The sequence below is a fragment of the Pongo abelii genome, chromosome 3 (genome assembly GCF_028885655.2).
Source record: "Pongo abelii isolate AG06213 chromosome 3, NHGRI_mPonAbe1-v2.0_pri, whole genome shotgun sequence".
In the NCBI taxonomy this organism is placed as follows: Eukaryota; Metazoa; Chordata; class Mammalia; order Primates; family Hominidae; genus Pongo; species Pongo abelii.
In genome coordinates, this window is record NC_071988.2 from 150,297,908 (window position 1) to 150,369,996 (window position 72,089).

At 42.1% G+C, this 72,089-nt stretch overlaps 1 non-coding gene across 1 annotated transcript; it reads left to right on the forward strand.

Moving 5' to 3' along the window:
- The first annotated feature begins 31,094 nt into the window (after nt 1-31,094).
- On the forward strand, nt 31,095-31,198 carry LOC112133300 (small nucleolar RNA U13). The gene has a single exon (XR_002914967.2). It is a non-coding gene; the product is annotated as a small nucleolar RNA U13 (small nucleolar RNA).
- Nucleotides 31,199-72,089: the final 40,891 nt, after the last annotated feature.

Genomic DNA, 72,089 nt, shown 5'->3' on the forward strand with positions numbered 1-72,089 from the left:
TTAATATTCTTGTAAAGATGGGGTCCTTTTTGTTGCCCAGGCTCATCCTCACTTTTTTATGCAGAAATTTGTTATAGAAACTGGCTCTGCTGGGCACGGTGGCTCACACCTATAAACCCAGCACTTTGGGAGGCTGAGGTGGAAGAATCACTAGAGGTCAGGAGTTCGAGACCAGCCTGGCCAACATAGCCAAACTCTGTCTCTACTAAAAATGCAAAAGTAGCTGGGTGTGGTGGTGCGTGCCTGTAGTCCCAGCTACTCAGGAGGCTGAGGCAGGAGAATTGCTTAAGCCCAGGAGGCAGAAGTTGTAGTGAGCTAAGATGGCACCACTGCACTCCAGCCTGGGTGACACAGTGAGACCCTGTCTCAGAAAAGAAAAGAAAAGAGAAGAAGAAAGAAAGAAAGAAAGGGAGAAAGAAAGGGAGAAAGAGAGAGAGAGAGAAAGAGAGGGAGGAAGGGAAGAAGAAAGAGAGGGAGGGAGGGAAAAAGAATCTGGCTCACTTTTTTCTGTAAGATGTTTTATTTTGCATAGGGCAGACTGTCTCCTTGTGGTTATTTTACTTGTTCCTCTATCCTCCATAAGCGGTGGTTAAATCTAGACATTGATTAGATTAGATTTGATTCATTCTTTTTTTTTTTTTTTAACCGTCATGGCCAATTTAAGCCTCAATTTGCTGTCATTTAAAATGCTTTGGGATTAGGCATAATTTCCTTCTGTATCTTTTTGTTGTTGTTGTTTTTAGTTATTATTTAATATGGTACTTTATTCTGTTAGTGGCCTTTTGTAACCGCCCAATGGGTTCACCTTGTCCTCTGCCTAGACAGAGCTGATTTATCAAGACAGAGGAATTGCAATAGAGAAAGAGTAATTTGGCCGGTGGGGTGGCTCATGCCTGTAATCCCAGTACTTTGGGAGGTCAAGGAGGGCGTATCACCTGAGGTCAGGAGTTTGAGACCAGTCTGGCCAACATGGTGAAACCCCATCTTTACTAAAAATACAAAAAAAATTAGATGGGCATGGTGACATGTGCAGTCGTAGCTATTCAGGAGACTGAGGCAGGAGAATCTCTTGAACCTGGGAGGTGGAGGTTGCAGTAAGCCAAGATAGCCCCACTGCACTTCAGCCTGGGGGGACAGAGTGAGACTCTGTCTCAAAAAATAAATAAATAAATAAATAAATAAATAAAGTAATTCACGCAGAGCTAGCTGTGCAGAAGAGCAGAGTTTTATTATTATGCAAGTCAATCTCCCCGAAAACTTGGAGATCAGAGTTTTTAAGGATAATTTGGTGGGGGGCAGGGGGCAGTGAATCAGGAGTGTTGATTGGTTGGCTCAGGGATGAAATCATAGGGAGTCCAAGCTTTTTTCTTATGCTGACTCAGCTTCTGGGTGGAGGCCACAGAACTGGTTGGCAGGTCCAGGTGGAACCATCCAGTTGTTAGAAATGCAAAAACCCGAAAAGACCTCTCAAAAGGCAGATCTGAGGTTCACAATAGTGATGTTACCTTTAAGAGAAGTTGGGGAAGTTGTGAATCTTATGACCTCCGGAATAATGGCTGGTAATATTTAGAATTCCAGCCCTTCTCATTCTAACTTGGGTGGCTGGTAGCCTTTCATTCATTTTACAAGAACAGTCTAGCTTTTGGGAAGGGCTCTTGTTATTTAAACTGTAAACTAAATTCCTTCCGAAGGCTAGTTTGGCCTACACCCAGAAATGAACAAGGACAGTTTAGAGGTTAGAAGCAAGATGGAGTTGGTTAGCTCAGGTATCTTTCAGTGTCATAATTTCCTTAGTTACGGTTTTGGAAAGGCGGTTTCACTCTTATTCCGTGAATGGACACTCAGCCTCTTATCAGCAGAGCTGGGAAGAGAACCTAAATCTTTCCAAGTCTTATGCTGTGCCCTTTCTATCACAGAATGCTTCTGGAAGGAGAAGAAGAGCTCCCTTTTTGTATTTCTCAAATCCACCATAATCTTTTCAAATTAGAACCCTGCAGCAGTCTTGGAAAAAGTATGATTCCACTCTTCCCAGTCAAGGACTCATAAAACCCACTGTAAGGACAATGTTAATATTATTGTTGCAGTTGAAAATTTTCTTTACCATCAGCAATTACTTTTACAGTATTTTGAACAAAATTGAATGCTGGGCCAGATAAAACAACTTCCTAGGGATTGACGATCATCAATGATAATTCTTTCCATTTCCTAGTGTCTAATTTTTTCAGATCAGCTTGTCATATATTCATTGTGACTATCTTAATTATTGTAAGCCTCACTAGTATTAAAATTCTTTTTTCCCAAGACTGGCAAATAGAATCTAAATCTTTCCAAATCTTATCCGGGGCCCTTTCCATCACAGAATGCTTCTGGAAGGAGAAGAGCTCCGTTTTCCTATTTCTTATGTCAATTATTGATCATTGATGATAATTATTGAAAATTGTTGACGTTAGATAATGTAAACCAGAAAGTATCTGAAACAGGTCTCAATCAGTATAGAAAGTTTATTTTGTCAAGGTTAAGGACACACCTGTGACACAGCCTCACAAGGTCATGAGGACACGCGTCTGAGGTGGTTGAGGTACAGCTTGCTGTTATACATTTTAAAGAGACATGAGACATCAATCAATATATGTAAGATGTACATTGGTTCCATCCAGTAAGGCGGGACAACTTAGTGGGGTGGTGCTTCCAGATCATAAGTAGGTAAAAGACAAAAGGTTGCATTCTTTTGAGTCCTTGATCAGCCTTCCACTGAATGCACAATTTAGTCTGGCTCGGTGAATCTGCATTTTTACAAAACAACAGGGCAGAGAAAGCAATCAGATAAGCCTTTGTCTCAGGTGAGCCTCAGAAGGATGACTTTGAGTTCTGCCTGTTTGTCCACAAGGAATTTCCTTGTGGGCAAATTGTGTGGGAGGTATGTAGCTTTTTATCGTGGTAGCTATCTTATTTAGGAATAAAATGGGAAGCAGGTTTGCCCGACAGAGTTCGCAGCCTGACTTTTCCTTTGGCTTAGTGATTTTGGGGTCCTGAAATTTATTTTCCTTTCACAATAATAAGTAATAGGGTTTGCTATAATAATCCCTCTTTTAAAATGAAATAAGATAGGCTGGTTGTGGTGGCTCATGCCTGTAATCCCAGCACTTTGGGAGGCCAAGGAGGGTGGATCACAAGGTCAAGAGATCGAGACCATCCTGGCTAACACGATGAAACCCCGTCTCTACTAAAAATACAAAAAATTAGCCGGGTGTGGTGGCAGGCGCCTGTGGTCCCAGCTACTTAGGAGGCCGAGGCAGGAGAATCATTTGAACCCGGGAGGCGGAGGTTCCAGTGAGCCGAGATCAGGCCACTGCACTCCAGCCTGGGTGACAGAGTGAGACTCCGTCTCAAAAAAATAAAATAAAATAAAATAAAATAATAAAATTGAAAATTATTATTTTCTTCTCTCATCACGCCTAAAATCAGGTGTCCAAAAGATAACAAATCTTAAGTCAGGTTGTCATATTGACACAGAGGGTTTGGAAGCTGTCTTTTGACTCAAACAAGCTTAGGCCTCTTCTGTTGCAGAAAGACCACTGTATTCATTGCTATTTATTACAACTGAACTCTGTTACTGTGATTTTAGCCTTGTCTCCATGGGAACCCATTTATTTATTTATTTTGTAAATATCTGTATTCTGTTGAAAGAAGCCCATTTATTAGCAAAAGCTGTTACACACTTTATTTTCAAAAATACCCATTGTTTTGAAAAAGCTCCCAAGTTGTGTTTTCCTCTACTCTCATACCACCACCACAACAATCATCAACACAGAAGACTTTGGTGACCAAATGTGGGGATTTTTCCCCACATGCCAAGCAGTGAACACCAGCTGGGTGTTCTCCAATTAAATTCCACACTGTCGCCAGGCGTGGTGGCTCACACCTGTAATCCCAACACTTTGGGAGGCCGAGGTGGGCAGATCACCTGAGGTCAGGAGTTCGAGACCAGCCTGACCAACATGGAGACACCCCATCTCTACTAAAAATACAAAAAAAAATTAGCCAGGTTGATGGTGCATGCCTATAATCATAGCTACTCGGGAGGCTGAGACAGGAGAATTGCTTGAACCTGGGAGGCAGAGGTTGTGGTGAGCCGAGATCACACCATTGCACTCCAGCCTGGGCAACAGGAGCAGAACTCCATCTCAAAATAAATAAACAAATAAATTCCACACTGTCTACCCGGAGACAGTGTCAGATCCCATAGGGTGAGGGTTTAGTCCCCAAAACTGCCCCTAACCCCAAACACCAGTCGTTAAGTCAGGGCCTCTGGAACTTCTGACCCGTTGGCTTCAAATTGGGATTCCCAAAACCCCCTCCTTGGGTTTGGTTAATTTGCGGGGGCAGCTCACAAAACTCAGGGAAATTAATTATTCTATTATGTTTACTGGTTTATTATAAAGGATATTACCAAGGATACAGATAAGGAGATGCATAAGGCAAGATATGGGGAAAGAGGCTTCCATGCCCTCCCTGGGCACAGGACCCTCCAGGAAGCTCCATGAGTTCACCTATCTGGAAGCTCCCGAACCCAGTCCTCTTGGGTTTTTATGGAAGTCTAATGATGTCAGCATTTCTTCCCCCAGTGTATAAGGCGGGACGGCTCTAGTGGGGGTCTTAAGACTCACAATCAGAAAGGCGAGAAAGATGAGAGTCCTGCCTTGGGGCAGGTGAAAGGAGAGCAGGAGGTCAGAGGCCTTCCCCTGAGGCCTAACATGCCCAACATGATAACAAAATAACAGGGGCTATGGGAGTTATGAGCCAGGAGCGGTGGACAAAAAACATTATATAATACCTATTTATGTGTATATACCATTATATATTATATACATGCATAGATAACATTGCATATCATAATATTAATTATTATATAATTATACACAATACCAATTTATATTTATAGTATTACTAATTAATAATATTTATTATTGATTTATATTATTATCTATTAATATTAATTATTATATAATTATATACTATTTATATATATATATAAAATCTCCTGGCCCCAAGCGATCCTCCCATGTCAGTATTTCAAGTAGCTGGCACTACAGGCTTGAACCACCACACCAGGCTAATTTTGTTTATTTTTTTATAGAGACAAGGTCTCACTGTCTTGCCCAGGCTGGTCTCAATACATGTAATATAATATATAATATACATCTTATATCCATATATATGCACATATAAAATAACATCACAGCCAGTAGTGAATACGAAGTCAATATTGTTCTAGATCAGGGAGATTATTGCATCCCCCAATTGCTGAGGGAAGATTACAAGGCACTTGTCTGAGACCTGCATGGTTCTACTGAAGTGAAGCAGTAGAACTCATCAGGCACATTTTTTCAAATGAAAAGAAATGTGGCATTATGCATACAATTATGGACCTTTAAAGATAAATAAGCCTTAGAGAAGCATCAGAGCTTCTCAACTGAAATTAAAGATCCTTAAGATAGATATGGAAAGAAATTCTCCAATGCCATCCCCTTAAGTGTAGCTGAATTTCAGTGAAGAGTAATTCAAGAAGTAAAAAACTAAGTATGGGTTATCAAATGTTTCTTATCCAAAGACTTTTCTTGGATTTTGGGATTTTCTTCTACTTCTTTTTTTGTTTTTGTTTTTAACTCTTATTTTATATGGTACTTTATTGTCTTCAAAAGTGATCTCTTTGAAATCATGTAGCTTTATACTGGGTGGGTTTGGGGCAAATCTTAGCTTCTCTTGAATCTCCTCAGGCCTTTTAAATCAGGTTCAGCATCTGAATTTTTAATATTAAATTGCATACATTAAATTCCATTATAACAAGTATATTGGCATTTTTTACTTGTTTTATTTCAATACTATTATGCTATAGTGAATGTTGAGCTAGAAGTCAGTCTCATTTTAAAAGGAATAAATAAAACATTGATAACTTAGATGTAAGCTTCTTACTGTGTTTATTTTGAGTTTTGAAGTGAAGAAAAAATGAGCAAGTTGAAGGAAAATGGCTACTTGCATATTACATGAAAAATTACAAAGTGCTAAAACAGCTCATCTCTCCTCTCTGTTTTCTCCCATACAATATTAATGGCATCTGATCACAAACTTGTGCTGGTGAAAAGTCTGTGTTTCCTGAGTACAGACCATAGTAAATAAGCATTGTCCAGGATTAGTGATTCTGACCAGTGCAGCAAACACTTGGATCTGTTGAAAGACGGAAATTGTTTGAAAGATTCTCCCCGGGGCCTGAAAGCTCGAAGGCATGAGTAACTCCTCCCTTCTTAGGCCCAGTCCCAAGGCGCAAGGCTATTTGTGCCAGCAGTCTGCGCCAGCAAGATAGCAGAAGCAGGAAGAGAGCCGGCTAGAAGACATATACCCTGCTGGAAGACACCTATCCCTGAAGATGGAGAAAAAGTCCATTCGGGTACCACAAGGCAGTCACGTCAGACTGGGACACTTCCTGTTTACAGGAGGCTATAAAACCCCTCCCCCGTCCTCACTTGGGGCTGACGCCATTTTAGGCCTCAGCCCATCTGCACCCAGGCACTCCTTAAAATAGCATGTTGCTCCACTCTGCCTGGTGTTGTCTGTTGGTGCGCTCTCGGGGTTTGAACCGATATAAGAACCTTACAAATAGAACTTTTTTTTTTGAGACAGGGTCTCAACTCTGTCAGCCAGGCTGGAGTGCAGTGGCAAGACCATAGCTTACTGCAACTTCAACCTGCTGGTCTCAAGCAGTCCTCCCATCTCAATCTCTCAAGTAGCTGGCACTACAGGTGCATACCACAGGCCAGGCTAATTTTACTTATTTATTGTAGACATGAAGTCTCACTGACTTGCACAGGCTGGTCTCGAACACCTGGACTCAAATGATCATCCTACCTCAGCCTCCCAAAACGCTGGGATTACAGGGGTGAGCCACAGCGCCTGGTCTAAATTCTTCCTGTATTTGCTTGGTGAAAGAACTAAACTTTCCCAGCATTTTTACTTAAATGAACAGAAGTTTGCTAGAATTGGATGTTCAGGAATTTGTTTTGTATTTAGACAAGAGTTTATGACACTGGCTTACCTCAAAAATATATTTTATGGTATTAAAACATATTAGGATTTAGAAGCATTTTAACAAATTCTTGCAACTACTGATCAGAAATTATCATGACTGTTAATATGTATGCTTCCCTCTGTTTTCAGTTTCATCCAATGCTTCTAATTTAAGTACTGCATGGCATGTTTCAGAAAAAATTTAACAAATAAAAAATTTGTTTTCCATTGGCTTAGATTAAAATTTTATATCTATTTTATCTTCATACATGTTATGATTTTCAATACACAGTAGCAGAAAACTCAGGTTGATTTTTCCTGTGCAAAACGAAAAATTGAAGATTGCACAAATCAGTTTTCCTGAAGTGTAAGTAACTGAAGTCTTAAAGCAGTTGAATGCTCTGCTATAAAAAACTAGCATGTGTATGTGTATACACACATATATGTATATAAATCTATATATTGAAATATTTGCCTTAGTAAAATCATTGGGATCTCTAAGAATGGTATCGAATGGAAAGTCTGGGAATTCTTATCAGGAATCTTCATAAACTCAAGCCCTGGTGAATAAAAATAATAGAATGAAGGCCAGGAGTGGTGGCTTACACCTGAAATCCCAGCACTTTGGGTGGCCAAGGCGGGCAGATCGATTGAGCCCAGGAGTTCAAGACCAGCCTGGGCAACATTGCAAAATCCTGTCTCTACAAAAAATACAAAAACTAGCTGGGTCCGGTGGTGTGGGCCTGTTGTCCCAGTTACTTGGGAGGCTGAGGTGGGAAGACTGCTTGAGCCGGGGAAGTCAAGGCTACAGTGAGCCGTGTTCGTGCCACTACACTATAGCCTGGATGAAAGAGCAAGACTTTGTCTCCAAAATTTAAAAAAGAAACCAAAAAAAAAATAAATAAAAGTATAGAGAATTGTTTCCTAATATCATCAAAGAACAGAGGCTAGGAAGGGAAAATAGCAAGGCAATTATATATATATATGTTATATATATATTTCAAGAAGCAATAGATATTTTAAGGATTAACTAAGATTTTTATAGTCTTCGCAAGGTATATTTTATTATTTCTTTATTTTGCATTAAAACTCTTAAAATTATAGAAGAGGAATTGCAGAAAAGGAATCTAGCAAAATGGAAATATTTATTTTATGTCCTACCCTAAAGGAGGAACTATAAGAGGTAGAGCAGGTGGTAACAGCTGTAGAAAAGAGGCCCTCTAGACAAATCCTAAGGGGTTTTGGAAGGAAGAAAGAGATGTTGGCCTGAGACCTGAGATGAAAAAACGGATGAAGCTAGTATGGAGCTTTAACTAGTCTGAGGCCTAATTGCTTCCTCAATAGGTGATGAATTTAGGGCAGCAGTCCTCAGCACTGGCTGCACATCAGAATAACCTATGAAGCTTTTGCAAAGTTTCCATGCTAGGGCGAAACTCTCTTGAGAGTAAGGTATAACCAGATCGAGGCAGGATGAGGGCCTGGGCCTGAGCATTTTGAAACGTTGTCAGGAATTTCTGTGCTTTCAGGATTTAGAACCACTGAGGTAAGGTTTTTCTCACTTGATATGTTTATTTTTGCAAGTTCAGCATCTGAAGATGTTTCTTTTGAATTTATTATGTGCAATTACTATATCCTGCCGTTAGGTGAGTAATGATCCCATTAGTTCTTTGGGCCACGGTCTAGCCAGGCTTAAAGTATGAGAAACAGAGAAAAACAGTAGCACACTCAAACTTTTTAAGAAAAAAGTAAAATAAAATATACTTTATTAAAACAGTTAAATACATTTAGGATTACAACCGTCTAAACTAATGTTTAAACTGAGCTTGAAAATCAGTCGGATACCTTCCTCGCTAATCTGTAGTTGTTAGCAATCAATGTTTATTCTCAACTTGGTTATTCATAACCATTCTTCTTTAAAATCTTTCCTTCATTCTCTAAATCCTTATCTTGGAGATAGGCCTCTTATATTGAACACTACTATAGTCTTACATGACTGTTTCTGTCCAAAAGTCACTTCTATGTTCTGGAAGGAAAACTGAAATGCTTGTTCATTGTATCTTATCTCTTTCGTTTTTTATGTCTTGTGTGGGCTAAAATGTAACATGCTTTTTCCACATTAGTAGTCATAAAACAGGCAGGACACGGTGGCTCATACCTGTAATCCCAACATTTTGGGAGGCTGAGGCGGGTGGATCACTTGAGCTCAGGAGTTGAGACCAGCCTGGGCAACATGGTGAAACCCCATCTCTACTAAAAATACAAAAATTAGCTAGGCATGGTTGTGCATGTCTGTGGTCCCAGCTACCTGGGGGGCTGAGGCAGCAGGATTGCTTAAGCCTGGGAATTTGAGGCTGCAGTGAGCCATGTTCTTGCCACTGCTCCAGCCTGGGTGACAAAGCAAGACCCTGTCTCAAAAATTTTTTAAAAAGGCATAAAACAAACTTATTTCTGATACATGTGTCATGCAAAAGAATGTATTTATTTTCTATAAAAACATTACATTTTAGAATAATATTTAATAAAAGAAATAATAGAAAATTACCATTTTGCAATCATCATACAAATAATTGATTCAAGCAGCAGTCATCAATGGATGCTAAGATGCTTGAGTTCAAGTTTCACAGCGTATTTATCTAGTCTTAAAGTACTTCCCACAAATTAGAATAACAAAGATAAAAGTGGTAACTTTACAGTGGAGAAACCTGGCAGACACTACTTTAACCAAGAAAGGACATTCCAAGGGCATATGTCGTCAGGACCTCCTGAGGCTGTGTCATTGGCAAAAAATAATTCAAAAAAAGAAAAGAAAAAAATAAGGACATACCGGTAATTATGTGCCTCCTGATGTGAAGCACTGAGAAGGATACATTATCGCCTAATATGGTGTTCCCACCAAAAATTCCTAGCCTGAAACTGATCGTAAAAAAATAATCCAACCAGCCTGGGCACAGTGGCTTATGCCTGTAATCCCAGCACTTTGGGAGGCCTAGGTGGGAGAATCACTTGAGGCCAGCCTGGGCAATATGTTGAAACCCTGTCTCTTCAAAAAATAGGAAAAAATGAACTGAGTGTGGTGGCACACACCTATAGTCCCAGCTACTCAGGAGGGTGAAGTGGGAGGATTACTTGAGCCCAGAAAATTGAGGCTGCAGTGAGCTGTGGTGGTACCACTGCACTCTAGCCTGGGTTACAGAGTGAGACCAGGTCTCTTAAAAAAAAAAAAAAAGTCCGGTCACAGTGGCTCTCGCCTGTAATCCCAGCACTTTGGGAGGCCGAGGCGGGCAGATTACTTGAAACTAGGAGTTCCAGACCAGCCTGGCCAACAGAGAAACCCCGTCTCTACTAAAAATACAAAAATAAGCTGGGTGTGGTGGCGTGTGCCTGCAGTCCCAGCCAATCGAGAGGCTGAGGCAGGAGAATCATTTGAACCTGGGAGGTGGAGGTTGCAGTGAGCCGAGCTTGCGCCACTGCACTCCAGCCTGGGGGACAGAGTGAGACTCCCTATCAAAAAAAAAAAAAAAAAAAAAAAAATTGAAGAACTGTTCCATAACAAAGTAGATTAAAAAGCATGACAATTAAATACAATGCATGACCCTGAATCAGATTCTGGATGGAAAAGGTAATTATTTTTTCACAAATGATATTAAAGGAACAACTGGAGAAATTTGTATATGCATTGTCCAGTACCACATCATTGTTAAATTTTCAGAATATGATCACCGTGAGAGGTGAAGCCGGCTGGGCTTCTGGGTCCAGTGGGGACTTGGAGAACTTTTCTGTCTAGCTAAAGGATTGTAAATGCACCAATCAGCACTCTGTGTCTAGCTAAAGGTTTGTAAATGCACCAGTCGGCACTCTGTAAAAACAGATCAATCAGCGCTCTGTAAAATGGACCAATCAGCACTCTGTAAAACGGACCAATCAGTGTTCTATAAAATGGACCAATCAGCAGGATGTGGGTGGGGCCAAATAAGGGAATAAAAGCTGGCTGCCTGACCCAGCACCAGCAACCCGTTGGGGGCCTGTTGTGTGCTTTGTTATTTCAGTCCTGACAATAAGTCTTGCTGCTGCTTAGTCTCTGGGTCTGCACTACCTTTATGAGCTGTAATGCTCATTGCGAAGGTCTGCAGCTTCACTCCTTAAGTCAGCGAGACCACGAACCCACGGGGAGGGACGAACAACTCTAGACCTACCACTTTTGAGAGCTGTAACACTCACCACGAAGGTTTGTAGCTTCACTCCTGAAGTCAGCGAGGCCACGAACCCACGGGGACGGACGAACAACTCTAGACCTACCACTTTTGAGAGCTCTAACACTCACCGCGAAGGTTTGTAGCTTCACTCTTGAAGTCAGCGAGACCATGAACCCACCAGAAGGAAGAAACTCTGAACACATCTGAAGGAACAAACTCTGGCCACACTATCTTTAAGAACTGTAACACTCACCGCGAGGGTCCGAGGCTTCATTCTTGAAGTCAGTGAGACCAAGAACCACTGGAAGGAACCAATTCCGGACACAATTTGTTGCTAGCTATGTAATGCAAAGTCATGGTTTTTGTGAGATACAGGCTAAAATTATTTAGGGGTAAAGAACCATGATGTCTGCAGGTTACTCTCTAGTCATTAATATTTCATCAAAAGTGATAAAATAATTATATACATAAAGAGAGAAGAAATGACAATTTGTTAACAAGTGATGAACCTAGATGACAGATACAAGGGTACTGGTACTATATCTGTCGTTGATTTTTTTAAAAATAAAAATTTGAAAAATTCACATATATAGGCTAGGTGTGGTGAGTCACACCTGTAATCCCAGTGCTTTGGGAGACCGAGGTGGGTGGATTGCTTAAACTGAAGCATTTGAGGCCAGTCTGGGCAACATAGTGGGACCCCAACTCCACAAAAAATACGAAAATTAGCCAGGCGTTGGTGGCGTGCGCCTGTAGTCCCAGCTACTCGGAGACAGAGGTAGGAAAATCACTTGAGCCTCGGAGGTCCAGGATGGTCCAGCCATGACCCCACCACTGCACTCCAACCTATGTGACAGAGTAACACTGAAAAACAAACAAAAAAACCCACAAAGTCCAACAAACTCATAGAGTACTCAATAGCCCTGTTAAGAGACAGGCATTGTTTGTGAATGTCCCTAGTATGTTTTCTTTTTTTATTCCACTTCTCCTTTTACCCACTCTTGAACACTTCAACAAAAATTTTTTTTTTATTGAGATGGAGTTCAACTCTTGTTGCCCAGGCTGTAGTGCAACGGCACGATCTCAGCTCGCCATAACCTCTGCATCCCAGGTTCAAGAGATTCTGCTGCCTCAGCCTCTCAAGTAGCTGGGATTGCAGGTATGCACCACCAGGCCCAGCTAATTTTGTATTTTTAGTAGAAATGGGGTTTCTCTGTGTTGGTCAGGCTGGTCATGAACTCCCAACCTCGGGTGATCCGCCCACCTCGGCCTCCCAAAGTGCTGGGATTACAGGTGTGAGCCACTGCGCCCAACCACTTCAACAAATTTTTAATGATTTGTGAAGAGACAGACAGTAAAGCTCTAGGAAAGAATCCTACTTAAATTAAATCATTTTAAAATTGACAAAATCCTTTCATAGTTCAATAACCATCTCCTAATTTATAGGTTTAATAAATTCAGGCTTTTTGATAGTTGGGTTTCCTGAGGTTTTTTTGTTTGTTTTTTGAGACAGAGTCTTGCTGTGTCACCAAGGCTGGAGTGCAGTGGCATGATCTCGGCTCACTGCAACCTCCACCTCCAGCTTAAAGGGATATTCCTGCCTCAGCCTCCTGAATAGCTAGGACTACAGGTGTGTGCCACCACACCTGGCTATTTTTTTTTTTTTTTTTTGTATTTATAGTAGAGACAGCATTTTACCATGTTGGCCAGGCTGGTCTTGAACTCTTGACCTCAAGCAATCTGCCCGCCTTGGCCTCCCAAAGTGCTGGGCTTACAGGCATGCGCCACCACACAGACTGAGGGCTTTTTTTTTTTTTTTGTGACAGAGTCTCATTCTGTCGCCCAGGCTGGAGTGCAGTAGCGCAATCTCAGTCCCTGCACTGCAGCCTCCGCCTCCCTGGTTCAAGTGATTTTCCTGCCTCAGCCTCCCAAGTAGCTGGGACTACAAGCGCATGGCACCACACCCGGCTAATTTTTTACTTTTAGTAGAGATGGGGTTTCACCATGTTGGCCAGGCTGGTCTCAAACTCCTGATCCATCCGCCTCGGCCTCCCTAAGTGCTGAGATTACAGGCGTGAGCCACCGCACCCAGCCGAGTTTTATTTATCTTAGTAAAATATATATAGCATAAAAGTTACCATTTTAACTATTTTTAATGGCATTGAGTATATTCGCATTGTTGTGCAACCGTCACCGTTGTCCATCTCCAGAATTTTGCATCATCCCTTACTGAAACTATACTCATTAAACAATACTTCCCTATTGCTACTGTATATCTTTATATATTCTGCATATTAATCCCTTGTCAGATATGTGATTCACAAATATTTCTTCTCCATTTTGTTGTTTGCGTTTTTACTTTGATGCACAAAGTCGTTAATTTTGATGAAGTCTGCTTTGTTTTGTGTTCTGTGCTTTTGGTGTCATAGCCAAGAAATCATTTCTGTTTTGATTTTCAAAGTGGTGAGTAGCCATAGGTTTTTTTTTCCCTCACATTTAGAAAAGAAATGAGAATTCCAGTTATTTATCATCTGTGGCATGTGCAACTGACACATTTTGGTCGCAGCAGTGTGTAACTTCAAAATGAAAGTACATAAATTTTTTGTAACTAAATTATCACTGACCCATTTGCTGAAATGTAGTTCCTTTTTTTTTTTTTTTTTTTTTTTTGAGATGGAGTCTTGCTCTGTTGCCCAGGCTGGAGTGCAGTGGCGCAATATTGGCTCACTGCAACCTCCATCTCCCAGGTTCCAGCGATTCTTCTGCCTCAGCCTCCCGAGTAGTTGGGATTACAGGTGCGTGTCGTCATGCCCAGCTAATTTTTTTTTTTGTATTTTTAGTAGAGACGGGGTTTCTCCATGTTGGCCAGGCTGGTCTCGAACTCCTGACCTCATGATCTGCCCTCCTTGGCCTCCCAAAGTTCTGGGATTACAGACATGAGCCACTGCACCTGGCAAATGTAGTTCCTTTTAAGTCATCCTTTTCTCAGGGGATTTCCTTATGTGCTCCAAAGCAAATGCCTCAGTTTGTTTTGTTTTGTTTTGTTTCTGTTCAGGCCTCTTCATTTTGCCTGTCTTTTGTGAGATATCCACACTGCTAGGCACAGATGTCCTCTACTTGTGCCTGTCTCTGAAGACTCTAACTTGCCCTCTGGCCAGAGGGAGAAGGAGGAAACCTTGCCTCTTCCCCAGCCCCGATCCAGGTGCATTGAGCTTCCTGGCATAGATGCCTGTTTCAACTTCCTGCCCCAGGGTGGACATGGTGCTCGGTCCAGCAGGTGGCAGGAGGAAGAACCATTGTGAAAGGTGTCAAGACTACCATGGTAGGAGACAGAGATTAGAGTTCAATTCCAAATACAGCAAGGACAGTGGAAATTTATTAATATAACCAAGGAACAGAATGTGAGGTGTGTGCAAGGTCACTGGATGAAAAATTATTTAAAAAGAAACATCAAGGATAGAGGAAGTCTTGTTACACTGACTTAACGGGATTCTTGCTAAAGGTAGACCAAGTAATCAGACATCAAAGGTAGGTGCTTCCCTCTAAACTGATGTAGTATTCTTGCTATTTATTACTGGGCTATGCAAGCCCACCAAGCATGCAGACCATGGTCAAGGGCTGGTGAAGAAGAGGGCTCAAACTAACTAAAGTTTACTCAAGGAGCAAATTGTCGTCAGTCTCTCTCTCTCTCTCTTTTTTTTTTTTTCTGTTCAAAGAGAGAAGAGTCAATACAATACAGTGGACAGTACACCTTTTTTTTTTTTGTCATCCAGGCTGGAGTAGAGTGGCACGATCATATCTTATTGCAGCCTCCATCTTCTGGGCCCAAGTGGTCCTCCTACCCCAGCCTCCTGGGTAGCTGGCAGCACAAGTGTGTACTGCTATGACCTGACTAACTTTTTTATTTTTTGTAGAGCTCAAGCAATCCTCCTCCTAGGCCTCCCGAAGTGCTGGGATTACTGGCATGAACCACTGTGCCAGGCCCAATTTGATGCTTTTCTTGCAATTCAACGTATCAAATAAACATAATTTTAAAAAAACTCTCTCTCTTTACAAGGTGAAAGAATAAATTCTTTGAGATTTTCCAGAGGCCCTTTAGGAAACCTCAAATTCCATTCAAAATCAAGATTTCATTTAGAATTTGATTTGGGGGAGACAAAATTGTCAGAAATATCAAAAGATTTGAGCATTTAAGTAAATGAAATGTATGTATTACACTGTGAAACAATAGCCACCTATTTGACCAAAGTGACAGCAAAAGAATTCAAAAGTAGGCCAGGTGCAGTGGCTCACACCTGTTATCCCAGCACTTCAGGAGGCCAAGGTCGGAGGATCACGAGGTCAGGAGTTCAAGACCAGCCTGGCCAATATGGTGAAAACCCATCTATACTAAAAACACAAAAGTTAGCAGGGCATGGTGGCGTGTGCCTGTAGTCCCAGCTACTCAGAAGGCTGAGGCAGGAGAATCACTTGAACCTGGGAGGCAGAGGTTGCAGTGAGCCGAGATTGCACCATAGCACTCCAGCCTGGGCTACAGAGCGAGACTCTGTCTCATAAAAAAAAAGAATTCAAAAGTAATTATAGAAGATAAAACAGCCAGGCGTGGTGGCTCACACCTGTAATCCCAGCACTTTGGGAGGCAGAAGTGGGTGGATCATGAGGTCAGGAGATCGAGACCATCCTGGCTCACATGGTGAAACCCCATCTCTACTAAAAATACAAAAAAATTAGCTGGGCCTGGTGGCGGGCCCCTGTAGTCCCAGCTACTTGGGAGGCTGAGGCAGGAGAATGGCATGAACCCGGGAGGCGGAGCTTGCAGTGAGCTGAGATCACACCACTGCACTCCAGCCTGGACGACAGAGCAAGACTCCGTCTCAAAAAAAAAAAAAAAAAAAAAAAAAGAAGATAAAACAACTGTAAAGGAAACATAGCTTTTTTTTTTTTTTTTGATACGGGGTCTTACTCTGTTGCCCAGGTTGGAATGCAGTGGCATGATCTCAACTCACTGCAACCTCTGCATCCTGGGCTCAGGTGATTCTTTTGCCTGAATAGCTGGGATTACAGGTGCCCGCCACCATGCCCAGCTAATTTTTTGTATTTTTAGTAGAGATGAGGTTTCATTGTGTTGGCCAGGCTGGTCTCAAACTCCTGGCCTCAGGTGATCCGCCCACCTCGGCCTCCCAAAGTGCAGGCATTACAGGCGTGAGCCACGGCACCCGTCTCATAGCTCTTTTAAAAAGTGAAAAGTGTAGTCTTAAGTAATGAAGGACATAATCAAGGTTAACATAAAGCATAGAAAATTACTCTGATAAGACACAAAATCTTGGTTTCCTGGGCAGATCACTCAAAAGAGAAGGATAACCTCTTTCTCTTATAATCTCTTATTAAGAGCAGACCAATAATCCAAGGAAACTTTGTCATTTTTAATATAGAGAAAGCTAAATTCTAGTTTCACACCAGTGTACTTTTGGTGTACAATTTTACTCTTTCTAGTGTACTTTTTTTATTTTTTAAAACCCTTATAAATAAACCTATCCAATCTTAGTCAGCTTTGACCACGAGATAAAATTCCTTTTCCAAGATTCCTTTTCCACAAGCACTCTACAACTTTTTATATCCATTCAGTTTTTGTCTTCTACTTTTTATCTTTCTCATTCTGGAACAACCAGTCATTTTAATCCAGGATAAAATTACTCTCTTTTTCTCTTAACAGAAACACATCCTACATTGCTTGCATACTTTTTATGCAAAGTTGCTTCTCCTCACCCTTACAATTTCTAGTAGTTTTATTTACATATATTGATTATTATTTTTAACCATTAGTAACCTTTTTTTTAAACAGAGAAAACTAGAAAGTAGACAATTGTGGATTGTCTGTCACATACCAGCCGTCTGTGGCAGACTAGCATATTTTATGAATATATATCATCTGACAATTTTTATAGGTATATGCTTCTTCATAGTACAATTTTCCAATGTGGCAAAAAGAACATGTTTATTAATAGATGCAAATATATTTAGCTTGGCTGTACCATATAAAAATGAGAAACCAGAAGTATATAAAATTAAACTTATGCTTAATAATGAATGTTTCAGTAGTTTATCTTACTTAGAAATGATCTACATATTTAATGGATATCTATTATTTAACTTAGCATAACTCTTAGGTTCCAAGTTACCAAAAAGATTTTGGAAACTATTTTCAGGCAGACATACCATTAAACATAGCTAGCCATCATCTCACGTTATTTCTCTGTTAAGTACTTTTATAGTCTACGCCTGTTAGAAAAGTATCGCATAAGCAAAAACCTAAAAAAGGTTCAATACATTGGTTTTTTTGTTTTACTGCTGTGCTTGATATGCATAAAGTAACGAATATCAAGTGACTCATTTCTACTACATCATTACTTGTACATTTGTTCTTAGAGTGAATTTATAATTTTTATAATCTTTTTGTTGTTGTTTTGAGCTACGGTCTTACTCCATTGCCTGGCTGGAGTGAATGGCATGATATCCTCTCACTGCAGCCTCGACCTCCCAGGCTCAGGTGATCCTCCCACCTTGGCCTCTGGGGTAGCTGGGACGACAGGCGCATGCCACCATGCCTGGCTAATTTTTTGTATTTTTTGTAGAGACAGGGTCTTACTATATTGCCCAGGCTGGTGTTGAGCTCCTGGGCTCAGGCAATCTGCCCACCTTGGCCCCCAAAGTCCTGGGATTACAGGCATGAACCACCACACCTGGCCAATTTTTATAATCTTAAATATCTAGTAAATATAATATTACCTCACTTGACTAGTAACCCCAAGTAGAATAAAAATGAGCATATCATACTTAACGATGAAAATTATAAGACATACTCATTTTTATTAAGCCAGTAATACCAAATTAGTCTTATTTATCAAAGATTTACTCAATACATGTAAACTTGAAAAACATTTGGGTTAGTTCTTATATTTCTAAGAGTTTTAGGAATATTAACTTTACTTAAGCATGTATTTATCTCTAAGTCAATTTAAACAGCATTCTTTTATAGGATTTTAGAAATTAATTTGATGAGGCCAGGCGTGGTGGCTCACGTCTGTAATCCCAACACTTTGGGAGGCCAAGGCAAGTGGATCACTTGAGGCCAGGAGTTTGAGACCAGCCTGGCCGGCATGGTGAAACTCTGTCTCTACTAAAAAATAAGAGAGGCCAGGTCTGGTGGCTCATGCCTGTAATCCCAGCACTCTGGGAGGCTGAGGTGGGAGGATCACCTGAGGTCAGGAGTTCAAGGCCAGCCTGGCCAACATGGCGAAACCCTATCTCTACTAAAAATACAGAAATTAGCTGGGTGTTGTTGTACACACCTGTGATCCCAGCTACTCAGGAGGCAGAGGCAGGAGAATTGCTCCAACCCAGGAGGCAGAGGTTGCAGTTAGCCAATATTGCACCACTGCACTCCAGCCTAGGCAACAGAGTGAGACTACGTCTCAAAAAAAAAAAAAAAAAAAAAAAAAGAGAGAGAGAGACAATACAAATCTGTCCATTTGGTTTTTAATTTTTAATTTTTATTTATTTATTTTTTTACAGAGTTTTGCTGTTTTGCCCAGGCTGAAGTGGCACAATCTCAGCTCACTGCAACCTCCACCCCCTGGGTTCAAGTGATTCTTCTGCCTCAGCCTCCTAAGTAGCTGGGCGCCCACCACCATGTCCAGCTAATTTTTGTATTTTTAGTAGAGATGAGGTTTTGCCATGTTGGCCAGGCCAGTCTCGAACTCCTGGCCTCATATGATTCACCCGCCTCTGCCTCCCAAAGTGTTAGGATTACAGGCGTGAGCCACCGAGCCCAGCCTGTCCTTACATCTTAAGAATCAAAATCAAAAGTGCTTCAACAGATTGTCGTTTGCTGCCCTTCTTCAGGAGCCAGACTCATCAACGTGATCCCTAATCAGTCAGGAGTGAAGGCAAAGTCTTCAAAGGTGAACACTTGAGGTCCTGGGTGAGCAGTTTTGGGAGTCCATTGATGAATCTGATCCTATTTGAGTCACAACACCATAACAGTTCAGGAAAAAATTATTCTGACACTTGTTACAATGATAAGGAAGACTTTATTCAGGACAATTACAATAGGTATCAAGACTCAATAGAGTAGAGAGACAGGGCTCAATTCCAAATACAGCAAGGACAAGTGGGGATTTATAACCAACTTTCAGAGTTGTGGAATCTATGGATGGAAATTATGAAGATGAGACATCAACGGCAGGGAAATTCCTTTTTTTTTTTTTTTTTTCGTTTTTGAGACAAGGTCTTGCTCTGTTACTGTCACTCAGGCTGGAGTGCAGTGGCACAATCATGGCTCACTGCAGCCTTGACCTCCTGGGCTCAAGCAATCCTTTCACCTCAGCCTCCTGAGTAGCTGGGACCACAGGTGTGTACCACCATGCCTAACTAATTTTTTGATTTTGTTTTTTTTTTTTTAGAGATGAGGTCTTGCTGTGTTACCCACACTGGTCTTGAACTCTTGGCCTCAAATGATCCTCCGGCCTGGCACTCCCAAAGTGTTGAGATTACAGGCGTAAGCCTCCATGCCCAGCCTACAGTAGGGTGATTATTGTTAAACCAACTTAAACAGGGCTCTTGCTAATGCAGGCCAGGGTGATCAGGTATTAAGGATGGGAGATTCTCTCTATACTGACTTAGTAGAATTCATGATACAACTGAACTATGCAGGCCTGGCAACGATGGGAGCCAACATTGAGGCTAATTGAAAGGAGAGGAGAATTCAGAGGATTTTTTTTTTTTTTTCGAGATGGGGTCTCACTATGTTGCCCAGGCTGGAACGCAATGGTGAGATCTCAGCTCACTGCAACCTTCGCCTCCTGGGTTTAAGTGATTCTCCTACCTCAGCCACCCTTGTAGCTGGGATTACAGGTGTGTGCCACCACATCCGGCTAATTTATTTTTATTTTTTTGTATTTTTAGTAGAGACAGGTTTTCACCACGTTGGGCACACTGGTCTCAAACTCCTGGCCTCCAGTGATCTGCCCACCTCAGCCTCCCAAAGTGCTGGGTTTACAGGCATGAGTCACCATGCCCGGCCCATTCAGAGGATCTTGACTAAAATTTGATCAAGGAGAGTCTTTGCCAGTCCCTACAAAGGGGGGTCCGTATTTTCATTTTGCACTAGACCCCACAAATTGTGTAGCCTGTCCTGTACATAGCCCAGGTAGCATGAATATGTACACTATTTGTTTCCTTGGGATTCTATTTCCTCAGGCATTAGCTGGCAAAAAGTTTAGCCTGAGCATTCTTCTTGCCACAATCTGGTCTCCAGATCTCCTAGTGAACACATGCTTGGACAAAGCCAAGCACTTATCTCCCAAGAATGAAATAATTTTTAGCTATGGATTAGTTCCAATTCAGTTTATGCAGGAAAATATTTTCTATCTCTAGAGTGGCATGGTTCAGTTGATAATGTGCAAATTTAAATGACTAAGCAGAATGTTAACATCTCAGTTCGAAGGATCTGAGTTTGTGTAACTTGCTGATTCATGGCTTCTTCTGAAGAATTGGGAATTAACTGGCTTTAGGTTTATATTACTAAAAAGTTTACCAAAGTGTGGCTGGGCATGGTGGCTCACACCTGTAATCCCAGCTACTCAGGAGGCTGAGGCAGGAGAATCACTTGATCCCGGGAAGCAGAGGTTGCAGTGAGCCGAGACTGTGCCATTGCACTCCAGCCTGGGTGACAGAACAAAACTCTGTCTCAAAAAAAAAAAAAAAAGTTTACCAAAGTGAACAGAAATAAGGAGTTGACCTAAGGACAAATTTCAGTTCTTTACCCCCACCCAGAATGCAGAAGCAATCCCCCGAATTGCAGTTTTCCAGCTTCAAATACTCAAAGAGCCAGCCTCCATCAGCCCCTGATAGCAAAGCTTTTGCTGCTGTAATTGTTATACTAAGATTCTTTGATTTTATTTTCGCCAAGCTTTATAGTATGCACTTTTCCTTTGAGTCACACTTTTCGGCCTTTGGAACTTGCCCTATGCTATGGTTTGAATGTGTCCCCCAAAGTTCATGTGTCGGGAAATTAATCCCCAGTGCAACAGTGTTGGGAGGTGGGGCCTAATAAGTGGTGATTATGATATGAGGGCTCTGTCCACATGAAGGGGGTTGGTTAGTTATTGTGAGAGTGGGCTTCTTATAAAGCGTGTTTGGCCCCTCCTGCTCTCTCACACATGCTCTCTTGCCCTTCTGCCATGGGATAACATAGTAAGAGGGTCCTTGGCAGATGGAGGCCCTTGACCTAGGACTTCTTGGCCTTCAGAACTGTAAGAAATAACTTAAAAATAATAATAACAAATTGCCCAGTCTGTGGTATTATGTTATAGCAGTGGCTCATATCTGTAATCCCAGCACTTTGGGAGGCCAAGGCAGGTGGGTCACTTAAGGTCAAGAATTCGAGACCAGCCTGGCCAACATGGTGAAACCCCATCTCTACTAAAAATATGAAAATTAGGGAGGAGCCAAGATGGCCGAATAGGAACAGCTCCGGTCTACAGCTCCCAGCGCGAGCGACGCAGAAGACGGGTGATTTCTGCATTTCCATCTGAGGTACCGTGTTCATCTCACTAGGTAGTGCCAGACAGTGGGCGCAGGTCAGTGGGTGAGTGCACCGTGCGCCAGCCGAAGCAGGGGCGAGGCATTGCCTCACTCGGGAAGCGCAAGGGGTCAGGGAGTTCCCCTTCCAGGGGTGACAGACGGCACCTGGAAAATCGGGCCACTCCCACCCGAATACTGTGCTTTTCCGACGGGCTTAGGAAACGGTGCCCCAGGAGAGTATAGCCCGCACCTGGCTCAGAGGGTCCTATGCCCACGGAGTCTCGCTGATTGCTAGCACAGCAGTCTGAGATCAAACAGCAAGTCGGCAGCGAGGCTGGGGGAGGGGCGCCCGCCATTGCCCAGGCTCGCTTAGGTAAACAAAGCAGCCTGGAAGCTTGAACTGGGTGGAGCCCACCACAGCTCAAGGAGGCCTGCCTGCCTCTGTAGGCTCCACCTCTGGGGGCAGGACACAGACAAACAAAAAGACAGCAGTAACCTCTGCAGACTTAAATGTCCCTGTCTGACAGCTGTGAGGAGAGCAGTGGTTCTCCCAGCACGCAGCTGGAGATCTGAGAACGGGCTGACTGCCTCCTCAAGTGGGTCCCTGACCCCTGACCCCCGAGCAGCCTAACTGGGAGGCACCCCCCAGCAGGGGCAGACTGACACCTCACACGGCCGGCCAGGTACTCCAACAGACCTGCAGCTGAGGGTTCTGTCTGTTAGAAGGAAAACTAACAGAAAGGACATCCACACCAAAAACCCATCTGTACATCACCATCATCAAAGACCAAAAGTAGATAAAACCACAAAGATGGGGAAAAAACAGAGCAGAAAAACTGGAAACTCTAAAAACCAGAGTACCTCTCCTCCTCCAAAGGAATGCAGTTCCTCACCAGCAACAGAACAAAGCTGGACGGAGAATGACTTTGACGAGCTGAGAGAAGAAGGCTTCAGACGATCAAATTACTCCGAGCTACGGGAGGATATTCAAACCAAAGGCAAAGAAGTTGAAAACTTTGAAAAAAATTTAGAAGAATGTATAACTAGAATAACCAATACAGAGAAGTGCTTAAAGGAGCTGATGGAGCTGAAAACCAAGGCTCGAGAACTACGTGAAGAATGCAGAAGCCTCAGGAGCCGATGCGATCAAATGGAAGAAAGGGTATCAGCCCTGGAAGATGAAATGAATGAAATGAAGCGAGAAGGGAAGTTTAGAGAAAAAAGAATAAAAAGAAACGAGCAAAGCCTCCAAGAAATGTGGGACTATGTGAAAAGACCAAATCTACGTCTGATTGGTGTACCTGAAAGTGACGGGGAGAATGGAAACAAGTTGGAAAACACTCTGCAGGATATTATCCAGGAGAACTTCCCCAATCTAGCAAGGCAGGCCAACATTCAGATTCAGGAAATACAGAGAACGCCACAAAGATACTCCTCGAGAAGAGCAACTCCAAGACACATAATTGTCAGATTCACCAAAGTTGAAATGAAGGAAAAAATGTTAAGGGCAGCCAGAGAGAAAGGTCGGGTTACCATCAAAGGGAAGCCCATCAGACTAACAGCGGATCTCTCGGCAGAAACCCTACAAGCCAGAAGAGAGTGGGGGCCAATATTCAACATTCTTAAAGAAAAGAATTTTCAACCCAGAATTTCATATCCTGCCAAACTAAGCTTCATAAGTGAAGGAGAAATAAAATACTTTACAGACAAGCAAATGCTGAGAGATTTTGTCACCACCAGGCCTGCCCTAAAAGAGCTCCTGAAGGAAGCGCTAAACATGGAAAGGCACAACCGGTACCAGCCACTGCAAAATCATACCGAAATGTAAAGAACATCGAGACTAGGAAGAGACTGCATCAACTAACGAGCAAAATATCCAGCTAACATCATAATGACAGGATCAAATTCACACATAACAATATTAACTTTAAATGTAAATGGACTAAATGCTCCAATTAAAAGACACAGACTGGCAAACTGGATAAAGACTCAAGACCCATCAGTGTGCTGTATTCAGGAAACCCATCTCACATGCAGAGACACACATAGGCTCAAAATAAAAGGATGGAGGAAGATCTACCAAGCAAATGGAAAACAAAAAAAGGCAGGGGTTGCAATCCTAGTCTCTGATAAAACAGACTTTAAACCAACAAAGATCAAAAGAGACAAAGAAGGCCATTACATAATGGTAAAGGGATTAATTCAACAAGAAGAGCTAACTATCCTAAATATATATGCACCCAATACAGGAGCACCCAGATTCATAAAGCAAGTCCTGAGTGACCTACAAAGAGACTTAGACTCCCACACATTAATAATGGGAGACTTTAACACCCCACTATCAACATTAGACAGATCAACGAGACAGAAAGTCAACAAGGATACCCAGGAATTGAACTCAGCTCTGCACCAAGCGGACCTAATAGACATCTACAGAACTCTCCACCCCAAATCAACAGAATATACATTTTTTTCAGCACTACACCACACCTATTCCAAAATTGACCATATACTTGGAAGTAAAGCTCTCCTCAATAAATGTAAAAGAACAGAAATTATAACAAACTATCTCTCAGATCACAGTGCAATCAAGCTAGAACCCAGGATTAAGAATCTCACTCAAAACCACTCAACTATGTGGAAACTGAACAACCTGCTCCTGAATGACTACTGGGTACATAACAAAATGAAGGCAGAAATAAAGATGTTCTTTGAAACCAACGAGAACCAAGACACAACATACCAGAAACTCTGGGATGCATTCAAAGCAGTGTGTAGAGGGAAATTTATAGCACTAAATGCCCATAAGAGAAAGCAGGTAAGATCCAAAATTGACACCCTAACATCACAATTAAAAGAACTAGAAAAGCAAGAGCAAACACATTCAAAAGCTAGCAGAAGGCAAGAAATAACTAAAATCAGAGCAGAACTGAAGGAAATAGAGACACAAAAAACCCTTCAAAAAATAAATGAATCCAGGAGCTGGTTTTTTGAAAGGATCAACAAAATTGATAGACCGCTAGCAAGATTAATAAAGAAAAAAAGAGAGAAGAATCAAATAGATGCAATAAAAAATGATAAAGGGGATATCACCACTGATCCCACAGAAATACAAACTACCATCAGAGAATATTACAAACACCTCTATGCAAATAAACTAGAAAATCTAGAAGAAATGGATAAATTCCTCAACACATACACCCTCCCAAGACTAAACCAGGAAGAAGTTGAATCTCTGAATAGACCAATAACAGGAGCTGAAATTGTGGCAATAATCAATAGCTTACCAACCAAAAAAAGTCCAGGTCCAGATGGATTCACAGCCGAATTCTACCAGAGGTACAAGGAGGAGCTGGTACCATTCCTTCTGAAACTATTCCAATCAATAGAAAAAGAGGGAATCCTCCCTAACTCATTTTATGAGGCCAGCATCATCCTGATACCAAAGCCTGGCAGAGACACAACAAAAAAAGAGAATTTTAGACCAATATCCTTGATGAACATTGATGCAAAAATCCTCAATAAAATACTGGCAAACAGAATCCAGCAGCACATCAAAAAGCTTATCCACCATGATCAAGTGGGCTTCATCCCTGGGATGCAAGGCTGGTTCAATATACGCAAATCAATAAATGTAATCCAGCATATAAACAGAACCAAAGACAAAAACCACGTGATTATCTCAATAGATGCAGAAAAGGCCTTTGACAAAATTCAACAACTCTTCATGCTAAAAACTCTCAATAAATTAGGAATTGATGGGACGTATCTCAAAATAATAAGAGCTATTTATGACAAACCCACAGCCAATATCGTACTGAATGGGCAAAAACTGGAAGCATTCCCTTTGAAAACTGGCACAAGACAGGGATGCCCTCTCTCACCACTTCTATTCAACATAGTGTTGGAAGTTCTGGCCAGGGCAATTAGGCAGGAGAAGGAAATCAAGGGTATTCAATTAGGAAAAGAGGAAGTCAAATTGTCCCTGTTTGCAGATGACATGATAGTATATCTAGAAAACCCCATTGTCTCAGCCCAAAATCTCCTTAAGCTGATAAGCAACTTCAGCCAAGTCTCAGGATACAAAATCAATGTGCAAAAATCACAAGCATTCTTATACATCAATAACAGACAAACAGAGAGCCAAATCATGAGTGAACTCCCATTCACAATTGCTTCAAAGAGAATAAAATACCTAGGAATCCAACTTACAAGGGATGTGAAAGACCTCTTCAAGGAGAACTACAAACCACTGCTCAAGGAAATAAAAGAGGATACAAACAAATGGAAGAACATTCCATGCTCATGGGTAGGAAGAATCAATATCATGAAAATGGCCATCCTTCCCAAGGTAATTTACAGATTCAATGCCATCCCCATCAAGCTACCAATGACTTTCTTCACAGAATTGGAAAAAACTACTTTAAAGTTCATATGGAACCAAAAAAGAGCCCGCATCGCCAAGTCAATCCTAAGCCAAAAGAACAAAGCTGGAGGCATCACACTACCTGACTTCAAACTATACTACAAGGCTACAGTAACCAAAACAGCATGGTACTGGTACCAAAACAGAGATATAGATCAATGGAACAGAACAGAGCCGTCAGAAATAATGCCACATATCTACAAGTATCTGATCTTTGACAAACCTGACAAAAACAAGAAATGGGGAAAGGATTCCCTATTTAATAAATGGTGCTGGGAAAACTGGCTAGCCGTATGTAGAAAGCTGAAACTGGATCCCTTCCTTACACCTTATACAAAAATCAATTCAAGATGGATTAAAGCCTTAAATGTTAGACCTAAAACCATAAAAACCCTAGAAGAAAACCTAGGCAATACCATTCAGGACATAGGCATGGGCAAGGACTTCATGTCTAAAACACCAAAAGCAATGGCAACAAAAGCCAAAATTGACAAATGGGATCTAATTAAACTAAAGAGCTTCTGCACAGCAAAAGAAACTACCCTCAGAGTGAACAGACAACCTACAAAATGGGAGAAAATTTTCGCAACCTACTCATCTGACAAAGGGCTAATATCCAGAATCTACAATGAACTCCAACAAATTTACAAGAAAAAAACAAACAACCCCATCAAAAAGTGGGCGAAGGACATGAACAGACACTTCTCAAAAGAAGACATTTATGCAGCCAAAAAACACATGAAAAAATGCTCACCATCACTGGCCATCAGAGAAATGCAAATCAAAACCACAATGAGATACCATCTCACACCAGTTAGAATGGCAATCATTAAAAAGTCAGGAAACAACAGGTGCTGGAGAGGATGTGGAGAAATAGGAACACTTTTACACTGTTGGTGGGACTGTAAACTAGTTCAACCCTTGTGGAAGTCAGTGTGGTGATTCCTCAGGGATCTAGAACTAGAAATTCCATTCGACCCAGCCATCCCATTACTGGGTATATACCCAAAGGACTATAAATCATGCTGCTATAAAGACACATGCACACGTATGTTTATTGCGGCATTATTCACAATAGCAAAGACTTGGAACCAACCCAAATGTCCAACAATGATAGACTGGATTAAGAAAATGTGGCACATATACACCATGGAATACTATGCAGCCATAAAAAATGATGAGTTCACGTCCTTTGTAGGGACATGGATGAAATTGGAAATCATCATTCTCAGTAAACTATCGCAAGAACAAAAAACCAAACACCGCATATTCTCACTCATAGGTGGGAAGTGAACAATGAGAACACATGGACACAGGAAGGGGAACATCACACTCTGGGGACTGTTGTGGGGTGGGGGGAGGGGGGAGGGATAGCATTGGGAGATATACCTAATGCTAGATGACGAGTTGGTGGGTGCAGCGCACCAGCATGGCACATGTATACATATGTAACTTACCTGCACATTGCGCACATGTACCATAAAACCTAAAGTATAATAATAATAATAATAATAATAATAAAAGAAAAAAAATAACTTACGTAAAAACTTTCAGATCAGAAAAAAAATAAAATAAAAAAATAAATAAAAATGGAAAAAAAAAAAAATATGAAAATTAGCCAGGCGTGGTGGTGCATGCCTGTAACCCCAGCTACTCGAGAGGCTGAGGCAGGAGAATTGCTTGAACCCAGGAGGCAGAGATTGCAGTGGGCTGAGATCACACCATTGCAATCCAACCTGGGCGATAGAGCGAGACTCCATCTCAAAAAAAAAAAAAAAAAAAAAAAAGGCAGGGTGCGGTAGCTCACGTCTGTAATCCCAGCACTTTGGGAGGCCGAGGCGGGCGGATCACAAGGTCAGGTGTTCGAGACCAGCCTGACCAACATGGTGAAACCTCGTCTCTACTAAAAATACAAAAATTAGCTGGGCGTGGTGGCGTGTGCCTGTAGTCCCAGCTACTCAGGAGGCTGAGGCAGAAGAGTCACTTGAATCTTGCCGGGCAGAAGTTGCAGTGAGCCGAGATTGCACCACTGCACTCCAGCCTGGGAGACAGAGCGAAACTCTGTCTCAAAAAAAAAAAAAAAAAGAACAGAAAAAGGACAGGTCTAGTTTTGTTTAAACATGCCCCAGGAATAAAGACCTGTTTTTAACTGTAGGCTGCTTTTGAATTAAGTTCAGTTCTGAGAATTGAATTCATTCAGATTAACCCTAGAGACCTCAAGGTTACTAGATTCCTAAAAGCTACTCACCTCCACAAGACCCAAATCGGGTAAGCCTGGAAGTTGACAAAGCAACAAAAGTGGATCCTGACTCTAGAAATTCAAAGCAGCTCTTGACTCTCTAGACAACTTCAGTTTCCTCCAGGACTCACATGGAAGCAAGCCAAGTAGTTATTACATATCTAATTCAGTGTTTGAGTGAAATATGAGAGTGTTGTATTGGGTTAAAGGGCATAGGAAATCCTTTTCGTCACATCACCATGGCTCTTCATTTTATATTCTTTGAATAAGGAAGATTCCAGAAGTTACCCTCTCAACACAAATCACAATGGCTTCCACGATGGGCAGTGATGCTTGAGAAATGTCATGTTGATTAACACTCAGACTTTTTGAACTATGCATCAATGTATTTGTGTAAAATACGACTATAAGGGCACTTCATGCAAAGATGTCTACAAACATTTTCATTTTCTTGTAAATAATTACTGGAAAGGGAAAAAAAGCAATTAGAAGGAAGGACTTCAGCATCCTAAGTTCTTGTGCCCTGTCCAAATCTGCTTTCTAAAGTCTCTATGGGAAAACCAGAAATATCATTTTAATGGCCTGGGTGGGTTGTTGCATTATAAGTATACAGAGCAGTATGTTGAGAAAGCTTAGTGCTCTGAATCACCCAATGTACTTTATACATTTATTTAGAGAAGAATAGTTTAGTTTTAATTATTTATGATAATAGCTCTCAATGCACTAGTAAATGTCCTTTGGTGCATATTTTGTAAAAGTAATGAAGTCTTTGTAATGTGAGCTTTCTCTTCAGCTGTAAGCTGCCCTCTTTTTTTGCTGAAGAACCAGGGCAGCAGAGTATGTTTGTGTTTGTGTATAAGTGTGTGTATAAATTACCAGGCTTGAGGTTTAGCAAAATGCTATTGAACCTAATTGAGGATTTCTAAGAATTATTCCTGGATGTACTCACTGTCCCATCTCCCAATCATCCTCTCTTACAGCCATAGCCTTAGCAACTTGGCCAGAGAAGACAACACCGTGAGGGAGATGAGCAGCCTGTCTGAATATTTGTTTTTGTTGTTTTCTTTCAGTGTTTTTCTTATTGTTCTTCCTCTGTTGCAATAATCTATGATATTGTAATAAGACACATAGCTAGAAAGAATATAAATCTATTGTATTTCCCTCTGGCCTAAGTTATATATACTATAGCTTATGGATAAGTCTTATTATGTCAAGGAATCTTCTGTTTTTTTCTTTTTTCTTTTTTTTTTTTTTTTGAGACAGAGTCTTGCTTTGTCACCCAGGCTGGCTTGCAGTAGTGTGATCTCGGCTCACTGCAACCTCTGCCTCCTGGGTTCAAGCTATTCTCCTGCCTCAGCCTCCTGCATAGCTGGGATTACAGGCACGCACCACCATGCCTGGCTAATTTTTGTATTTTTAGTAGAGATGGGGTTTCACCATGTTGGCCAGGATGGTCTCAATCTCTTGACCTCATGATCTGCCCACCTCAGCCTCCCAAAGTGCTGGGATTACAGGCATGAAGCACCGCGCCCAGCGTAATTGCCTTATTTTCAAATGAGATCCTAAACTAATCAGTCATTCAGAGAGAACAATAGTTCTGGCAATGTCAAAATTATCCACCTACAGATTAGACATGGCTTCTGCGTGAGTGAAACATACTGATCAGCTTTGCTTCTTGTCTCTAGAAAAAAAAAATAAAGAGCCTTTCAGACATTAGATTTGAAGTAAATGGGCCACCCATGAGTTAAAACCAATGGGAGAAATCAGATAATCTGGATGGAAATCTGGGGGCTGATTCTTGTGGGACAAATGCAGTGCCTCGTTCCTGAAACAACAATGCCAGAAGGGACATATGGAGAACGTGTCAGACTGAAGGCACCCTGCTCCATGTGGATGGGCACAAAATCGGCGGCAACTTCTAAAATGCGTGGCAATGCCACCTGCCCATCAAGGTTAGAATGTCGGTTCACAGATGCAACAGAAAAGATAAGATTGATCATGAAAATTGCTTTAACACTTCTTTTCTTTTTCTTTTTCTTCCTTTCTTTTTTCTTTTTTTTTTGAGACAGAGTCTCACTCTGTTGCCCAGGCTGGAGTGCAGCGGCACAATCTCGGCTCACTGCAACCTCTGCCTCCCAGGTTCAAGCTAATTCTCCTGCCTCAGCCTCCTGAGTAGCTGGGATTACAGGCACATCCCACCATGCCCAGCTGATTTTTGTATTTTTAGTAGAGATGGGATTTCACCATGTTGGCCAGGCTGGTCTCGAACTCCTAACCTCAGGTGATTCTCCTGCCTTGGCCTCCCAAAGTGCTGGGATTATAGGTGTGAGCCATTGCACCCAGCTTTAACATTTCTATCTACAAAGTTTTCTTGTTAAATGGAAGAGGACTATTGCAGTCATCTATTGCCATGTAACAGATATCCCAAAACTTAATGGCTTAAACCATATCATTTTATTTATTTGCTTACAATTCATGTTAAAATTCATTAGTTCATCATGAGATCCCTCCACCAAGAAAAAAACACAACTGTATTGATCACCTCTGGAGGATCCTAGGGAAACAACTGGCTAATTTAAAATCTGTTTAGATCCTTTTGTAGTTCATAGGCGTGGTAATTGGGTGTTCACATGCACGTGTGAGATGTGCCATGCTCCAGCCTTGTTACAACATCAGCATGTTACCCATCTAACATGAAAACAAATAAAACAAAATAAAATTGGGTTAATAGAGAGACAGAATTAAGAATTTATCTTGTCTTTACATATAAACCTGTCAGCATTAAAGAAACATTTGTCTACAAAAGTATTTCAGATAAAAAAGAAGCAATTTTTAAAATCACCATTTGTAACCCCTAATTAGCTACTGACCCTAGACAATGACTATCAATGTCTGATAATGTCATAAGAAGAGACTTTTGAGCATTATCATGTGCCTCCTGATAGATGTGTGCAACATCACCCATTAAGTTGTGTTGCCAACGATAACAACAAACAAAGTGTTGAATCTGATCAGGCCTTTAGTTCTAACTACCATTTCACAGGAAATAACAAGGAACACTGTAACACATTTTCTTTAAAAAACAGTATAAGGATGGAATCAGCAAAATCTAGACTATAGGAAACTCAGTAGGTCAAGAAACCAAGTTTCTTCAATAAAAAAATTTAAAAGAGAGTGATGAGGTGGATGGTAAATGGGTGCAGATGTGGGGAGAAAGTTAAAATACTTAGCAGTGAATTGCAATGCATGGGCCTTATTTGGATCCAAACAAAAACTGTAAAAGAAGAAGAAAGCCAGCGGATCACACCTGTAATCCCAGAACTTTGAAAGGCCAAGTGGATCACTTGAGCTCAGGAGTTCAAGACCAGCCTAGGCAACATGGTAAAACCCTGTCTGTACAAAAAGTACAAAAATTAGCCAGGCATGGTGGTGCATACCTGTAGTCCCAGCTACTCAGGAAGCTGAAGTGGGAGAATCTCTTCAGCCCAGGAGGTGGAGGCTGCATTGAGCCATGATCGTGCCACTGCACTCTAGCCTGGGTAACAGAGCAAGACCCTGTCTCAAGAAAGAAAAAAAAAAAAGAAGAAAAAAAATATATAATAAGAAGTCAGTTGGGGAAGTGTGAACAATGACCAGATATTTGATGATATTAAGGAATTATTGTTCATTTTTTTAGATGTGATGGTAACATTATAATTTTGCTAAAAAAAAAAAAAGTTTTTGTTTGGGTGCAGTGGCTTGCATCTGTAATTCCAGCACTTTGGGAGGCTGAGGCAGGAGGACTGTTTGAGCCCAGGGTTCAAGGTTATAGTGAGTTATGATCCTGCCACTGCACTCCAGCCTGGGTGACACAGGAAGGCCCTGTCTCAAAAAATAGTTCTTATCTTTTAGACATAATACTAAAATATATACAGGGAAATGATATATTATCTAGAATTTTTTCTAAATAATCAGGGTGAGATTGTAGGTGGGTATATAGGTGAAACAAAAGTGGCTATTTATTGTTAGCTGAAGTTAGGCAACAGATACATTGGGACATTCAAACTATTATCTCTATTTGAATGTGTTTGAGAAGTTTCATAGTATTTTTTTAATCAATGGAAATGACTGAAAGAAATGAAATATCATAGCTTTCAAACCAGAACGGGGAGAAAAAGAAAGAGAAGGCAGGGAGAAAAAACAAGAAAACTTTATTAGTCCTATAGAAGGCAAGAAAGAAGAAAAAAAAAGTTACCCAAATAGTCGTCTCCTAGTAAATGAGACCCCTTTTCCCAAATCTTACACAGTCATGTTTCAACTGCCCATATCTGGCCTCTGTAGTGAAAGTGTATTGAGCTAGGACAAGAGGTTCTAATCTTGGCCCTCTCTGGGCTAAGTTGTGCCTTGCATGGTTCCTCAGGCTATATTAAGAGCCTGGACATCCTTTGACCATTGGCAGCTTTGTGACAGCTGGCCGGGGCTCGAGATTCAGTTTGCTGCCACAGAAGAAAGCAAAGCCAACTGGGTCACATGAGGAAGTAATCTGAGCCCTTAGCTCCAACCTGCGAGCTAAGTTTCATCTTGCCTGCGGCTGTGTGGCTGTCAGGGATAACCTGATGCCGCATGACCAAAAGAAAAAGCCAATGTCTAAGACCCCCTTGCCGAGAACGTTGTCTTTTACAAATTCTTGAAATATGATTTGGCAAGTTTCTAGTAAGAGTGACTGGCAGCTGACTTGAATGAAAATAAATGTCAGAGAAGGGGGAAATGGGATTGGAGGAGTGAATACCACAAAGATGGCTGCATCTTAGTGACTCTGTTTTTAGAGGGGATGGGAATCTTGAAGAGGAAGAAAATTTTCTTCCCTCTCTCAAACATTGTTATGAATAAATGTTACTTCTTTTTTTCTTCCTTCCAGGTGCAACCCTTTCAGCTGCTTTCTAGTTATTTCCCCATATGTTCTCTTTTTTTTTTTTCTTTTTTGCCCTTTGATTTCTTTTTTCAAAGCAGAACTCTACTTATTGCCATCTACTAAGCACTGCATTTCTCCCCATATCTCTCCCTGGATGTGCAGCTTTCTTATCTCATTCCCTATCTCCGTTCCTGTTCCCCTCGCTTCTTTGTCAAATCTTATGCTGCTTTTTTGTTGTTGTTGTTAATCGCTCCTCTGCCTCTGCTTTTCCTCTGAATTTCTATACCTTAGTCACTCTGAAACTTGGTGCCTTGTTCTCTTCTTGCTCTTGTCCCCTCTAGTGCATATAACGTCCATGAAAGGATTATGCAGCCAGAAGCTCTCAGAGTAAGGTCAGAGTGTTCAGATGTGGAAAAGCTTCTACAGTGACTGCACTTTATTGGTGGAGGTTGTTGTCCCTTTTTATCCTCCTAGAGCATTTACTAGGTATTCTGTCGGGATCTTTCTTTGTTTTCCTCATAAAAATCTCTTAGGGCTCTGAAAGTCAGGTTGCTTTTTCCTTCCTAACTTCTGTCTCAATTTTATTATCACCTTAAGTGGCATCTGGTTGACAATGAGAAGAAAGAATTCAGAGAAAGAAATAGAATGGGGGAAAAAAAGTCCTGTGACACCTACAAAAATCCAGCTTGGGCTTAGCTGACTTTTTCTTGAGAAATTGTGGTACACCAACACGGTAATACATTTTTATAACAGTGGAGATCTAGAACTGTTCTAAAAAGGAAACGAAAAAAACTATATGAAAGAAAATTTTTTAAAAATTAGTATACCAAGTGGTAGACCCACAAATTATTTATTCGGATAACAATACCTAAACTTATTATATCAGCACCATCCAAAATATTTTCTATATATTCACCCATAGTTTTCTCAACAGATTTATGGGCCAGGTCCTATTATAAGCCCAGTTCTGCAGGTGAGAAAAATGAGGCACAGGAGAGGTTAACTCTTTTGTCCATGGTTACACAGTTAGTAAATAGTAGCCTCAGATCTGATCCCAAGCCATCTGGCTACAGAGTTCATGGAATTAGCTGCTGTAGCATTTTGAATTTTTATAGAAATTCTTATTTGCTTTCATTAATAAAGCTCTAAATGAAGTTTAGCTCTCCAGTGTTTCAGTAAGAAGAAGAGTTTCAGGATTTGGACCACCTAAAAATTTTGTATAAACCTCATCACATTCGAAAGACTTCTACCTGATATTCTTAGGTAACAGGCAGTGGGAAGCCAGAAGGAAGCCAGAGGGGAAGGTGTCCAACAATAAGAAAGTCTTCACGCTGGGCGCAGTGGCTCACGCCTGTAATCCCAGCACTTTGGGAGTCCGAGGTGGGCAGATCACAAGGTCAGGAGTTTGAGATCAGCCTGACCAACAGGTGAAACCCCGTCTCTACTAAAAATACAAAAATTAGCTAGGCGTGGTGGCGCATGCCTGTAATCCCAGCTATTCAGGAGGCTGAGGCAGGAGAATTGCTTGAACCCAGGAGGTGGAGGTTGCAGTGAACCGAGATTGCACCACTGCACTCCAGCCTGGGTGACAGAGCGAGACTCCATCTGAAAAAAAAAAAAAAGAAGAAGAAGAAAGCCTTCAGTTCCTTTGTTTGTTTGTTTCTGAGACGGAGTCTCAAAATGGTAGCCCAGGCTGGAGTGCAGTGGCACGATCTTGGCTCACTGCAACCTCTGCCTCCTGGATTCAAGCGATTCTCCTGCCTCAGCCTCCCAAGTAGCTGAGGTTACAGGCACCTGCCACCACACAGGGCTAATTTTTTTTGTATTTTTTTAGTAAAGACAGGGTTTCACCATGTTGGCCGGGCTGGTCTCGAATTCCCAACCTCAAATGATCTGCCTGCCTCAGCCTCCCAGAGTGCTGGGATTACAGGTGTGAGCCACTGAGACTAGCCAAAAGCCTTCAGTTCTTAAAGTGCTTTTTTTTTTTGAGGGAGAATCTCACTCTGTCGCCCAGGCTGGGGTGCAGTGGCGTGCTCACTGCAACCTCCGCCTCCCGGGTTCAAGCGATTTTCCTGCCTCAGCCTCCCGAGTAGCTGGGATTACAGGTGCGTGCCATCATGCCTGACTAATTTTTGCATTTTTTGTAAACACGGGATTTCACCATGTTGGCCAAGCTGGTCTCAAACTCCTGACCTCAAGTGATCCTCCCCCATTGGCCTCCCAAAGTGCTAGAATTACAGGTGTGAGCCACTGTGCCTGGCCCAGTTCTTAAAGTACTTTAAGTAGTTGTTCCTAATTATTCACCACTAGACATAATGCTAATATATCCTTATAGCATAATCTTTGTTTGTATCCATGATTCTAAAAAAGTTATAATGAAGACAGTTTAAAAATAAGTCATATAATTTTCACCAGTATCAGGAAGGAACATTATAAGATCATTGTTAAATGACAGTTTTCAGAGAAAATTATTTTATATGAAAAATTCTAAGTAGAACCATTGCATAGAACACAATTCAAAAATTTTAAAAAGAACAAGAAGAGACTCTATTAAGGATAAATTTTAATGTAATCAGAAATCAGATTGTATATGCTGGAAGTAATATGTGATTTTAAAAATCAACATGCACGGCCGGGTGTGGTGGTTCTCGCCTGTAATCCCAGCACTTTGGGAGGCTGAGGTGGGAAAATCACAAGGTCAGGAGTTCGGGACTAGCCTGGCCAACATGGTGAAACCCTGTCTCTCCTAAAAATACAAAAAATTACCTGAGCATGGTGGCGTGTGGCTGTAATCCCAGCCACTCGGGAGGCTGAGGCAGGAGAATTGCTTGAACCCTGGAGGCGGAGATTGCAGTGAGCTGAGATTGTACCACTGCACTCCAGCCTAGGTGACAGTGCGAGACTCCATCTCAAAACAAAAACAAATCAACATGCACAACTTAATTTAAAGGAATTTTAATATACAATGATATAGGCTGGGCTCGGTGGCTCAAGCCTGTAATCCCAGCAGGGAGGCTGTAAACCCCAGGGAGGCTAAGGCGGGCAGATCACAAGGTCAGGAGATCGAGACCATCCTGGCTAACACAGTGAAACCCCGTCTCTACTAAAAATACAAAAAAAAAAATTAGCCGGGCATGATGGCGGGCGCCTGTAGTCCCAGCTACTCGGGAGGCTGAGGCAGGAAAATGGCGTGAACCTGGGAGGTGGAGCTGGCAGTGAGCCGAGATCACGCCAGTGCACTCTAGCCTGGGTGACAGAGCAAGACTCCATCTCAAAAAAAAAAAAAAAAAGTATATATATATATATATATATATATATAGAATGATGTAAAAAATAGAAAGATGTAGTTGTGACATGAATGTGCTATTCATGTATTGCAGGTAAATTGTCAAGATGATATGGTAAATTTACATATGCTGGTGGTAGCAAGTATAAAACCCAGATATATGAGTCAAGGTAGGAAATATCTATCATTTGAGAAGGAATTATCTACAAAATGTAAGATTTTGTCCAGGAGCCAAGAAAAAGGCTGTTGAGCCTCACTGTTAGCTCTCGTTCCTATGAGACTACAGAAAAGCTGTCTCTCTTCTGTTGTTTACAGTGAATTGTCTATAATCTTTTAATAGTTGGCAATGAATTTGCTGGAATAGCTGAGTGATTATCAATTCTTATACTCTACAGATCAATACTCCATCATTAAACTTTGGACTTAGCTTTCAGTTGGCTGGGAGGAAGAAGAAGCCGACCAAGTTGCTTTTCCAAGATGCGTCATAGCAGGCAGCGTGGGAGACTAAGCTGAGATTTACCATGTGGCTAATATCCTTTGGACTCCAAAGTTTTGAAGATTACTGCAGGACATTGAAGGTAACTGAGACCCACACCTTCAGTAACTAGTTTCTGGTCTGCCCTATTCATATCAATGTATCATATCAATGATATGTAGCCTGGAGGTTTTGATAACTGACTTGGAAATTCTGCCATAGTCTCATCCTTTTATTTCCCTTACTAATATAGGGTTGAATTAGTGGCATTGCGGTACCAAATTCTCTGGATGCATTTGTGCAAGTGTTTACACGTGCATACTCATTACTTCTTTCTTTTGTTTTCTTTATGTGTGTGTGTGTGTGTGTGTGTGTGACGAAGTCTTGCTCTGTCACCCAGGCTGGAGTGCAGTGGTGTGATCTCAGCTCACTGCAACCTCCGCCTCCCGGGTTCAAGTGATTCTCCTGCCTCAGCCTCCCAAGTAGCTGGGACTACAGGTGCGTGCCACCACAACCGGCTAATTTTTTGTATTTTTAGTAGAGATGGGGTTTCACCATGTTGGCCAGGCTGGTCCGGAACTCCTGACTTCAACCACCACGTCCAGCCCATACCCATTATTTCTATTTCATATCATAAATATTCTGAAAATTTACTTTTCTTTTATGTACCCGTCAACTTTTGAAGTTTAATTTTTTAATCTTTAAATAATTTACATGATTCAAATTTTAAAAAATATAAATGTATACACTAAGAAGTCTTTTTCTCCTCTCTGTTCCTATTCTAACCAATCAGTTCTTATTTCTGCAAACAACCAATGTTGTTAGATTTTCTATATACTTCCAGACATATTTAAGGTATGTATATATAAGAAAAAATATATAGCTACATTATTTTTTTTTCGTTTTACTCAAGTGGCAGTCTATTTTGCATACTTTTGAGCTTAGGCCTTTTATCAGATGAAACTAAATTTTATTATGTTCAGATGCTTTATCTGTCCTGGTTATCCCTCTTGTCCTACTCTCCCATTTCTCACTCCCAATATGCATTTACTCTGCACTTTTGTATGCTAGAAATACATTAGTCCGTTCCCTGATTGGTTTAGTTTAGGTGTTTGTTTGTTTGTTTGTTTGTTTGTTTGTTTGTTTTGACAGAGTCTTGCTCTGTTGCCCCGGCTAGAGTGCAGTGGCACAATCTTGGCTCACCACAACCTCTGCCTCCCGGGTTCAAGCCATTCTCCTGCCTCAGCCTCCCGAGTCACTGGGATTACAGGCATGTGCCACCACACCCTGCTAATTTTTGTATTTTTAGTAGAGACGGGGTTTCACCATGTTGACCAGGCTGGTCATGAAATCCTGACCTCAAGTGGTCCTCCTGCTCCCACCTCCCAAAGTGCTGGGATTACAGGCGTGAGCCACTGCGTCTGGCCTAGTTTAGTTTTTATTGTGCTGAAATCTTGTACATGTTTAGCCACTCAATATTGTCTGTTTAAATGGAAACCCCCAAATAATGTGATATACACACGTACATCTTTTTTAGTACAGAATCTAGTATAATACCAATAATAATTATGAGTTTAATAAATGCCTTTTTATGACACTGATTTCTTTTCTTTTCTTTTTTCTTTTTTTGAGACGGAGTCTCACTCTGTCACCCAGGCTGGAGTGCAGTGGTGCGATCTCGGTTCACTGCAATCTCCATCTCCCAGGTTCAAGTGATTCTTGTGCCTCAGCCTCCTGAGTAGCTGGGATTACAGGCGCGTACCAACACGCCCAGCTAATTTTTGTATTTTTAGTAGAGATGGGGTTTCACCACATTGGCCAACCTGGTCTCAAACTCCTGGCCTGAAGTGATCTGCCCATCTCGGCCTCCCAAAGTGCTGGGATTACAGGTGTGAGCCACTGCTCCTGGCCATATGACACTGATTTTTTATTTATTTGCCACCCGCTTAGTGTTCTGAAACCAGTTCTATCTACTTTGGTGACTATTCAATTAAATTTTAGCTTGTTAATATACATGGATTGGCCAGATACTGGCAGAACAGATATAGGACCATGCCTTTATTTAGTCAGTATGTTACAAAAAGAGATATAAAATAATTATAAATCTCTGAATTCTTTAGAATTCTATCTACGAGCTTTATACAATCCAAATCAAAATACCAGTTAGATTTCTTTAGGACATTAAAAATACAGTTAGGCCAAGCATGGTGGCACAAGCCTGTAATCTCAGCACTTTGGGAGGCTGAGGTGGGAGGACTGCTTGAGCCCAAGAGTTCAAGACCAGCCTGGGCGACATAGTGAAACCTCATCTCTAATAATAAACAAACAAAAAAAGCATAAATAATAAAAAATAAAAATATAATTATATAAAAAATGAAATATATAATACGTCATTATTTGTGTAAGTTAATAATACCTGAGCACAAAATCATATACATTTTGTACCTACAACCAAAATAATACACATTAGAATGGTTTCCTGGGGCTTGAGGGGAGGGAAAAAGAATCAAAATAGAGTATTGGGGTAAAGGAAAATAAGTAAGTAGAATAAAAGCAGATACTTACACAATCCATTGATGGTCATGGACCATGAACTGAGAAATATAATTAAGTCATCTTTCTATGCCCAGGCAAGGGGCAGGGATAGGAGGTGGATAGCAGAGACTTCATGTCTTTGGGTGAGCCTAAATTGATGGGACCCTTCCACATAAGATTTGAGACACTAGACCCAGATACCTTTAAAAAAAAATATCTCTTACAGCCTGAATCTCAATACTGGAGACTGACTGATTACAGATTCTTTCTTAGAATAAAAAGGGGTCACGAAGAGCTCAAAGAACAAACGAAAACAGACAAAAAATCTTCCGTCATTGATGGGAGGATGTCAGAGGCACACAGGAGCCAGCTGTAGAACTTCCAGTAGCCAATGGGAAAACAATTTACGCAACTAAATAACAAAGCAGTGTTGGACTATAACTCAACATATCAGAGGTCGGGCACGGTGGCTCACGCCTGTAATGCCAGCACTTTGGGAGGCCGAGGTGGGTGGATCACGAGGTCAGGAATTTGAGACCAGCCTGGCCAAGATGGTGAAACCCTATCTCTACTAAAAATAAAAAAAAATTAGCTGGACATCGTGGCACGCACCTGTAATCCCAGCTACTCGGGAGGCTGAGGCAGGAGAATCACTTGAACCCGGGAGGTGGAGGTTGCAGTGAGCCAGAGGTTGCAGTGAGCCAAGATCGAGCCATTGCACTCCAGCATGGGTGACAGTGCGAGTCTCTGTCTCAAAAAAACAAAAAACTCAACATATCAATATTCATGAGTCCATACTGATATAAATAAATTATTGAATAAATTAATAAATTGAGGAGAACAAACAAATCTTTCATGCTCTCCTGCAGAAGAATGACAAATAATGTATGTAGATACTCCATCCATAACGAAGGGAGCATAACTCTGCACTCCTTGAGTGTGGGCTGCACAAGGAGTGGGGAGCTATGCTTCCCAAAGAGTAGAGTGCACAAAAGGGGGATAAGGAGTAGCTGCCCGCTGGGGAAAACAGACACTCCCTCAGCCAAGTGATCAAGGGTCACATCAGCAGCAATGAATCATGTTAATAGATGTGCCTTTGTGTGATGTGATGAAAATGGCACTGTATCTCAGTGATCTTCCCAACACCACAGAACCCCAGGGTGGCTCATGCCTGTAATCCCAACACTCTGAGAGGTCGAAATGAGAGGATCCCTTGAGCCTAAGAGTTCGATACTAGCCTGGGCAACATGGCAAATCCCCATCTCTACAAAAAAGACAAAAACTAGCCAGGCGATGGTGGCACATGCCTGTGGTCCCAGCAACTCAGGAGGCTGAGATGGGTAGATCACTTGAATCCAGGAGGTCGAGGCTGCAGTGAGCCACGATTGTGCCACTGCACTCCAGCATGGGCAACACACTGAGACCCTGTCTCAAAAAAAAAAAAAAAGAAAGAAAGAAAGAAAGAAAAAACAGAAATTCCTTTTTTTTTGAGACAAAGTTTCGCTCTTGTTGCCCAGGCTGGAATGCAATGGCGCAATCTCAGCTCACCGCAACCTCTGCCTCTGGCTTCAAGCAATTCTCCTGCCCCAGCCTCCTGAGTAGCTGGGATTACAGGCATGTGCCACCACGCCTGGCTAATTTTGTATTTTTTTAGTAGATATGGGGTTTCTCCATGTTGGTCAGGCTGGTCTCGAACTCCCGATCTGAGGTGATCTGCCTGCCTCGGCCTCCCAAAGTGCTGGGATTACAGGCGTGAGCCACCACACCTGGCTGAAAAAACAGAAATTCTGAGACTATCATATCCAAGAGGTGGCTCAGGAGACACGAAAATATAATGTACTATCCTGAAACCAAAAAAAGACATTAGGTAAAAAGTAAGGATATCTAAATAAGTATGGATTTTAGATATTAATCATGTTTTAATATTTGTCATTAATGGTAATATACAATGATAGGTGAAACTGAGGGAGGTGGTAGAAGTGATATGGGAACTTTCTCTACTGTCTTAATTTTTCTATAAATCTAAAACTATTCTCAAAAAAAGGGTCATCACAAAAAAAAGGGGGGGTCATGAAGTCAGTGGTCTATGAAACCCTGTAAAAATGTGACCCATCCCCCTCTATGTATAACAAAAAAGTTTTCTTTTTTGTCTTCCAGCTGAGGAAGTATTTGATTGGTTTGGTTGGTTTTTGCTAAACACAGAAGAGGTCTTTGCTCAGAGACACAAAAAGTGTTTCTCTTCTCTTCCTTTGGTGTTATGAATGAGCTTGCCAAACTTGAAGGCAGATGTCTCAGCACCCTTCAGTGTTAATATAACTATATATCTGGTTGGAACCTGCCCCGAGGCTCCCAAGGCAGCTAATAAATGGCCAATAATGAACACTGATGGCCACAGGCTTCTAACCATTAGGACAGTGGACCCATTCTTTCCCAGTCCTCAAAGTTCAACCACATGCAACTAGAAAGATAGTTTTAACCAATCCAAAGTAATGTTGGTTATAGAATCTCTTAGCACCAGTGTTCAGACAGGATTACATGTTGGGGTTTTCATCTCCTGTCCTAGCATGGTACCTAACACTTGGTAGGCACTTAACACATGTTCATTAAGTAAATGGCAATGTGTTCCTAGAGTTCAGGGCAGAATTTTAATATTTCATATACGGGTCTAATAAAGCAAAGAGCTGTATAGCCTGGCTGGCAAAATAATTATCACCTAAAAAATTTATTAGGCATTTTCTAATTCACGAAATTTATCCATTATTAGTTCAACTACTATAAGTTTCAAGCCTCTGAATAGCAGAACAGTTCCTGTTATATGGGAATGTTGGGTCATATGTCACTTGAAAGGTATCTTTCCCTAAGTATCTATTAATGTGCTAGCTTGGACTCAAAACTGGCCTATCAGGAATATTTAATGTTTCTCTCATGAGGAACCTTGAAGCAGTCGAATTTTATAATTTTTTGTGTTTTTTTTATTAGTTACAGAACCTTGCCAATTCACTCAAGCTAATCTGCAAGTCCTGTCATTATCACAAAAAAGTACTCTGGCAAATTAACCCCACTTCTCAATGCAGGCTTAATAGGAAAGAGAGCTATTTTGAAAGCTCAGGGGATTACAAGCACTCTTTACAAAATGTACTGCAACACACTAGACTGTGAGATACAGCCTTAAATAGTTAAACAAGTCCATCGACATAAACTGGGTACATTTCCATCCTTGATTCTTCCCTATTGACTTCATTACTTAAGATGTACCTGACTGGAAGCCAGAAAAGGCCTCTTGGGAGTGAGCAGCCCTGGCGGAGGGGAGCAGAGGGAGCCCCCTTATTTATGAGGGAGAGAAGACATCGTTGGAAACGTGTATGATTTGAACAACAAGCTTCACTGGAATATTATTGAGAGAGCAATACTTGGTTGTATATAATCAGGGGTTTTGTAATGAATCTGTGGAAAGGTAACCAGTAATTGCTTAGTATAATCTAAAACTCTGAAAGCCTTGTGATAAAATAACTACAAAGAAATCAAATCAAAACACAGTCTCAGATGTTTTGATCATTGAAGTTGGAACAATTGGGATAGCCATGAAAGCTTATCTCTAAAATAAGTTCTTACAGAACTCCGTGAGCAGAGACCAAAAGCAGACTTTTAGAAGAACTAACTTCAAAAAAGATTGCCTATATAATAAGAGTCATTTTAAACTGAAATGATCAAGACCTCCTAGGGATTCTAGGTCATGCCTAAACCATCACGGTCAAGTTGGACATGTATAGAGACCTGGTACTCTCACTCTTCCACCTTCGGCCCCACTTATATCCCAGGCTGGGCATTGAAGTTCCCTGTCAGTCAGTTGGACGGGGGTACAGGACAGGCCCCTTTAAATGCAGAACTCCCTCAGTACTGCAGAACCCTGGAAGAGCTCTTGTTCAAGTGGGTAAGTGCAGCCTGAGTGTCTGGTGAGATCAAACCTGAAGAGAGAGTGAGATAAGGAGAGAGTTGAGTCATTAGTCATCTCTTTTAACTAACTCTCTGAAGTTGACTGGCTTCACACTAGACCTGGTGATTAATGGTAAAGAGATAGCTCTTGCAATTCAACTTCTGTAAGTAGAAAGAAATTTAAAGCTTCCCCTGAGCATTCGCTTCCTCTTCAAATGCTTCAAAACAAATCTCAGCATCAGTAGGCTGATGCCAGTTCTCATCATGCCCCACAGGCCTTGATGAGGGAGACGGAGAGAGCCAGGTGTGCCCTATTGAACAGGCCCCAATTGTTCTCTGCCTTTTCATAGCAATCTCCTAAAGGGAGAACCAGAGTCACCAAATCTCAGGACAAAATGGCAGCCCTAAGAGGGCAATCCACGGTCAGAAAGCATGCATAAGCTATTATTCTGAAGAGAAGAAGATTACTTTCTATTCACTATAGGGCTAGTCTGAAGTTTGCAAAGAAGTCCTTTTCATTCAATTATCCCTTGAAGGAAAGTATATATGTAAAAGTTAAGAAAATTCAATATCGAAAATAGTTTTTGTTTTGGCTTTGAAAATTTTCTTAACATGTAAGCAAAATTCTTAGTTCTGGAGTTGCAGTTACTCAGTTATCAAAAATGATACAGATAAGATAACAAACCCTATTAGCCACCCAGTTGCTCAAACAGAAATCTAGGATTCATGTTAATTCCTTTCTTCTTTCACCTGTCACACCCAATCCATTTGTTTCATTAGTTCTCCCTTCAAAATACCTTAATTCATCCACTTTCTCCATTCCCATGGCACCATTCTAGTATAAATCATGTCTCACCTGAATTGTTGTAACCTCTTAAACAGAACTAACTCTTGCTTCCATAATCTATTTCATGGCAGCCAGAGAGAGATTTTTAAAACACCCATAAGATCTGGCCAGGCACAGTGGCTCATGCCTATAATCCCGCACTTTGGGAGGCTGAGGCGGGTGGATTGCCTGAGGTTAGGAGTTCAAGACCAGCCTGGTCAACATAGTGAAACTCTGTCTCTACTAAAAATACAAAAAATTAGCTGGGCGTGGTGACAGGTGCCTATAATCTCAGCTACTAGGGAGGCTGAGGCAGGAGAATTGCTTGAACCCGGGAGGCGGAGGTTGCAGTGAGCTGAGATCGCTCCATTGCACTCCAGCCTGGGCAACAAGAGTGAAACTCCGTCTGAAAAACAAAAAACAGAAAAACTGGCCAGGCGTGGTGATGCATGCCTGTAATTCCAGCTACTAGGGAGGCTGAGGCAGGAGAATTTCTTGAACCCAGGAAGTGCAGGTTGCAGTGAGCCGAGATGGCGCCACTGCACTCCAGCCTGGGTGACAGAGCAAGGCTCTGTCTCAAAAAAAAAAAAAAAAAAAAAAAGGATCTACTGTGTCAGTAAATCTTTAATGGCTTCCTCACAAAGCCTTACATAATTTGGCCCCTAACTACCTTTCGACTTCATTTCCTACCTTTTTTTTTCCCGCTAACACCACTGGTCCTGTTTGGGGTTTCATGACTAAGTCAAGCTCTTATTTCCCCTTGTGTCCTCTGGCTGTAATGCTGATCTTTTCATAACTGGTTCTTTTTCATTCTTCAGGTCTTAGCATAAATCATCTCCACATTTAAGATCTTCCTGACTGGACCTGGCGCAGTGGCTCTCACCTGTAATCCCAACATTTTGGGAGGCTGAGGCAGGAGGATCAATTGAGTCCAGGAGTTCGAGACCAACCTAGGCAACATAGTGAGACCCTGTGTCTACCAAAAATAGAAAAAATTAGTCGGGTATGGTGCTTTGCACCTCTAGTTCCAGCAACCTGAGAGGCTGAGGTGGGAGGATCACTTAATCTTGGGAAGTCAAGGCTGCAGTGAGCCATATTTGCACCACTGTATTCCAGCCTGGGGGACAGAGTGCGACCCTGTCTCAAAAAATAATAATAATAATCTTCAGGCCGGTCGCAGTGGCTCACACCTGTAATCCCAGCACTTGGGAGGCCAAGGCGGATGGATCACCTGAGATTAGGAGTTGGAGACCAGGCTGGCCAACATGGTGGGACCCTGTCTCTACCAAAAATACAAAAATTAGCTGGGAGTGATGGCAGGTGCCTGTAATCCCTGCTACCCTGGAGGCTGAGGAAGGAGAATCGCTTGAACCCAGGAGCAGAGGTTGCAGTGAGCGGAGATCATGCCACTGCACTCCAGCATGGGCGACAAGAGTGAAACTCCGTCTCAAAAAAAATAATAATAATAATAATAATCTTCCCGACCAATCCATAGCCTCTCCTTCCCTGGCTGTCTTCTCTTTGTTAGTATCATCCCCCATTTGTTTTATTTACAGCACTTACAATCTGAAATTGCCCTGTTTATTTAACGGATATGCCTATTGTTGGTCTTTTCCCACTCACAACAAAATCTAATCTCCTAACCACATCTGTCTTGTGACATCACCACATCTCCAACACTTAAAACAGCACCTAGAACAATGAAGAGTCATTAAAGGAATGAAGAAAAGAAAAGAAGGAAGTATATCACCAACAGCAGATTGGCAAACTCTTTTTTTTTTTTTTTTGAGACAGAGTTTCACTCTTGTTGCCCAGGCTGGAGTGCAATGGTGTGATCTCAGCTCACCGCAACCTCCGCCTCCTGGGTTCAAGCAATTCTCCTGCCTCACCCTCCCAAGTAGCTGGGATTACAGGCATGTGCCACAATGCCCGGCTAATTTTGTATTTTTAGTAGAGACGGGGTTTCTCCTTGTTGTCCAGGCTGGTCTTAAACTCCCAACCTCAAGTGATCCACCTGCCTTGGCCTCCTAAAGTGCTGGGATTACAGGTGTGAGCCACTGTGCCTGGCTGGCAAACTTTTTTGGCCAGACATTAAATATTTAGGCTTTGCAGGTCACTTAAGATTTTTGTCGCCTATTCTTCATTTAAAATAATTTTTGGCTCTTATGAAAAAAACGAAAAAACAAAACAAAAAACAAACAAAAAAAACACAGATCAAGGGCTGGATTTGCTCCAAGGGCCATAGTTGCCAATCCTGATCTAGATTAAGGAAGAAGTTTATCTATAACACTAGTTACCTCTAATGTCTAAATTCTGCAAACCTGCCGGAGTTCTAGGTTGTAGTATAATAGAAATTGGAGTAGAAGGCCGGGCGCGGTGGCTCACGCCTATAATCCCAGCATTTTGGGAGGCCGAGATGGGAGGATCACCTGAGGTCAGGAGTTCAAGACCAGCCTGGCCAACATGGTTAAACCCATCTCCACAAAAATACCAAAATTAGCCAGTCATGATGGCGGGTGCCTGTAATCCCAGCTACTCAGGAGGCTGAGGTGAGAGATTCGCTTGAACCCAGGAGGCAGAGGTTGCAGTGAGCCGAGATCGTGCCACTGCACTCCAATCTGGGCAACAGAGCGAGACTGTCTCAAAAAAAAAGAGAGAGAAAGAAATTGGAGTAGAAGTGCCAGTCGTGACTTCCTTGCCCATGACCACTTCTTAGTGAAACTGTTCCATCCACAGTTTGGAAAGGCAGCTCTATATACCTCCTGATTCCTTAACACATCTTACTTCTTTTTTCATGACTGATTGTACCAGATCACCCCATCAGATGACCTCTCTATGGAATTTGAAATTGGGCCACTGAAATAGAACTAACTAGATGCTGATGGACTCTTGAAGTAAAATATGTAGTTGGGTAGGTCCATGACAAACCAAAGCCAAAGGTAAACTCATATTTTCAGAGAATGGAGATAGCACAATAAAAAAGTAATCAGTTTGCTCAAGGAAGCTTGAGAAAGAAGGAGTCACACAGATAGAAGCATAGACCTGCTGCCACAGGGCCCCAAGAAGGGTGAAAGGACTAGCCTTGGGTCCTGAATGTCCAGCTCCATGTTCCATACAGTCTAGGTGTGCTTCACTAATGACCTTGTATATCTGGGAAGTGTTCTGTTGTATCTCTTCTTTCATTTTTGAGACAAGGTCTCGCTCTGTCACCCAGGCTGGAGGGCAATGGTGCAATCCCGGCCTGCTGCAGCCTGGACCTCTTGGGCTCAAGTGATCCTCTCACCTCAGCCTCCCAAGTAGCAGGGACTACAGGCGTGTGCCACCACACCCAGCCAATTTTTTAAATTTTTTGTAGAGATGGGCTCTCACTGTGCTGCCCAGGTTGGTCTAAAACTCCTGGGCTCCAGCAATCTTCCCGTTCAACCTCCCAAAGTGCAGGCGTGAACCACTGTGCCCAGCTTCTCTTCTTAACTTATCTAATTTGAGACAGTTTCTATTCCTGACCAGAGGAATGGGTGTTTCAAGTTACCGTCAAACCTATCAATGAACACACACGTGTTTAGTGGGTGTCTGTTATGTTTAAGACACTGAGAGACATGATGGGGCAAACAAATACATGCAAAAAATAATAATTGTTTCCAGGAAAAGTAAATCTGGTAGAGGAATGAGACATAAATAACATAAAATGATAATTAACAGTGTGAGGCAGTGTATGGTAAGTACCGCATATCAGGGTTTTATGTGTCTAAGATGTTTTAAAATTTAATTTTAATGGTATTTAAAACAAAATGAAAATAGATGTTGAGGAAATAATGACTACTATTTCAAAAGAACCAGAACAGTGAATTTTGACAAATAAAATTGTTTTGATCAGAATTATTAACAGAGAATTGTTTTGATCAGACTTATTAACATTTTAACGGAATTTCAAAACTGCTAACCATGAGTCAAATCTATTAAGATGAACTGAGAATAAGCCATTCTGGTGTTCCTTCTGAAAGAGATAATGACTATCCTCAGAGTATCTAAAAAGTGTTTGGGCTTAACAACAAAGGACTAGATGAAGTCCCTGTTGTGTCAAAGTAAAGTCCCCAGTATTTCATCAATACAGACATCATGCTACCAGTTGCTTTAAAAATGCACTGCCTGATATGGTCTCTGTGCTGACAGAACATTCACCAGGAAGAGCGATCTCTAGAGATCTATGTCTGATGTGAGTTCGCATAGGAATTAATTTTTCCTGAACCAAGATTCGTAGAGATACCATCTTCTAGAGATGCTTTCTGCAAAATTTGCTCAACCTGAAGTGGAAATAAACTTCATGGTAAAGGCAGTAAATTTACTAGGATTTTTTATTTTTTTAAAGTAAGTTTGTAAGGGCAATACATTTATCAGGATTTATTATTTTTTAAAGTAAGTTTATAGCAAAGTATTATTTTAAAAAGAAGGAAAGATGGGAGGGAAGAGTAAGAAAATGGGTTGCCTGCTCTAGCAATGCACAGAAATTTCAGTATATGTAAAATAATCTGCTATTTAGCCCCTAAACAGTATTTTTATTCATCCACTGGGCATTTACACTTGACGCAAAACAAGGTATGAGTTAGTAATTAATTTATGTCTATGTGCCAATATTGATAGTACTATACCATTAACTAATCAGTGCCTCTCAAGCTTAAGTGTAGATCAGAATCACCTAGAGGCTTGTTGAAACACAGATTACTAGGCCCCACTCTGAGTGTCTGATTCACTAGGTCTGGAGTGGGGCCTAAGAATTTGCATTTCTTTTTTCTTTTTCTTTTTGGGACTGGGTCTTTCTCTGTCACCCAGGCTGGAGTGCAGTGGTGCAATTACAGCTCACTGCAACCTTGACCTCCTGGCCTCAAGTGATTCTCCCACCTCAGCCTCCCAAGTAGCTTATGACCACAAGTGCCTGGCTAATTGTTTTAACTTTTAAATGTTTTGCTAGAGACAGGGGTCTCACTATGTTGCTCAGGCTGGTCTCAAGGATTGCTGGGCTCAAGCAATCCTTCCCCTTGGGCCTCTGAAAGTGCTGGGATTACAGTCATGAGCCACCACCCCTCAGCTGAGAATTTGCATTTCTAACAAGTTCCGCAGGTAATACTGATGCTGTTGGTCTGAGGACCATGGAGAGAACCAATGAACTAAAAACTATTATACTGACATCAGCCCTGTCACCAGTCTGGTCTTTCCTGCTGCATATACCTAGGGAGACAACTAGAACTATATGAACAATCAGTCTAAAGTGGTTTTCTTATGAATTCTATTGCTGAAAAGGCATACAGTGGTGTGGGGGATTCTGTCTCTAATTCTAATTAATTTTTAATTTTTTTCTTCATATAAGGTCGAAGGCCAGTTGCCAGTGTTTCTTAAGTAAAGAAGCACATATAGCAGGCACAAGCAAGGAATGAATTCAAGTGAAAATCTCGCCAAAGTGAAACCGATTGGTTCACGCTGATTGTCCAGTGACAGTGCTGGGACAGTCCAGTTTTTGTGCTTGGGAAGGATTATCCAAAGGAGTAAAATACTGGCACATGCTACAACACAGATGAACCTTGCAAACGTTGTGCTAAGTGAAAGAAGCTAGTCCCCAAGACCACATGTTACATGATTCTGTTTATCTGAAAGTCCAGAGCAGGAAAATGCAGAGACAGAAAGTAGATTGATTAGTAGTTGCTGGAGGCAAGGGGTGGTTCACTAAAGGGCAAGAGTATTCTTTCTAAAGTGATGAAAATGTTCTAATTGTGGCAATGGTTGCACATATCTGTGAATATACTAAAAACCATTGAATTGTGTATTTTAACTGGGTAACTGTATGGTATGTGATTTATATCTCAACAAAGCTGTCTTTTGAAAAAGGATTGAGCCCAGGAGTTCATGACCAGCCTGGACAATATAGTGAGACCTCGTCTCTACAAAAAACTGTAAAAATTAGCTGGGTGTGGTGGCGCACACCTGTATTACTAGCTACTCAGGCTGAGGTGGGAGAATCCCTTGAGCCCAGGAGTTCGAGGTTGCAGTGATGATGTCACTGCACTCCAGCCTGAGCAAAAGAGCAAGATCTTATCTCTAAAAAAAAAAAAAAAAAAAGGATTGTCCATGTGCATACTTTGTTCATTCTCATACTTCATACCGTGGTGTCCTCTTTCCTTAGTACTTGTACAGGAACCGCTATGATGAAAGACACTTTGGAAGCACAGAAGAGAGGCAGGTAAATTACAATGAGGGCTCAGAGGCAGCTTCCTGTAGAGAGTGGCTCTCAAGATGGATTTTAAAGAACAAGCATGAGTAGCTAGCTAGAGAATGAGGGGATAGGGTGTGTCAAGTGGGAGTTAACAGCAGGAGGGAAACTTCAGCTCTGGAAGGCACCATTGGTAGTGGCTTGCCCCCTTCCTGGTCCCAGCACCTGCAGAATAGGCCCATTCTGGTTCTAGATTTTCCTGGGTAACCTTGACCCTTGGGGTCTGGTAACTTCATCTCCTTCTATTCCTTCAGCCTTAGGACTTGCTATTGGTGGTGGCTTGCTGTTGTTGTTAATTTCTGGATTATCTAAGCATACTTACTGGTTTCTCAGCTCTTTCATCTCTGCTCTGAAGACAAAAAAAAAAAAAAAAAGAAAGAGCAGGCTGTGGGAGGCATGGAATAACCAACACCATTTCTGATGGGAAACTTCGATGAACTGTGAATGGCTGGGGTGAAGGATGTGTGTAAGAGGAGAGGAACAAATAAAATTAGAGAAGTAGAGTGTTAGGTATTAAGCTAAAAGCTGCAGGGAGCCATTGAAGGATTAAGTAGGGGATCTGATTAGCATTTAGAAAGATCATTCTGATAGCAATGTAAAGAATGGGCTTATTGCAGTTGGCCATGAACAGATTAGCAATAAGAAAACAAACAAACATGTAGGAAACTGTTTCAGTGAGGGAGGGTGGACTAGTCAGCAATTCTCAAACATTTTGGCCTTAGGTGCTCTTTATACTCTTGAAAATTATTAAAGGCTCCAAGGCTGGGCTCAGTGGCTCACGCCTGCAATCCCAGCACTTTGGGAGACTGGGGCAGGTGGATCACTTGAGGCCAGGAGTTTGAGACCAGCCTGGACAACATGGTGAAACCCCGTCTCTACTAAAAATACAAACATTAGCTGGGTGTGGTGGCTCATGTCTGTAATCCCAGTTACTTGGGAGACTGAGGCAGGAGAATCGCTTGAACCCAGGAGGCAGAGGTTGCAGTGAGCCGAGATCGTGCCATTGCACTCCAGCCTGGGCGACAGAGCGAGACTCCGAGACTCCGTCTCAAAAAACAAACAAACAAACAAACAAAGGCGCCAAGATAGCTGCCTTAGTTCCAGACATCACGTACAGACACAACAATGTGATAGAGGAGAGATTTTTCCATTGATGAATATTTCTGTTTAAGAGCCAGGATAACCTTTTTCAAAAATCCCTCAGGTCACTCTCTCCCAGTGCTTAAATCACAGAAAAAGGAAAAGGAGCTGGGTTTGGTTTAAGCCAACCATGATTCACTCCCTGGAGCCAGGGTTGGGCATGGGGCCAGCCTCTTCTGAAGCTTATAGAGGCTCCTACTAGCAAGGAAGAATGTGAAGAGGGTAAGTGCTCTTGGGTAAGCAGCTGTCAGCAGCTGCTACAGGATTCATCAATGCAGAAGTTGTCAGTGGAAGTCCGATGTCTACTGATGATTAACCAAAGAGTACTGAAGTCAGAAGAGCTGAGACAGAGGGCAGGACTCTAGGGAATGCTGACAGGAAAATGAGCAAAGTAAAATGAAGCTCTGAAAGAAACTGACCCGGGACAGAAGAGTGCAGTGATTAAGAACATGCGCTCCGAAGTGAGACTGAGTTAGGTGCTACTAACGTTAGCTGTCGGATCATGGGAAAATCACTTGTTTTCTCATCTATAAAATGGTGAGGAATTATACCTATTTCGTTAGTGCTAAGAGGTTAGATTAAATAATAGTAATATGTGTACTTAACACAGAACCCTTAATAAATGAAGGCTACTCTATTATTAGTTTTAATATTCATGAGGATCTGCTTCAGAGATGGAAAGATAATCAGATGGAACAGAAGACAAGAGAAGAGAATTTTTTAAAATGTCTCTAGTGATAAATACCGGAAAGAAGTCAAATAAGGTAAGGACCATCATTAAATCATTATAAGTAGTCCTATTCACGTTTGTAGCACCTACTATTGGCTTATATTAAACTAACAGCTAGCCAAATCCACAAAATTGCTTTTACACAAAATCCAGCCAAACTAGTTGCCTTTCTTTCTGTACCTTTGTAGCTAACTGCAGGATTTCCATTTTGTACACTATGCTGTATCTAACTCTTTGTTTTAGTCTAATGTTCTAACCTGACAAGATCAGTTTGAATCTTTGATCTATCTTTATTACAGTAAATGGCTTTTCCATTGATAATGTCATCTGTATATTTGATGTACGTGTCTTGTGTGTATATATATATATATATATATATATTTTTTTTTTTTTTGAGACAGAGTCTCACTCTGTCGCCCAGGCTGGAGTGCAGTGGCGCGATCTCGGCTCACTGCAAGCTCCGCCTCCTGGGTTCACGCCATTCTCCTGCCTCAGCCTCCCGAGTAGCTGGGACTACAGGCGCCTGCCACCACGCCCGGCTAATTTTTTTTGTTGTTGTTGTATTTTTAGTGAAGACGGGGTTTCACCGTGTTAGCCAGGATGGTCTCGATCTCCTGACCTTGTGATCCACCCGCCTCGGCCTCCCAAAGTGCTGGGACTACAGGCGTGAGCCACCACGCCTGGCCTGTGTCTTGTATATTTTTATGTAATCTTTTTATAACAAGTAAGTGGTAAGAATACTTGAAAGTAACTTTTCTCCAAGCTGCATTCAGTTTTCTCATCTGTAAGTTGAGTGTAATTAACAGGTGAGGCGCGGGGGCTCACGCCTGTAATCCCAGCACTTTGGGAGGCCGAGGCAGGCCGATCACAAGGTCAAGAGATCGAGACTATCGTGGCTAACAAGGTGAAACCCCGTCTCTAATAAAAAATACAAAAAATTAGCCAGGCGCGGTGGCAGGCGCCTGTGGTCCCAGCCAGTCGGGGGGCTGAGGCAGGAGAATGGCGTGAACCAGGGAGCGGAGCTTGAAGTGAGCTGAGATCGTGCCACTGCACTCCAGCCTGGGCCACAGAGCGAGTCTCTGTCTCAAAAAAAAAAAAAAAAAAAAAAAAAGCCAGGCGCGGTGGCTCGCGTCTGTAATCCCAGCACTTTGGGAGGCTGAGTCGGGCGGATCACGAGGTCAGGAGATGAAGACCATCTTGGCTAACAAGGTGAAATCCCGTGTCTACTAAAAATACAAAAGATTAGCCGGGCGTGGTGGCGGGCGCCTGTAGTCCCAGCTACTCGGGAGGCTGAGGCAAGAGAATGGCGTGAACCTGGGAGGCGGAGCTCCCAGTGGAGGAGATCGCGCCACTGCACTCCAGCCCGGGCGACAGAGTGAGACTCCGCCTCAGAAAAAAAAAAAAAAAAAAAGGTGAGTATAATTATACTGATTTCAGATAAAATATCATAAATAAGTAAATGCCTAAACATTCAATCCCCAATTGAAGCCTGTATCTGGCACATAGAAGATGCTCATGAATTCTTCCTTGTCACCTCTTTCTCCTCCTCCCTGTGTCACTCCTTCCCTTCCTTTCTCTTAATTTCTTTAAACATTGCTTTAATATACTGTCTTGCCTAACAAAAGAAACTGCATATAGAAGGGTGCATTGAGGTCCAATTGGACAGAATAGATTAAACTGAATTCATGCTTTGAGTTGGTGGCAGCTCCCTAAAGTGAGAATAGAGACACAAATAACAAAAATACTTCTGTCTCTTTTAAGGGAAAATTTTTAATTCCCACTCATATACTGTTGTCTTCTCCAGGTCTAGCCCTATACCTAACATCTCCTCTGGGTCTTGCATCCCTTCTAGACCCTCAAAGCACACCATAGTTATTTCACTACTAATAGAAAAATATGAATTTAGTATCAACAATAGGCACAGCATCAAATTAGGACCAAAGATTTGATTCTAGAGGCAGAAAACAACCTCTCTGCCATTTAGAACCTAATGAACTCTAGTACCTGGGTTTAATTCTTTTAGACTAGAGTCTCCATTTTCCTGAAAATCTACTACCTCATCCTAACACCGTGGGAAAAGAAAGAAAATTTGAGGAACCTTCTGGATTTCTGCCCCCTCTCCTGGGTAAGATGGTTATGCCATTGATGTATTCTGTCATGCTGTCAACAAACATTTATTAAGCCCTTATTATGTTTCAGCCACATTTATAAATACTAGGGATGCTGTGATGAGCAATACAGACAAGGTTCTCATGGGTTTTACATTCTAAAAGGGGAGACAATCAGGCAGAAAAATATACCAACAAGGCAATAGCAGAAATAAGTAAGCCGGGTGCAGTGGCTCATGCCTGTAATCTCAATGACTTGGGAGACTGAGGTGGGAAGATTGAGGCCAGCTTGGGCAACATGACAAAATCCCATCATTACAAAGAGGTAAAAAAAAAAAAAAAAAAAATTAGCTGGTTGTGGTGACATGCACTTCTAGTCCCAGCTACTCAGGAGGCTGGGGTGGGTGGATTACTTAAGCCCAGGAATTCTAGGCTGTAGTGAGCTATGATTGTAATCACGCCACTGCACACCAGCCTTGGTGACAGAGTGAGACCCTGACTCTGAAAGAAAAGAAGAGAAGAGGAGAGAAGAGAAAAGAAAAGAAGAGAAGAGGAGAGAAGAGAAAAGAAAAGAAAAGAGAAAAGCAAAGCAAAAACAAATGTGATATGGGGCATTTGAACAGATGACATGCTGTGGGGATCGTATGGCTCCTTTAGAGTGGGTGAGCAGGAAAACCCTCTGAACAGGTGAAATTTCAGCTGAGACCTGAATTACAAGAAAGAACAAGTCACAGTAAAATGTAAAGAACATTCCAGGCAGAAGAAACACCTGCACAAAATCCCTGAGATGGGGATAAAACTGCTGTGTTCAGAAGGTTGAGAGGAAGAGTAGAGTGGTGTGTGATAAAGTTGAAGGGCCAGGGTCAGGTCACACTGTCAGGACCTCACAAACCTGAGAGCTGTTTAGAATTTCCTGGGGAGCTTTAAGAAACATGTGGGGCCTTCCTCCAGAGATTCTGATTCACTTGATCCGAGGTGGGACCCAGGCATCAAAAGATCCCAGGGGATTCCTGTGTGCAACCTAGTTAAGACTCACTGATGTCTGGGGTTCACATGCCATGGTAAGCAGCCTGCATTTTCTCCTAAGTGGGATGGGAAGTCACTAAAGGGTATGGAAGCAGAGAAGTGATGGGATTTGAGTGATTTATTTAAAAGATCCCTCTAGCCGCTGTAAGGAGAATGGATTGTAATGAATCAAGAAAGAAAGAAAGCAGGCCATTATTGTTCAAGTCTTTTTGGAGACATATGCTTTAATTCCTCTTAGGTAAATATTTATGAATGAAATTGCTGGAAATACCCCAATGTCCATCAAAAGGTGACTAGATAAACACATTGTGATATGTTCATACAATAAAATATTACTCAGCAATAAAAATAAAGAACTACTGATACACAAAATAACATAGATGCATCTCAAAACCATTATGCTGAGTAAGACCAGCCAGACACAAAACAGTATATGCTGTACTATTTCTTTTATGAGGTTTAAGAAGAGGTAAAACTAATCTATAGTGATAGCAATAGAAGTGGCTGCTTCTAGGGGCACAAGGATTGACTGAAAGAGGGTTACTAGGGAATTTATGAGGGTAATAAAAATGTTCTACATCTTGATTATATGGGTATACACGTTTATAAAAACTCTTTGAATTGTACACTTAGGATTGGTACATTTCACTGTATGCAAATTTAAAAAAAAAGAACTATTACAACTACACACATAATAAAATGGCTTAAAAAGAAAAAAAACAATACCAAGTGCTGGAGAGGATGTGGAAATCCCATATGTTACTGATGGTATATCCGCTTTAAAAAATAGTTTGGCATGGTGGCTCATGCCTGTAATCCCAGCCCAGGAGTTCGAGACTAGTCTGGGAAATATGGCGAAACTCCATCTTTACGAAAAATACAGAAAATTAGCCAGGCATTGCGGTGCGCATCTGAGTCCCAGCTACTAGGGAGGCTGAGGTGGGAGAATCACCTGAGCCGGGGAAGTCGAGGCTGCAGTTGAGCTGTGATTACGCCACTGCACTCCAGCCTGGGCAATGGGAATGAGACCCTGTCTCCTTACAAAAAAAAAAAAAAAAAAAAATGTCTGGCACTCTCTCTCTTTTTTTTTTGAGATGGAGTCTTGTTCTGTCACCCAGGCTGAGTGCAGTGGCGAGATCTTGGCTCACTGCAACCTCTGCCTCCCGGGTTCAAGCAATTCTCCTGCCTCAGCCTCCTGAATAGCTGGGATTACAGGCAAACACCACCACGTCCAGCTAATTTTTGTATTTTTAGTAGAGATGGGGTTTCACCATGTTGGCCAGGATGGTCTCAATCTCTTGACCTCATGATCCGCCCACCTTTGCTTCCCAAAGTGCTGGAATAACATGCATGAGCCACCACGCCCAACTTCTGGCACTTTCTTATAAAATTAAACAGGTAGTTACCATATGACACAGCAATCTCACTTATTGGTATTTACCCAAGAGAATAAAATATGTCACAGAAAGACCCTTATGTGACGGTTTACAGCTGTTTTATTCACAACAGTTGATTTTTGAAAACCAGAGAAAAGCATCAGGGATTACAGTTGGGAGACTATTGCAGTAGTCCTGGTGAAAGATGGTAACTAGGTCTAGGCTGCTAGGAATGAAGATGAAGAGAAGTTAACAAATCCAGGATGTATCTGGAGAGAGAGTCTAAGGGCATTGCCAATGGTGTGAGAAGAAGAAAGGAATCCAGAATGACTCTAAGGTCTTTGGTATGAGCAACTGGATGGATGATGATGCCATTTATGGGGCTGTGAAAGAATGGGGAAAGTAGGCGAGGATAGACAAAAATCCAGGGTTCTCTTTTAGCCATGTTAAGATGGCTTATTAGACTTCACAAACAGTGGAGCAGTAGATTTGGGAAAAAGATGCCTCCATCTTTTATTGTTAGAACATCAACTGTCAGTCTGGTGACTAGGAGGAGGCTGTGATGATAGGTGGCAGCAGAACGCCACGCTTTGGAGTTGTGATAGTGTGTCAGGAATAGGCTGACAAGCCACAGAATTAGGTATGATCTAGAATCTCTGTAGAATTGTGGACCTAACAGATAGAAGGAATAGAAAAAGAATTCAGGATGGGATGAAACAATAAATAGCTTAATCCAAACAAATGGTGTAATCACTGAATGGAGGTTTATAGGAGCTAATCAGGTTTGGAAATTAGATAATGATATGATTTAGATTCAAGGATGTGGGCTAATGTGACCATTTTTTATTAGTTATGTATTGCTATGAAACAAATTACTCCAAAATTGAGGCTTAAAACAATACTAAATGTTTATAATTTTACAGGGGTTCTGTGGGTCAGGAATTTAGGAGCTGGCCGGGCGCGGTGGCTCATGCCTGTAATCCCAGCACTTTGGGAGGCCGAGGTGGGTGGATCACGAGGTCAGGAGTTCAAGACCAGCCTGGCCAACTTGGTGAAACCCCGTTTCTACTAAAAATACAACAACAACAAAAAAAATTAGACAGGCGTAGCGGCAGTCACCTGTAATCCCAGCTACTCAGGAGGCTGAGGCAGAGAATTGCTTGAACCTGGGAGGCAGAGGTTGCAGTGAGCCAAGATTGCACCACTGCACTCCGGCCTGGGTGAAAGAGCGAGACAATGTCTCAAAAAAAAAAAAAAAAAAAGGAACTTAGGAACTGCTTGATGTTTCTGGTTTTTCCTTGTTGTTGCTTTGGGGGAGGAAGAGGGCAGAATGGAGCAGCTCATTTTTAATTCAGGATCCCTCATGAGGTTGCAGTCAAAATGTTGGTGTGAGCTGCAGTTATCTGAAAGCTTGGCTGGGGCTAGAGGATCTGCTTCCCAGATGGGTGATTCATACTCATGGCAAGCTAATGCTGGCCATTGGTAGGAGGACTCAGTTCCTCACTACATGACTGCTCCACAGGACTGCATGAGTAGCTGGCTTCGTCCAGAGCAAATGATCCAACAGCATGCAAGGCAGAAGTAGAAATGTTTTTGATGACCTAGCTTCAGAAGTCACTCTACATCATTTCCACACTGTCTAATTGATTTTCCAGGTCAGCCCTGTTCAGAGTGGAAGTATCCACCCAACGGAGTGACTATGAGGCGTGAGAATCTCTGGGGGTTATTTTGGAGGCTGGCTACAACTCCTTTTTAAGTTCTAAAGTTCATGACATATTAAGAGCAAAAGGAACTCATCTCCTGGTAGTGGTGTTATGAACAGAATTCCCTAGGTATTTGTTTTTGTTTGTTTGTTTTGAGATGAGGTCTTCCTCTATGGTCCAAGCTAAAGTGCTGTGCTCACTGCAGGTTTAACCTCCTGGGCTCGAGTGATCCTCCAACCTTAGCCTCCCAGATAGCTGGGATCTCAGGCCAGCACTACCATATCCAGCTAATTTTTAATTTTTGTAGAGATGGGGTCTCCCTATGTTGTCCAGGATGGTCTCGAACTCCTGGACTCAAGTGATCCTCCCACCTTGGCCTCCCAAAGTGCTGGGATTACACGTGTCAGCTACCACATCCGGCCCCCCTAGAAATATGTGGCTCTAGACTTCATGCAATACCAGCTGTGGAAGGTATATTCAAAAGAATTTGAGAAAAAACTTTTGTTTTTTAAAGCAATAAGTGTTTTTTATTTTATTTTATTTTATTTTATTTTATTTTATTTTATTTGTTTGTTTTTTGAGACAAATCTCACTCTGTCACCCAGGTTGGAGTGCCCTGGTGCGATCTGAGCTCACTGCAACCTCCGCCTCCTGGGTTCAAGCAATTCTCCTGCCTCAGCCTCCTGAGTAGCTGGGATTACAGGCGTGCACCACCATGCCCAGCTAATTTTTGTATTTTTAGTAGAGATGGGGCTTCACCATGTTGGCCAAGCTGGTCTCGAACTCCTGACCTCAGGTGATCCGCCCACCTTGGCCTCTCAAAGTGCTGGGATGACAGGTGTGAGCCACCACACCTGGCTTAAAGCAATAAGTATTTTAAACCTGGGTAGGTTGACAATTAAATATAGAAATGATTAAGAAAATCAAACATGCTGGGCACGGTGGCTCACGCCTGTAATCCCAGCACTTTGGGAGGCGAGGCGGGTGGATCATGAGGTCAGGAGATCCAGACCATCCTGGCTAACACGGTGAAACCCAGTCTCTACTACAAATACAAAAAATTAGCCGGGCGTGGTGGCAGGTGCCTGTAGTCTCAGCTACTCGGGAGGCTGAGGCAGGAGAATGGCATGAACCCAGGAGGTGGAGCTTGCAGTGAGCCGAGATCGCGCCACTGCACTCCAGCCTGGGCGACAGAGCGAGACTCCTTCTCAAAAAAAAAAAAAAAAAAAAACCAGAAAAGAAAAAAGAAAAATATATTAGTCATGTAGTACTTATTTAAAACATATGATCTAAGTAATTGACTTACATTTGTGATTTTAAGTGGAAATATTTCAAAATGTAAATGTAATATTAGACATTTAAAAGAATCTAAAATTAACACATTTTTAAGATTAATCGATTGCATATATATGAATCACGTAAGTACTTGAAAAGGAATTTTTGTCAGACATACAACTGAAGTACTTGACAAAATAAATTAATTACTTTAAGTTTACAAATGCAGATAAAATACTTAAAGTAGGTTATGTAAATTTATTTATTTATTTATTTATTTATTTAATTTTTTTTTAGACAGAATTTCACTGTCATTGCACAGGCTGGAGTGCAGTGGCACGATCTCAGCTCACCACAACCTCCGCCTCCAGGGTTCAAGTGATTCTTCTGCCTCAGCCTCCCGAGTAGCTGGGATAACAGGCATGTACCACCATGCCAGGCTAATTTTGTATTTTTTTGGTAGAGACAAGGTTTCTCCATGTTGGTCAGGCTGGTCTCGAACTATCCACCTCAGGTGATCCGCCTGCCTCAGCCTCCCAAAGTGTTGGGATTACAGGCTTGAGCCACCGCACCCAGCCTATTTTGTATGTTTTTATTTTATTTATTTATTTTTTGATACGAAATTTCAATCCTGTTGCCCAGGCTGGAGTGCAATGGCGTGATCTCGGCTCACCACAACCTCCGCCTCCTGGGTTCAATCGATTTTCCTGCCTCAGCCTCTCCAGTAGCTGGGATTACAGGCATGCACCAGGACGCCCAGCTAATTTCTATTTTTAGTAGAGATGCAGTTTCTCCCTGTTAGTCAGCTGCTCTCGAACTCCTAACCTCAGGTGATCTGCCCACCTCAGCCTCCCAAAGTGCTGGGATTACAGGTGTGAGCCACCGCGCCCGGCTGTTTTTATTTTTTTTTTAGATAGAGTCTTGCTGTGTTGCCCAGGCTGGAGTGCAGTGGCATAATCTCGGCTCACTGCAACCTCCGCCTCCCCGGTTCAAGCAATTCTCCTGCCTCAGTCTCCCAAGTAGCTGGGATTACAGGCATGTGCCACCACGCCTGGCTAATTTTTGTATTTTTAGTAGAGACAGAGTTTGGCCATGTTGGCCAGGCTGATCTTGAACTCCTGGCTTCAATTGATCCACCCGCCTCAGCCTCCCAAAGTGCTAGGATTACAGGCGTGAGCCACCATGCCCCACCAATTAAGTAAATGTATAAATTTGACCAAACATTAATCAAAACCCTCCTCAAAAGTGATTAAATTTAGCTATATCTATACAATTTATAAGTTGAATTTATAAGCTTACAGAAAAATCCTCTCAGGTTTTGATTTTGTAAAGTCAAATATTAATTTTCAAAGCCAGGCAACTTCTGAATAATTTCTTTCTTTTTTTCTTTTCTGAGACAGAGTCTCACTCTGTTGCCCAGGCTGGAGTGTAGTGGCATGCTCTCGGCTCCACTGCAGTCTCCATCTCTTAGGCTCAAGCAATCCTCCCACTTCAGCCTCCAGAGAAACTGGGACTACAGGTGCACGCCACCACGCCGACCCGAATATTAATAATTGCCGACCCGAATATTAATAATTTTTTCTATTTGCAAAAGCCGCCTTTGAGGGAATATATTGAATTGGATGGCAGATAAGGAAGGGGAGGTTGGGGAGAGATTTTGGCTGATGGGTCAGGCCCTGACTGAATAAGCTTGGGCCTGTCTCTAGCTGCCTTGCGAGGCTAGCTGCTCCAGTGCTATGAGCCCCTCAGTGCTGAAGCTGCAGGATGGGGGAAGGGAAGCAGAAACCATGCCCCTGTCTGGGTTTGTCTGTCCCCAGCAACCCCTTGTCCTCACTGTGCTCTGTGCATGTAATAAATGATGCACTGGCCTTAATACCAATTCACAGCATGATCCTTGTCTCTCCAAAGGAGCTGAGCACATGGTGTAATGGTCTTTCTTTATTAACTTGCTCTTTGATTGTCCAAGGGACTCCTAACTGACCTGCAGAACTAATTGTGGCTGTATTAAGCAGAGTAAAGTAAAAACCCAAAGAGGATCCTGAGCATAAAGCTGCAAATTCACCACATTGTAGTGACATGACTGATCAATGTAGAATGAAGACATAGCCAAACACGGATTAATAGTGAGTGGCAGAGCCTCACATTTCATTTTTGGTTGTAATATATTATAGTTTTAAAATTTGCTATAACTGGGCCGGGTGCGGTGGCTCACACTTGTAATCCCAGCATTTTGGGAGGCTGAGGCGAGTGGATCACTTGAGGCCAGGAGTTCAAGACCAGCCTGGCCAACATGGTGTAACCCGTTTCTACTAAAAATACAAAAAAATTAGCCAGGTGTGGTGGCACGTGCCCGTAATCCCAGCTACTCAGGAGGCTGAGGCAGGAAAATCGCTTGAACCCAGGAGGTGGAGGTTGCTGTGAACCGACATTGTGCCATTACACTTCAGCCTGGGCAACAAGAGTAAAACTCCAACTCAAAAAAAAAAAAAAAATTAAAAAAAAATCTTGGTATAACTGGTCTTATTCCTAAACCCCCTGCCCAGCTTGGATGTGGGGCAAGAGTGTTCTTAAATTTCCTGTTAACTGTATTTTTCTGTCTCCTATCAAAGTCCAACTCTCAGTTGGTGCTCTTGGCTTGGGATGGTGTCCAGATGCAGGAAGGAAGTCTCAAAAGCCTGGAGTGCTGGAGTGAGGTGGCCTGCTCTCCACACTGGCACGTGCGGGGTTCCCGACTTTGCTGCCCTTCATGCAGTTTTAGCATCCAAAGATGAGCTGCCCTGACCTCTGGGTTGCAACTTTTCTCTGCAGGCCTCCTCTTCCCCACCCAGGCCCTGCCAGACTAGCAGTCCAGGGCACAGCTTCAAAGCACAGCTCCGACATTCAGGGCCCGGATACAGTACTGCGGTCTCCAGCCACAGCCGTTCCTGGCTGGCCCAGTAGATAAGGCTTATTCTCAAATCCCACCCAGGGTAGCCAGCAGGCTCAGGTCACAAGTCCAGGAATCACTAGCTGATCAAGGCTAGAGGTACTGCTTGTCTGCTAAGTGACCCAGACCATGGGTGGAATCTTGGCTTGACAAGACCTACCGCCTTTCTCCTCCCCCAACTTCATCTTCCCAGTCTAACTATACTGGATTGGGTTCCCCATTTGGCAGTAAAACTTGTGCACTCAGCCCTGAATCACTGGTCTCTCAGCATTTTTCTCTGTAACACGGGCAAAAGCCCCGCAGCTCTTGTCATCCCAGTGGGTGATCGCCCCTCCTGATCCTTGGCATTGTGCCAAGGCTCCTTTTTTTGCCTACTTCTGTCTCCCACTCCTTCCTGTAGTACTCAGGGCCTAAATGGATGAGCTTCTGGCAGGATGTCTTTACTCTCGTCACTAACGTCCAAGGCCCAGCCACGATGGTAGAAGAGGGATCTTCACTACATTATGCGAGAAGGTGTAATACAAAAAATTTGCCAGGTGTGATGGGGGGTGCTTGTGGTCTCAGCTACTCAGGAGGCTGAGGTAGGAGGATTGATTGAGCCAAGGAGACAGAGGTTTCAATGAGCCGTGATTGCCACTGCACTCCAACCTGGATGACAGAACAAGACCCTGTCTCAAAAAAATAATGAAATAAAATAAAATAATAGGCGCAGTTTCCAGCCTGGCCAGTATAGTGAAACCCTGTCTCTACTAAAGATACAAAAAATTAGCTGGGCATGGTGATGTGCACCTGTAATCCCAGCTACTCGAGAGGCTGAGGCAGGAGAATCGTTTGAACACAGGAGGCAGAAGTTGAGGTGAGCTGAGGTCACGCCATTGCACTCCAGCCTGGGCGACAGGGCGAGACTCTGTCCCAAAAAAGAAGGTGTGGTTTGAGCCCATCATGTGAGTTGAGAATAGTAGAAACTAGGACCTATGCTGGGACTCAAAATACATTAGCATTATATATGCAATTATATTTCCATTGAAACTAACTTTACATATTAATTGGACTTTCGAGGGGGTAGGGAGGGGGAATTATATTTAACAAAGTTACTGCCTGACTGTCATGTGCAAAGTACTGGACCCTGTCTACAATGACCTGACACCTTGGAGAGGAGGGGAAACATGTTTAGAAGTATCTTCAAAGAAAAGACAGGGCTGGGTGCAGTGGCTCACGCCTGTAATCCCAGCACTTTGGGAGGCCGAGGCAGGTGGATCACCTAAGGCCAGGAGTTCAAGACCAGCCTGGCCAACATGGTGAAACCCTGTCTCTACTAAAAATACAAAAATTAGCTGGGCAGGGTGGCACGTGCCTGTAGTCCCAGCTACTCAGGAGGCTGAGGTAGAAGAATCGCTTGAATACAGGAGGCGGAGGTTGCAGTGAGCTGAGATTGAGCTACTGCACTCCAGCCTGGGCGATAAAGCAAGACTCTATCTCAAAAAAAACAAAAAACAAAAAAAACAAAAAAAAAAGACAGAAGATGGCAAGTGCTGTAAAAGAAATTCAAAGTATCATAGAAGCCTGGAGATGGGTGGGATGAATTCTGAATTGGTAGACCCAGGAAGGCTTCAAGGAGCATCCACAAACATCTGAGGCTTGCTTAGGGAAAGAGAATATAGAAAGGAATAAGATATATTGTATCTGCTTTTGAGAATTCATGTTCTAGTGGCAAAGACTGACATGTTTTGTGGGAAAGGTGATGTTTAAGCCAGACCTTGGAAGACATGTACAATTTCAACAAGCAGAGATAAAGAATAAGAGAAAGAGGGATTTCCAGAAAAAGGAAAGCATGAATATCACAGACCTATGGTTTCTTTCCCTTCCCATCCCAGCACCACTTCATCCACAGGGACGAATCATCTTCTCCATACCATGAGATCCCACCTCCTGACCACATAGTATTGGCTATGTGAATATTGGCGGAATTCTTACCCAGCAGACCAATCAGTTCTTCCCTGAGACTTTTGGAACTGAAACTGAGAAAAAGTAGTCAATTTCCCTTTGGGTATGAAAGATAAACCTGGAATCTACTGATAACTGTGACTTTGAGAAACGCAGGGAGAGAGACTGAGAGAGAAACGAGAGAGAGAGAGAGGAGTGAGAGAAAGGAAAAGAGAGAAAAAATTGAGGCAGATACAAAGGAGAGAAATGTCATAGATAGAGAACCCTGGTGGCCTGTGTGTCTCTGATTCTGGACGTTCATGAGTCTTAGCTGCATTTCTGACCTTGGATTCCCTGGAATACAGTAATATCTTTATGATACATTTTTCTTTTTCCTTAAGCTAAATTGAGGTTTTTGCTTTTTCTTCTTTGCCACTAAAAAATTCCTAACCAATTGTATTATTATTTATTTATTTATTTTGGTAAAGGGCCTCACTCTGTCACCCAGGCTGGAGTGCAGTGAGCTAGATCATGGCTCACTGCAGCCTTGACCTCCTGGGCTCAAGCAATCCTCCCGTCTCACCCTTCTAAGTAGCTGGGACCAGAGGATGGTTAATTTTTGATTTTGTGTAGAGACAGGGTTTCACTATGTTGCCCAGGCTGGTCTCAAACTCCTGGGCTCAAGCCATCCTCCCACCTCAGCCTCCCAAGGTGCTGGGATTACAGGTGTGAGCCACCGCACCCAGCCTATGTTAGTGTTCTACAACTACTATAACAAATTCCCTATTGTTATAGACTTGAAACAATAGACCTCTTACAGTTCTAGAAGGTGAAAGTCCAAAATCAAGGTGTCCACACGGCCGTGCTCCCTCTAAAGGTTCTAAGGAAGAATCCTTTCTCTACAGTTTCTAGCTTCTGGCAGCTGCCTGTAATCTTTGGCATTCCTTCGCCTATAGCTGCATCACTCCATTTCTACCTCCATCTTTACATGGCTGTCTTCACTCTGTGTGCCTCTCTGTCTTCAAATGGCGTTTCTTCTTCTTCTTCTTTTTTTTTTTTTAATTTGAGATGGAGTCTCTGTTGCCCAGGCTGGATTGCAGTGGCGTGATCTTGGCTCACCGCAACCTCTGCCTCCCGGGTTCAAGCTATTCTCCTGCCTCAGCCTCCCAAGTAGCTGGGATTACAGGTGCGTGCCACCACACCCAGTTTTTTTTGTTTTGTTTTTTTTGTTTTTTTGGTAGAGACAGGGTTTCACCATGTTGGCCAAGCTGGTCTCCAACTCCTGACCCCAGGTCTCAGAGGTCTCAGCCTCCCAAAGTGCTGGGATTACAGGTGTGAGCCACCGCATCCGGCCACGGCCTTTCTTCTTAGGACACCAGTCATTGAATTTGGGGCCCACACTAATCCAACTAGACCTCATCTTAACTCACAACATCTGCAAACACTATTTCCCAATAAGGTCCCATTCTGAGGTTCTGGGCAGACATAAATTTTGGAGGAATGCTATTCAACTCAGGACACTGCTTCAATGCACAAAGGCGCCGGGGCTGCAAGTTCAGATCCTGTTTAGAGCCAGGTACTCAGAAACCTGGAGTGTTGTGCCAGAGAGTTGGGGTTTGCTCTCTACCTAGTGAGGAGGCATCAAGTGTCCTGGACAGGACAGTATCATGGTCCTAGTTTCATGGAGGACTGCTGGTCACAGTGTGTAACCTAACTTGGAACAGGGAGGCATAAAGAAGCAGGAAAACCGGCGGGGCACGGTGGCTCACACCTGTAATCCCAGCATTTTGGGAGGCCAAGGCACATGGATCACCTGAGGTCAGGAGTTCGAGACCAGCCTGGCCAATGTGGCTAAACCCCGTCTCTACTAAAAATACAAAAATTAGCCGGGTATGGCGGCGAATGCCTATAGTCCCAGCTACTTGGGAGGCTGAGATAGGAGAATTGCTTGAACCCAGCAGGCAGAGGTTGCAGTGAGCTGAGATTGCACCATTGCACTCCAGCCTGGGCAACAAGAGTAAAACTCCATCTCAAAAAAAAAAAAAAAAAAAAAAGCAGGAAAACCAGTTACACTATTCAATGTCAGGTGAAAGGTAATACAGTGCCCAGTCAGGATAGCAGGTGTAGGAATGCGGAGAAAGGGACAGGCGAAGACACACCGCAGATCCAGAGTTAACCAGACTTAGCCATTTTTAACATAATTGTATGGTGGGGTGGGAGGAAGAGAGTGAAGAAAGGGAAGAATTTAGATGCATTGTACAATACAGGGGTCCATAAACATCATTGAATGGTTACCAGATGAGAGATGGTATGACCTGAAGGGCTGGTATATAAAGAGAAGGGCAAGGCTTGAGGATCACAGGGTTAGGCCCCCATAGACATTGTAAGAGGGGTCAGGGAGTTCGAAATGCGTTCTCTCCGTTTTGATTATTTACATGAAAATTATTCTGTGCTTTCATATGAGGAGTCTAGAGCATAGTCCTTACCTGCTTTTATTTTCTTTAGGAAAAAAATTTTTGATACTCTTTGCTTACATCAGGCTTCTTGTTTGAATAGTATATTTTTTTATTTGAATAAATACTGCCAGATTACTTTTCTAAAAGGCTATAACAATTTACTTTTCCACTGGTATCACATGAATTTCCTTTCTTCCTTTTCCTTACCATTAGTAGGTATTTGCACTCTTTAATTTTTACTATTTGAAAATGTGACTTGGAGACAGTCTTGCTCTGTTGTCCAGGCTGGAGTGCAGTGGCGCAATCTCGGCTCACTGCAACCTCTACCTCCCGGGTTCAAGCAATCCTCCTACCTCAGCCTCCCGAGTAGCTGGGATTACAGGTGCCTGCCACCCAGCTAATTTTTTGTATTTTTAGTAGAGAGGGGGTTTCCCCAAGTTGGCCAGGCTGGTCTCAAACTCCTGATCTCAGGTGATCTACTCGCTTCAGCCTCCCAAAGTGCTGGGATTACAGGCGTGAGCCACTGCTCCTGGCCAAAATGAGAATTTTTATATATAAATCTTTGTCCATCCAATGATGCTTACAATGATGTTTATAATTAGAAAGATGACATAGGTGAAGTTTTCTCAGATTCTTTACTTTGTTGTTTGTCTTCCTGTGTGACTTTCTCCCACTTCTTTGCTAATATTTTAGGTGGATAGGGAGAGATATGAGAAAGGGAAAGGGTTAAATCAAATAAATGTTTTATTATCTTTGAATTATATTTATATATGCCTTTCCTGTCCTTCATTACAAAGTGATCTAGAACTGCTATTAAGCCATTATTAGTTCTCTAATTTTACCTTATGCATAAAAAAATTTCTCATTTTATTGAGGGAAGAACAAATGCAAAAGAATCCTAACATTATCTGTAACCTACAAAAGCAGCTTGACTCTTTCTTTTCTTTTTTTTTGAGACGGAGTTTTGCTCTTGTTGCCTAGGCTGGAGTGTAGTGGCGTGATCTCGGCCCACTGCAACCTCCGCCTCCGGGGTTCTAGTGATCCTCCTGCCTCAGCCTCCCGAGTAGCTGGGATTACAGGCATGTGCCACTATGCCCGGCTAATTTTGTATTTTCAGTAGAGATGGGGTTTCTCCATGTTGGTCAGGCTGGTCTCGAACTCCCAACCTCAGGTAGTCCCCCTGCCTTGGCCTCTGAAGGGTTGGGATTACAGGCGTGAGCCACCACGCCTAGCCTGACTCTTTTTCTTAGACATACAAATTCTGAAAAGCATCAACCTTTTTTTACCACAGTGAAAAAAAAAGATGAGATTTATATCTCAATACCATGAATGGTTTATATAATAATATATGAGTGGATAAATAAACATCCTTTTCTACAGTCTTCTCCTTTAAACTTTAGCTATTAGAGTCAGAATGCTTCGATTGCAGAATTCTCACTTGAGCAAGGTTTTTGTATAACATTATTCATATTCTTGGCCTTGGATAGCAATTAAGTCTCTCAGGTCTAAAATTGCTTTGTTTGCTTTTTAAAGAAATCTGCCCACCTTACAGACCTACAAGTTAACTAACCAGCCTGTTTTTCCCCCAAGAGGACTTTGCTCTGTTGGTTTCTTGCCAGCTCTTACTTTCAAATTGAAATAGTTCAGTTTCACTGTTTCTAGAACATAGAATTCATTACCCGTGGATTTTTGCCAACAATGTCCCTCTCATGTTTTTTAAAACTAAGATGAATGTTATAGAGTGACCTAGTAGACTGGATCCACGACTAGAAGTCAGGCAGTGATATGTTAGATGTGCGCGTGGATGCTCCATTCTGGGTAGTGAGGTGGCTAGGGGGATGGGATTCTGGGAGGGTGAGGAGGGCATTCAGGGTGAAGCCTTGGGGACTAGAGTGGAGAAATATGTGTGAGAGATTAGGTAAGATTTGGCATATGTGAGGCAAGACTTAGATTCTTCCCTTGCCCTCAGGTCCCTGGTGGGTCTCTACCACAGAAAGGGCACAGTCATTTATTCCTTTTGGTCATTTGGGTAGAAAACAGATAGCCAGGTGACAGAGAATATTTATAAAGGGCTCTAAGAAGAACCATTCTCTCTGTTGTTTCCATTTTCTCTCGCTACCTCTGCAGCTCTGCTTATCCCTCTGTTTCTACTAGTACTGAAAGGGCATGCCTTCCTGCAACAGAACAGAAGTCTCAGGAATGTATACATCAGCATAACCTGTGGCCAACATGAATTTTTCATTCATGTGGCTCTGTTGAATGAAATAATGAAATTCCTTTATCTTTTAGGTTACTTTCTAAGTATTTTTAGGTTACTTTCTAGGAATATGTTAGTGTTTAAATTTTTTTCTCTTCTAATTTACTATATATATATATATTTAATTAAACTTTTAATTGTGAGATAATTGTAGATTCACATGCAGTTATAAGAAATAATGCAGGCCGGGGGTGGTGGCTCATGCCTGTAACCCCAGCACTTTGGGAGGCTGAGGTAGGTGGATCACTTGAGGTCAGGAGTTCGAGACCAGCCTGGCCAACATAGTAAAACCCTGTCTCTACTAAAAATACAAAAATTAGTCAGGCATGGTGGTGCACACCTGTAGTCCCAGCTACTCGGGAGGCTGACGTGAGAGAATCACTTCAGCCCGAGAGGTAGAGGTTGCAGTGAGCCGAGATTGCGCCGTTGCACTCCAGCTTGGGCAACCAAGTGAGATTCTGTCTTAAAAAAAAGAAGAGAAAAGAAAGAAAGAATGCGGCTGAAGCCAGAAGCTACCTATTGGGTAAGGAGTGCTCTCAGCACTTAAGAGTTTAAAAAATAAATAAATAAATAATAAAATAATGCAGAGAAATCTCATGTACCATTTACCCTGTTTCCCCCAATAGTAACATCTTCCAAAACTATAGTACAATGTGACAACAAGGATATTGACATTGATAGAATCAAGATTTATAAAAATTTCATTATCACAAGAATCCCTCCTGTTGCTCTTTTACAGACATGTGCACTTCTCTCCTTCCCGAGCCCCTCGTTATCCCTGGCAACCACTAGTCTAGTCTCTATTTCTATAATTTTGCCATTTCAAGAATGTTAATTAAATGGAACCATACAGTGTGAAACCTTTTGGTATTGCCTTTTTTTTTTTTAGCTCAGCATAATTCCTGGAGATTCATGTATATATCAATATTTAATTGTGTTTTAGTTCTGAGTAATATTTTGTGGTATGTACTACAGTTTGTTTATTCACTCATTGAAGGATAAGTGGGTCGTTTCCAGTTTTTTGGCTATTATCATTAAAGCTGCTATGAATATTTGTTTTGTGTGTGTGTAAGACGGAGTCTCGCTCTGTTGCACAGGCTGGAGTGCTGTAGCATGATCGTGGTTCACTGCAATCTTCGCCTCCCGGGTTCAAGTGATTCTTGTGCCTCCGCCCCCCGAGTAGCTGGAATTACAGGTGCCCACCACCATGCCTGGGTAATTTTGTTATTTTTAGTAGAGACGGGGTTTTGCCATGTTGGCCAGGTTGTTCTCGAACTCCTGACCTCAGGTGATCCGCCTGCCTCGGCCTCCCAAATTACTGAAATTACAGGCCTGAGCCACTGCACCTGGCCTGCTATGAATATTTGAGCACAGGCTTTTATATGAACGTAGATTTTGTGTCTCTGGAATAAATGTCAAAGAGTACAATTGATGGGTCATGTGGGAGTTGCATGTTTAGTTTTATATGAAAGTGCCAAACTGTTTTCAAGAATGGTTGGACCATTTTAAGTTTCCACCAGCAATTATGAGTTATCCAGTTTCTCTACATCCTTGTCTGCATTTAATGTTGTCACTATTTTTATTTTAGCCATTCTGATAGTAACTGTAGTGATTTCTCATCGAAGTTGAAATCTACATTATTTTCCTGATGGCTAATGATGTCGGAGATCTTTTCATGTGCTTATTTGCCATCTGCATGTCTTCTATGAAAATATCTGGTCACGTTTTTTAAATCAATTTTCTAACTGAATTATTCGATTTTTTTTTTTTTTTTTTTTTTTTTTTTTAAGACAGTCTTGCTCTGTTGCACAGGCTGGAGTGCTGTGGTGTGATCTCTGCTCAGTACAACCTCCGCCTCCCGGGTTCAAGTGATTCTGCTGGCTCAGTCTCCCGAGTAGCTGGGACTACAGGCACGTGCCACCACACCCAGCTAATCTTTTGTATTTTTAGTAGAGATAGGGTTTCACTGTGTTAGCCGATGGTCTCAATCTCCTGACCTCATGATCTGCCCACCTCGGCCTCCCAAAGTGCTGGGATTACAGGCGTAAGCCACCGTGCCCGGCCTATTTGATTTTTTAATTTTTGAGTTTTGACTGCTCTTTATATATTCCAGATAGTAGTTTTTTGTTGGATTTGTGGTTTGTGAATATTTTCTGTAGCTTGTCTTTTCATCTTCTTAGCAGGATCTTTTGGAGAGCAAAGTTTTAATTTTGAGAGATCCAATATATCAATATTTCCTTTTATGGGTTGTGCTATTGCAATCAAGTAAAAGAACTCTTTGCTTAGCTCTAGATCTTAACATTTTTCCCTTATTTTTTTCTAAAAGTTTTATAGCTTACGTTTTACACTTAAGTCCGTGGTCACATATTTTTAAGTAGGTGTTTAGATCCTGCTTGACATGTCTGATGTCTGAAATAAGCCTTAGCATGTGGAATTCTTTCTGTCCTCATTTTTTCCCTC